This window comes from Ceratotherium simum, chromosome 7, assembly GCF_057802395.1.
Source record: "Ceratotherium simum simum isolate JZ-2026a chromosome 7, ASM5780239v1, whole genome shotgun sequence".
Classification (NCBI taxonomy): domain Eukaryota; kingdom Metazoa; phylum Chordata; class Mammalia; order Perissodactyla; family Rhinocerotidae; genus Ceratotherium; species Ceratotherium simum.
This window is the reverse complement of record NC_141906.1, coordinates 54,881,669-54,953,757: the sequence shown is the minus strand read 5'-3', so window position 1 is coordinate 54,953,757 and position 72,089 is coordinate 54,881,669. Positions and strand designations below refer to the sequence as shown.

The following is a 72,089-nucleotide window of genomic DNA, read 5'->3' as shown; positions in this document are numbered from 1 at the left end:
TATTTTCCTGCAACCCTCTCTCTCTACTCTCCTGTCCTCTTCACCTGGCATTCTCCTTCTCAGGCTTTAGGACACCAGAAAGAGTTCCCCTCTTCTGGGAAGCCTTCTCTAACTACCACACCTAAAGGTTCCCCTCCCATGTTGCTCCCTTAGCACACTGCATGGTCCTTCTATTACCACATTTATCAAAAGCCTTTCTGTGGGCCAGGCAGACCACAACCACGATGATCAGAGTTGGTACAATCCACATACCTTGAACTGACCGAAGAAAACCAGTCGAACAACCAGCATATACCCTATTTTAACCTTAGAATCTTTTGGCCTTGAAAAGTAGAGAAAGAGGAACAGCCTTACTCTACTAAGTCTGAAAATAGAACAAAATGAGTAAGGTGGAAAAACCTAGAAATCTGATGGAAAACAAATGAAGATTTAAAAATAATAATGACAAAACATAGTTTGCGTTGCAGTGGCGATATTTGGCAAATCCCAGGAACTGAGTCATCAGCACTTTCAACCACCCATGAATGCTACAATCTGGAGTGGTCTGGCCTTTTTTAGAACCCTGTAATCAGCTCTGGGTCTAAACCTAGATGATGGGTGTTGACCTGAGCAGACCAAAAAGGGAGGAAACAAGGTTGTATTATATTTCTGGAAAGAAAGAGCTATGTTGAAAGAATGAAGGAATGGAGTCATTTATTTAGAAGAAGAGTACATGAAAATGTAATGAGATGAAGAAAAATCTTAGTCACCAAAATCCCTGTTAGGGGAAGCATTGTATTTGTCCTGGAATAAATGTCTTAATTAACCACCACCAGTCAAATGTGAGAATCACCACCTTCTGTAGGCGCATGCTCAAGAAACAAGAATTGATTGCTAAGTTGTTCTGTATAGTACAGAAGTGAGGAATTTAAAGTTCTCTTTGAAAAGAGAAGGAAAAAGAGATCAAAGAAAACTCGCAGAAGTGTCAAGAAAAGGAAGAATTAAGGATATATGGGATGGTTAAAACATAACAAAAAAAGGCTTAAGTAAAATATTATTTATTCAAAAAAAAAATATTGGATCTCTATGTGTTTTTCCTTTCCCGGATATTTTAAAAGAAAACTATAGGGTAAGCAAACGTTTGCAGAAGTTTAAACTCATGTCTCCTTAGAGACAGAGACTAAAAGACCTTTTGAGCCCTTCTCAGTCCTGTGATTCTATGACATTTCACAGAATCAAGAGCATGATTAAATCCGAAGAACTATAATAAAAACAAACCTTAGGTGTAATTATAATATCCAAAAGTGCCTGTTCGTCTCTTTTGCTGCTGCTTCTTGTATTTTTCACCTAAACAGCTTCAAACTGCAAATTAGCATTTTAAAACAGATCCTGGGTTCTCAAGGAAAGAAAAAGGTAAATACTTCTGCATTCAGAACATGATTCTGGTTCCAAGTCAATATTTTTGCTGCTGTTATAATTTATTTGATATAACAAATATTTGCTAAACTGCTCTCTGCAGTTTGTGCTAGATCTTACCAGGACGGGGAATCAAAGATGAGTAAAATATTTTTTCTGCTTTTAGAGAACTCATAATCTAGTCTGGGAGATAGAAATACAATAAATAACCCAAATAAAAGGAGATAAGTACTGAAATGAAGTTATGTGAAAATGCTACCTAATAAAAAATTCCCCCTTAAGACACAGAACGATACATTTACTCACAAATCTTAAGCCATGTCCTTTGCAGTATCCTGTTAGCCTTCTTATCAAAACATGACAAACCTATCAACTTAGCCTTGTGGAGACAAACAACAAAATGATAACAGTAGATGATAATGCCAAATGAGAGAAAGAATAAGGCTCTGAACCAAAAATGGGAGTATAACTCCATGAGGGCTGCCAGCCTGGCGTCAGATTATTTTGCAGTGTAAGCCAAAGTGTGGCCTCACCGTCCAAGAGGTCAGATAGAGTTGGAAGATACAGAATACCCCAGAAAGAGTCAGTCCTAAGAAGGTATAGCTCACCACCACCGCAGCTGCCATTGCATTCAGATAAAATCAGGTTAAGATAAACATCAAGGAGAGGGAAAGAAATTGTAAAAGGGTAATTTGTCTCTTAGGCTGGTGTGTGGAAGTAGAGAATGGCTTTGATGTGATGATGATGATCTTGGGGGAGCAACAAATGCAAACGTTCAGATCGTTTTAGCCCAGCCAGGTAAGTCACGGTGTCATCTCCAGCACTGGCAGCTTGACCTTGAGCCTTGGAGATCCCACAAGGTGACCACCCTTATTTGCCACTCCCTGTGAATGACCCTAACCTCTGCTCCTCCTACCAAAAGACTCTAAAATCAACTGGCTATTTGCAGATAAAGAAATAGACATCCCTTGATTTAAAAGCAGTGGTTAACTTCTGAAGGACATTCTAGAGAAAAAAATTACTATTACTTAGTAATCTGAAAACGGCTGGATTTGCTTCCCTAATTAAAACTGTACATTATAATTAATGTTGAAACAACACTACACAGAAATCACTCCTGGTGCCCTTTCTTCCTCATTTCCCTTTTTATTTATTCCTCTTTAATAAAAATTAGGGGGGAGGGGGAGGACAGTGAATTTTAAATGACACATGCCAGAATTTTTTAACATTCAACACTCTAAGGAACTAGGAAGACCTATTTTACGAAATAGAAACAAAACCGTGAAATGAGAAATTACAAAGGCTGTAACATATAAATACATGACAACAGAACAACCAGTTCTGAGAGAAACAAAGCCAACTGCAACAGCAGAGTAAAAAATATAAGTACTAAGACGAAATTTCTCTTGAATGCTATGTCCAAAAAAAAAAAAGAAGAAAAGAATGAATCGAAAGAATGTGTACAACTTTAGCAAAGTCCAAGTAGGCATCGTTTTTGAAGTGGCTGTTGAAGAGAAGACCTACCCTACAATAAGTAAATTTATTTATTTTTATTTTATTTATTTATTTTTTTTGTGAAGAAGATCAGCCCTGAGCTAACATCTGCCAATCCTCCTCTTTTTGCTGAGGAAGACTGGCCCTGGGCCAACATCCATGCCCATCTTCCTCCACTTTATATGGGACACCGCCACAGCATGTCTTGCCAAGCAGTGCGTCGGTGCGCACCCGGGATCCTAACCGACGAACCCTGGGCTGCCGCAGCAGAGCGTGCGCGCTTAACCGCTTGCGTCACCGGGCCAGCCCCAGTAAATTTATTTTAAGTGATTGTTTTCCTCAATATAATAATAGAATAATCATATTGAAAGGTCGGAAATTTTCTTTTAAAACAGCAATAAGGTAAATGACACACGAGAATGAAATCTAGAAACTTCTTACTTGAGCAGAGAAAGACGACAGACGGCAAAAAAAAAAAAAAGTGGAAATAAGCCCTGATGACCCAAAAGACACCAGTGCCTGCCTAGGGAGAACCCAGCAGTGCACTAGAAACTCAGACCTCGAGGCGGAACGTGAGGAGAACGCGCCAACAGTCTCCTTCTGTTCCCTGTGGGCTCCAATTTCCCAGGAATGCACATTTTCAGCAAGAGCCAAGATTCTATTGTTAGAGTCCATGTGTAAACAGGAAAAGCCAAGAAGCTAAAGTTGAAATCACAGGCAGGGTCAAACCCCTCAAGGTTCATCCCTCACCTCCACAAGATACAGGCCAGGCACTTAATGGGGCGCAGAAGACTCCCCGTGTTCTGGCGCCCAGCCTCTTCTGCCTTGTGTCTTGCCACTCTGCTTGCCCTTTAGTCTTCGGGAACGCTGGGTTGTCATGTTCTTGCACATTCCAAGCCATCTCATCCTGTCCTGCTTCCTAAAGTGCTACCTCTCTTTCCTTTGCCCAGGTCACTGCTGCCCATCCCATCACCCTCAGGAAGCCTTCCCTGACCCCTGCAATAATCCCATAACAATGACATCCTCTATCCTCCCTTGACCCCTGTTTTATAACTGCTCTCTTGTCTACCTGTCTCTTTGACCAGCTATGGAGCTCCCAAAGGACAGAGCAGGGTCACGTTTACCACGATATCACTGGTGCCAGGCAAGTGGCCATGTTACGTGAATGAGTAACTGGGATATCTGTAATTTTTAATCACCTATTCTTTCAACTTTTGCTGGCAAAAACTTCCTAAGCAATGTTCTAGGGACTGTGGAAACAACCAGGGGAAAACTTTTAAAAAGGAATCCATAGTGAGCCCTATGTCCTCAAAGGGAATGCTTTTTAATTGCAGCGTGGTTGGGTAGGGGAAGGGGAGATAAATTTAGGATATATTTAAAAGATTGGGAAGGAGAAGAGTATGAAAGAGAAGAAAAACAGAGAGCACTCTTATAACCACTCATTAAGCTGTACACATTTGCTTAGCAGTTCTAAGCATATTTGATAGGATTCAAGTCTAAAGGGAGCAATACTGAGACGTTTTGCAGATAAATTATATCTTATGATGATGATTATTATATATGATATTTAATTATAATTGTATGGTATATATGTGTACATAACATATAATGCTATATAATATATGCAACATATAATATGTATAATATGTAATGCTATATAATAATGACAAACATTATCCAGCACTTTCTATGTTTCAGGAATTGTGCTAAGCATTTACACACACCATCTCATTTAATTCATACAACTTGATGTAGTTGGTTTCCATATCTTCATTTCATAATGAAGAAACTAAAGCTTAGAAAGGTTAATTAACTTGTCCAAGATCACACAACTATAGTGCCTACTTATCTTGCATATATCTAAGTAATCAAAGAAATCAATAACTTAATTCACTGAAATTTCCCATCACTATGCATAAACAGACTTGTCCAAACAGCAGGTGTTCTAAAGAGAGCTTGCCAGGACTATTGTCTTGTTACAAAAACATCACCTACATCTCAAATGGACCAATAATTCTTTCCTAAAATAGAATGTTGACATTGTTTAGATTCTGGTTAATCGTAAGTGAATCATATCTAGTGAATTATTTCCTTTGAATTTGTCCCAAATTATTAGGGAGAGGTTTAATGAAACAAAATAAGGTTTTATTTAACCATCATTCAGGTCTTGCGAAAACACTTATTGACATAAGTACTTCGGGATTACAGAATGGAGAGACCTATGATTCTGCCCTCATAGAGATTAAAATAAAATTATTTGAGAAGCTTGATGAATGCAAAATACATGTTTAATTGCTAGGAACACTGAGCAGGAAGTTCTGTGGTGGTTTTATTGTGTGCTCATGAATTACCATGATTATGTGGTTTAGGACAACTAGCCTTTATTTAGATACACTTCCTTTAAATCACCGCTACCCACACAGCACTTTATTCACCATTTTCCTTATCTAAAAATGCAAATCTTTATATTTAGTGACTTCTCAATTCTATTAGAATCCTATCTTTGAAGATTTTCAAATCACTGTATTTGCAAAATTTCAGTACTTAAATTTATTTTTTTATTCTTTGGACAGAAACATTAAACATCATAATGGGCACTGAGGAGCAATGAAACTAAAGGGCTAGCATCAAATTATTTTAAGTCACTACTATTAAATTTATTCTAAGTTCAGTTCACAGTGTAAGTTTCACTTAGTTCTACTCTGTCCTCCCTCATAGAAATCACGGCTAATGGTTCTGCCATCATATGACCCTGCTCCCTTTGCCTTCCTTGCACTGCTCTTTCGCAGATGAAAATTTTTTCGGTTGACTGATAGCTTCCAGTATTCTGCTTTCATAGCTACCTCAGAGAGAAAGGCTCTGCCCATCCAACTTCAAATTGAAGGATTTTGTTGTTGTTGCTATATTGCCCTCAAGTTCAATGGAAAGGCTAGATTTGTGCCTCCTGGCTGGCAAGTCTCCCATATATTCCCTTTTATGTCCACTGGAGCTTAGAGGATTTTTAAGAAATGCACCCCACCCCTCCAACTACCTTCAGTGCTAATGGAATCCAAACCATTTAGATCATAGTATTTGGATATGTAGCAGACACTACGGCACAAGGTCAAGATGCCCCTCCAAACTAAAGGATTTATTCCCCCCAGCTGTCTGGAGCACTGCAGCAGACAGCCCTCAGTTGTTAGCCTGTTTCTGAATTGCTCCAACTGAAGAGATTTACCTCTCCCAAAGCCATGTCTCCTTCCCAGGGTAACTCACATCCAAAGACTAGTCCATACGGGGGCTAATAAGGGCCATCAATCAGACCCCAACTCAGGACAACTCTGAAGGGCCTTGTCAGCTCCAGACCTACCCATGTGGTAGTGAGACTGCTGAGACTATATCACAGCCCAGTTTCTGCCTCTGCTTAATCCTGCTTCCTTCCCATCTCTTCCCTTCCACAAGTGGTGGTCCCAAGAGCACTCCCCAATAGCTTCCTGCATTCTCATATCCATCTGAGAGTCTGCCTCCAGGGGAACCCAATCTGTGACAATAGACAATTCTTACTTTGACAAACGTACCACAAAAATTAACTTGTTAAATATGTCAATTCCAAACCATATTATGTTTAACCTTTTTCTAGAGTCTGAAGAAACTACTATGTGGTATTATTCTTACCTACCTAATTTTCATTCTATTTCCATTTTTTACCAAGTAATTTTGTTAATTCACTCAACAAATTTGTTAATTCACTTAATAAATATATTTTGCTAATTTATTAAACATTTTACATTCAACAAACATATTTACTAGATGTCGAGCTTCTTTTCTTAAGGAGCTCAAAGCATAAGAGAAGGAGAGACAGACAATTTACCCAACAATGTGAGAAGTGTTAAGTTACAGATACACAGATGATCTCTAAGCTGAGTCTAAAGAGACAGGCAGGCAAGGAGGATGTGGAGGAGGGCATCCTGGTAGAGAGCATAAAATAAGAAAGGCAGAGCGGGATTAGAGCTCATGGCACAATTGAGGGGTGAAAAGGAGTTTATTACATATGTAGCAAAGGCTGCGATGAGAGAAAATGGGAAAGAGGCTGGAAGCTGCAGGGCCAGGACAGGAATGTCATGCAAAGGGTTATGGGCATTGTCTTTAAGGCCAAGTGGAACCATTGAAAGTTTTATATAAAGAGTGACATAATTGTATTTTATTTTTTAAAATGTTACTGTGGTAATGGGATAGAGTTTGGACCAGAAAGTTACAAGACTGATGCAAAGAGACTGGTAAGGAGGATATTTTAGTAATCCAGGTGAGAAATAACGAGGGCCTGAACAGAGACAGTGAAGGAAAAATGAAGGGAAAGACTCCAAAGACATTACAAAGATAGACTTAATAGAACTTAGTAAACCATTTAGAAATGAGTTTTTGTTCTTTAAATGTTATATATATGTTTAAATACCATATTAAAAATATTTTTTTAAATAACACTGATTATCTCTAGGTTGTAGGATTATGGGTGATTTTTAATTTACTTTAATTCTTTTTTTTGTAAATTATCGACTGAGACTTTCCAAAATTTTTATAATTAAAAAAAATCATTAAAACTAAGTAAAGACAACCCAGTACCAATTAGCACAGCTAGCCCAGATCTTGATTTCTAAATATTGTCCTCCAATAAAAGGAACCAGGGCTCCTTGGAAAAATGGCTGATTCCAGGGCTGGGCCAAGGAAAGTGCAAGATGAGCCTGGAATTTTTTGTGGTGCCAGAAGACACAGAAGTGCCCCCTAAATAGTGGAAGAATGTCAAATGGAAAGGGGAGCCAACTTGAAGGGCTCCCAATGGCCACATTTGGACAATTTAATTAAAAAAATAAATAATTATACTAATAGATTATAGCCTATAGAATAAAATAAAAATCCATGAATCTAGGACTGATATAAAAGAATGAATAACTATATAGGTGGGAGAGAAGGCAAACTCTTCCTTACAATTGAATTCCAATGCATAAATGCAGAGGGAATGATAGAAATAGAAAATCACCACTGCAATCACTGTTTCAGGCAAGATTCAACAGCAGACACTAAAATTAGTGGGCAGAAGAATCACGAATGATAAACAGGATATTCATATACTATAGTCTCAAAGTTCCTCCTCACAATGTAAAGTATTCATTACAAAGGCAAAAATGGCAAGTGAAGAAATCTCTCAGACATCACCTGGACCAAGTGATCAGTTAAAAGCACCAGTAATAGAACAAATTGATATCATACGCCTCCTGATGTGATATACCGAGAAGGACACAACACAACTTCTGTAGTATTCTTACCAAAATTACATAATCTGAATTTAATCTTGAAGAAGCACCAAAAATTCCAAATCGAGGAACATCCTATAAAACAACTGGCCAGTACTTTTCAAAAGCATCAAGGCCGTGAAAGACAAAGAAAGACTGAAGAAATGTTCCAGACTAAAGGAGATGATAACTAAGTGTAGTGTATAATCCCCACTGGGATCCTAGATAAGAAAAAAGACATTAGAGGGGCCAGCCCCATGGCGTAGCGGTTAAGCTCGCCGCACTCCACTTTGGTTGCCCGGGTTTGCCAGTTCAGATCCCAGGAGTGGACACATGCCACTTGTCAACCACGCTGTGGCGGTGATCCACATACACAATAGAGGAAGATTGGCACAGATATTAGCTCAGAGCTAATTTTCCTCAAGCAAAATAAAAAGAGGAAGATTGGCAACAGATGTTAGCTCAGGGTAAATCTTCTTCACCAAAAAAAAAAAAAAAAGAAAAAGGACATTAAAGAAACAATTGGTGAAATTTGAATAAAGTCTGTGGATTAGATCAGCAGCTCTCAAACATTTTGGTCCTATGACCCCTTTACCTTCCTAAAAAATATGGAAAACTCCAAAAAGCCCTTGTTTATGTGGGTTATATTTAATGCATTAAGTATATTATAAATTAAAACTGAAAAAGATAATATTTAATAATGAATTTAAAATAATAATAATAATACATTACATATTAACATAACATTTTTATGAAAATAACTGTATTTTCCAAAACAAAAAAAATTTGTGAGCAGAGTGGTATTGTTTTACATTTTTGAAATTTTCTTTAATGTTTGGCTTTATAGAAAGAAATTTGTTTTTCATCTCTGCTTGTGCATTTAATCTGTTGCAATATCATGTGTCATATAGCTTCTAGAAAACTCCACGGTTCACTCATGAGAGAATGAGAGTATAAAGGGAAAATAATGCTTACCTTTGTTATGAGCAGAGTTTGACCTCACGGATTCCCTGAGAGGTTCTTGGGGACCCCCTAGGGTGCCTGGACAACAATATGAGAACCAGTGCATTATATAAATAGTATTGTATCAAAGTTAGTTTCCTGATTTTGACAATTTGGCTGAGGTTACATAATATGTTAGCATTTGGAGAATCTGGGTGAAGAGTATAGGTGAATTCTTTTTACTATTTTTGCAACTTTTTTGTAAGCCTGAAATCCTTTCAAATGAAAAGTTTAAAAGATAGTAAAAAATTAAATAAGTAAAGAATTTTCATAAATAAAAAGCCAGGGAAGAACAAAGAGAGATAAAGAGAAGCAGGAATCAAGGATAAATTCCTGATTTGGGTAGATGTTGGCAGGAATGATATTAAAAATATTTATCTACCAGAATGGCATGGGTACTGATGAATCAAAAGGCCATGAGTGGGGGGCTGGCCCGGTGGCATAGTGGTTAAGTTCGTGCTTTGGCAGCCCGGGGTTCGCAGGTTCGGATCCCCGGCGCAGACTTTATGCACAGCTTGTCAAGCCATGCTCTGGCGGCGTCCCACACATAGGGTAGAGGAGGATGGGCACGGATATTAGCCCAGGGCCAATCTTCCTCAGCAAGAAGAGGAGGATTGGCAACAGATGTTAGCTCAGGGCTAAAAGGCCTTGAGCAACTATGACAGTTCTATCAGCGCATACTGGCTACATACCAACCCTGAAGGCTGGTGCCACTGCTAAACTAGGGAATATGAGAGGAGTAATAGGCTGGGCTGCGGGTGGCAGAGGCACACTGGAAGACGTAAGAGGATTCCAACTAGAATTAGTTCGAGTCAAGGAGAAATTTACTGGGAAGCTCACACAACCACAAAAAAAGATGTGTATCTGAGCCTCAAGGAGAATGAAATACTTTCAGCTCCTCTCTCTCTCTCTCTCATCTCTGCTTCATTCTCTCCTACTGCCACTTGGCATTTCCACACAGTCAGGGGCATGGCCACAAATGACTCCAGAACTTCACATCTCCACCTTCAGAAAGAGCTCAGTCTCTAATCCCAAATGCAATAATCCTGGAAGACTAGTCTAATTATTTCAGTTGGGTCACTGATTGGCCCATTCCTGGACCAATTAAAGGTGGCCAGGAAAATGAGAAACTGTGATTGGCCCATCATGGGTCAGGTACCTTCCTCACCTGGAGCAATTCTCTCCCTTCCAGGGAGACATGGCCTATAAGAAGTTTCATTCAAAACACATGTTTGAAAGGATAGCTTCCCAGTGAATCAGTGTGGCTGCTCTAAGCAGACAATACAGTAGATGCCCACTACACAGTGCCCACAGGGAGAGAGTCAAGTAGAGATTCCAGGAGACCATTGGATATATCTTAAAAGAAAAATCCGGGCTGAAGATAAAAATTTAGGTTTCATCAGCATACCTGGATCTTGAACTACAGTAATTAATGAGGTTACTCAAAGAGAATACATAGAAGATGAGAATACCTAGAAGAGAATACTGAACTAAGATGATTAAAGATGGACCCTGGAGGAAACCAACACTTAAAGGTCTGAATAAGGAAAAGGCAGTAGATTAAGGACACTAAGGACATGGGTATAATATGGTGTAATACGGCTAAAATGTTGAGATGAGGCTGCATTAACTGAGCATGGTAACGGCAGCCCTCTCTAAACAAAGGTACTCATCATTTTCTTGTTTTTATTATCTAACTTGATAAAATTTTTGAGACACTTATAAATTCAGAGAATAAGTAAATTCGTTACTTAATTTTCCCAATTTAGGATGACTTGTTCCATGTACATTTAAAATCATATCACATTTCTGACCATTGTAATTTTTTCTGAGAATTTAAGAGGTCATATAACTCTCCTTCTCCAATCAGGGCTAGATGAAGGCTAATATTTAGATCAAGGCTGATATTTAGCCTGATAATTTGGCACCCTTTCAAATCTACAATCTTTGAATATTTCTTCAATACTTGTCTAAAAGAGATCAGAAAAAAATGTGTTTTTAAATCCTATTAATCCTATTTTTAGTCCTATTAATAAAGATCATAGCTTTCATGTATAAAAGGAGATTCATCACAGCACTTAATGAATCACAAAATGTTAACTTATTGGACATATCCTTTATTTCCATTTTTCCCTTACATAATTAAGTACAGCTGGAGTTAATTTGCATAGGTATGGATTTACAGAATGCTTATAATATTTTAAAAAATTTTTTTCTGACTTGAGTGTTGTCAAAATAGTTCCTACTTTTCTAGGGTGTTTATTCTTCTCTTTGGTTAAGGCAACAATTTATTCATTTGTGTGTGTGTGTGTGTGAAGAAGTTCAGCCCTGAGCTAACATCCATGCTAATCCTCGTCTTTTTGCTGAGGAAGACCAGCTCTGAGCTAACATCTATTGCCAATCCTCCTCCTTTTTTTTTTCCCCCAAAGCCCCAGTAGATAGTTGCATGTCATAGTTGCACATCCTACTAGTTGCTGTATGTGGGACGCGGCCTCAGCATGGCCGGAGAAGCGGTACGACGGTGAGCGCCGGGTATCCGAACTCGGGCCGCCAGTAGCTGAGTGTGCGCACTTAACCGCTAAGCCACGGGGCCGGCCTGAGGCAACAATTTAAATTTACGAGTAACTTTCACACTCTTTCATTAGCTCCTCAGAGCTACACTGCGAAGTGGGTCCTTTTGTGTGAGTCTGAGTCCTATTTTTTCGTAGGAAATTGAGCCTGAATTATTTAGCTGACCATTTTTTTAAATGTTTATTTTAAAAAATATATTTAACTTTGAAGCAGCTTCAAACTGACAGAGAAGTTGTAAGAATATTGGAAAGAACTCTCACCCAGAGACCTCGTTCAAGTTTCGCCAATTGTGCCACTAATGTCCTCTACAGAAAAGGATCCTACATGGCACCCAGTTACCATGTCTCTCTAGTTCTCTTCAACCTGGAACAGATCCTTGGTCTTTCCTCTACTTTCATGACCTTGACATTTGTTTAACTGACATTAAAGGCACTTATTTTATAGAATGTCCCTCAATTTGGGTTTGTCTGACGTATTCTCATGAATAGGCTCAGGTTACATATTTTTGGCCAGAGTATAACAGAAACTTTGTCCTTTTCTTTGCAACTTATTGAGTGGCACACGATGTCTATTTATCCCATTTCAGGCAATGGTCACTTTTTTCCTTGGTAATCAATACATATTTTGTGGGATGATACTTTGTAATGACGTAAAAATTCCTTTCTTCACCCCACTTTCACCCACTAGTTTTAGCATCCCTTGATGTTTCTTGCCTCAATCAATTATCATTAAGATGGTTTCCAAATGGTTATTTTCCAAAGCAATCATTCTTTCTACACTCATTTATTTGTTGGCTTTCTACTGAAAAGAAGGGCTTTCTCTTCTTTCTATTATTTGTTTGTTTATATCGTTTCAGGAACCCAGGCACTCATGGGTTCCTATTTTATTCAATAGACTACAACCCATTACTATCATCATGTATTTTGATGCTCAAAGTGTCCCAGAGTAGGCCAGAGGAGGCTCCAACAAGCGGGCTTGTGTCCTTTTGACATGCCTCCATCATTATTTGACCATTTCCTTACTACCTGGCACCAGAAGATATTCCAGGTTCATCTTTTAATTTCCCTGCCCCAGCTCTAGAACCTCCCTTTCCAAGGAGCTCTAGACTTTTTTTACCAGAGATGGTATTTGAAAACCAAAATCTGGGTGCAACATGTGCATGTTATACTGGTGTATCCCTGTTCCCAGGCCCTTGTACCCTTTCAGTGGACACTGATAGGAAATATATGTATATATACGCATGCACACACACTTGCACATTTGGCTTCATATTTATTTCTATGCCATATGAGTTTACACCAATACTCTCATTCCCATTCTCTCAGGCTTCTTTGCAGCTTTCCTCCTGTCCACATCTATACCTCTCCTTTCTGATGGTGAGAAATCTCGCTCCTGTTATCTTAGTCCTCTGTATGTAGCCAATCTCTCGCACCTGCCGTGCTGCTGCCTCCCACTGCCCCACATACATGCACCCTGACCACTGCTTGGGCTTGCCTTGCCCAAGTTACCATCCCCATTTGGCCTTGCTTAATGGCTTTTTGATAGGAAGGAAGGAAGGAAGGGAGGGAGGAAGGAAGGAAGGAAGAAGGAGAGAAGGAAGGAGGGAAGGTAAGAAGGGAGGGTGGGAGAGTGGGAGGAAGGGAAGAAGGAAGCCAATAAATTATTTAAAAAAAAAAAAAAAAAGGAAAGAGAAGAGCAAGAGCCAGTTCAGGAGCTAGAGAAAGAGGCAACAGGGTGACTTGCTTAATGGTCAAGGGCCCCCAAGTCTGCCTTATTTCTCTTCTCTATCTACTCTCTCCACAGGTGATCTCATCTAGTCTTGTAGCTTTAACATTGCCTGTACTTAATGCCTTCCAAATTTATATCCCCAGTCTCAACCTTTTCTCCAACTCCAGATTTACATCCCACTGCCTACCTGAAATCACATGCAACAGATCCAACACAGAACTCTTGAGTTCCCTTGCTCTCAAATTCACACCTTCCCAAGTTTTCCCTATCTCAGTAAAAAATAATAATTGATATTCACTGAGTGCTCAGTATGGGTCCAACACAGTTCTAGGAGCTTTATATGCCCTAACATTTAATCCTTACAACATGCCTACAAAGGATGTGTTTTTACCATCATTCCCGTTTTCCGGATGAGAATATTGAGGCACAGAGAGGTTTGTGTTGCAGACACTGTCAGTGACCCACTCATACCCCTTCAGCCTACATCAAAGGTTACCTACAGACAATTCTCAGCTCTTTCTGAGGGCATTTTCTGATCGTCTGGATGCTCCTGAAAATGAATGTCCCAAGAGCAACCTCAATCAATGAAGACAGGAGTAAATAACCCAGCTTCCTCACCCTTCCTGGGGACAACTCTGAAGTATGCTCCACAGATGGTCCCCAGTAGGACTGAGTCCCAAATGCCCACAGTGGTAACCTTCTCATTAATGTACGCTTTATTGTCTTCCTTCCCTTCCCTGGGAAAAGACACAGGAAGCCCCTCCTACTACTTCCGGTTTCACTGCAACTAAATTGTTGCCTCAGAGTTTGCTTTTGTAGGAGACATTAAGTAAATTGCCCAAAATCACACACATACTTAATGTTGGAGTTAGGATTTAAACTCAAGCAGACTGCTTCAAACTAATGCTCCAAATCACCATTCTTTACTGCATTCCCTTCACCATTTGCTCAGACTGAACAAGATTCATTCTTGATTCCTCTCTGGCACCACATTCATGCCATCAGCAAGCCCTAGAAGTTCTCTCTCTATATATCCCAGATCTGATTATTTCTTCCCATCTTAGTCTAAGTTAGTGGCCCTCATACTAAGCATATATCAGAATCCCCTGGCAGGCCTATTAAAACGCAGGTTACTGGGCCCCCATCCCCAGAGTTTTTGACTCGGTAGGTCTGGATGGGGCCTAGGAATTTACAAATCCCCAAGTGATGCTGCTGCTGGTGGTTCAGGGGCCATACTTTGAGAACCACTGGTCTAACCATCATCATCTCTTGCCTGGACACTGAGCAGCCCCCCACTCTCCCTGCTTCCACTCGCACATTTCTACAGCAGCCGGAGTCACCCTTTCAGACACGTTAGATCCTGTAGTGTATCTGCTCAATACTCGCTCCAGTGCCTCTGGTCACATGGAGAGTAGAGTGCCGGAATCCAAGGGCAGCCATGATTCACCCGCTGCTGCTCTGACCGCCTTGTACCACACTCCCCTCACTCACTCCACTCTAGCCTCCTCCTTGCTCCTGCCTCTTCCCCAGACATACCAGGTTCTATCCCAACTCAGGCCTTTGTAGCCACTGTTCCTTCTGCCTGGAACATTTTTCCCCCTAAATATTGACAAGACTCACCTTCTCAGGACATTCAAATCTCTGCTCTAATGCCACCTCGGTATCCCCAGCACCCAGAACAGTGCTTGGCACATATAGAGGACATTCAACATTTTTGAACTTATATAAAAGAAAATTGAAGATGGAGAAGTGGTGGGAGTGTGGCAGATCCTTCAAAATGGTTAAATTGATTTTATGTAGACAAAACCCTAGAGGAAAAAATGAAGACTTCAAAAGAAACCGCTGGGCAGACTATCAACTTCCAGAAATTGCTGATTCGTACACTGAAACAGGTCTATAATTTAGCAAATTGACTCACGAAAACGATTGGGTGAGTGGAACGTGCTCTAATGAGACTTTTGACATCCCACCCTTTACCTGACAACTGTAAACACATTTACTACCCAACCTCAAAAGCTCACATCGGTGATCACTGCATTACAGGCCTGGGAGTTTACAAGAATAAACAATATGCTAACTACACTGACATGTTTGGCTCCCACGGCTCACGATCTAAGATAAACATAATGGTTAGCCCTCTGACGTAGGTCTCCTACAACTTGCCCCTCAGTGACCCCCTTTCCTTCATCCTCATTCCCCTCCAATCTGTGCTGCACGCTCCTTTCAAAGCAGTCTTTCTGTAAGTACAAACCGAATCATGTCATTCCTGGGAAAGAAACCCTCCAGTGGTTTCCCATCACAAACCGTTAATCTCTGGATGCCTTAGCCTGGCACACAAGGCTCGCATGACGTTGCCCAGTCCACCCCTCTCTGGGCCCTTTAAATAAACTCAGCAAGCCCTCGAAAGCTCTCGCTGCTACTGTGGTTGCTCCAGATTTGTTCCATGCCATTCTGCTCACTTTCTGCCTTCTTTGTTTTGCCAACCATGTTCCAGCTCTGTGCCCTGGAACCTCATTTCATTTCTGCCCCTTGGATCTGCAGCCTGGGTTAGAACTTGCTCTCCTTGCTTTCACCATTGGCCATGGCTCAAACAGCAAATGATTCCTGGCCTCTGCCTTCCTGTTTCGGTCATTGGAACTGTGGGCGAGAGGTGTCCTCCAACAGACAGGTCTCTGCCTACCTTTTCTGCCATATCTCCTGGTGCTGCCTACAAATTGCCTTGTGCATAGAAATACCTTCAATTTCCTAAGAATAGATGCTTTTTGACATCTCCTCACCCCATTACGCCCTCAGCTTGGAATTCCTCTCTCTCCACTTCCCTTCATCATTCCTCCTTCTCACCTCACCCATCTTGCCGGTGAACTCGAACTCCTTCAGCAATCAGCACTCAACTAAAGCTCACTCTTATGGAAAGCCCGCACTGATCACTCCTTTTCTCCATCCCACTCCCATTCTCAACAGCTCAGGCAGAAACAGGCTTTCCCTCTTCTGCTCTCATTTGAACCTTTAAATACCACTATTATTCCACTAATTACACTGTAGGATATTTTGAGTTTACATCTGAAGCTCTCCCTGGAGACTCTAAGACTCTAGCAGAAACAAGTTTTTCTTTACCGTTTGTATCTCCAGCACTAAGCCTAGTACCACCATATAGAATAAACGCAAGTTTTAGACTGAGTAAATAGATGAAGAATGGTCAAAAAAATATGCCACTAAATTCATCATACAGGTCTTCTGTTTTCTCAAATACAAACTTAAAGGGTACATTGACACAGTCTTTCAAAATTTCACTTACTGTTTTAAAAAAGTGTATGGTAACATTAAAGGAAAATTTACAAGAATGGTAGGTATAAGGTCTTACACCTTAACATTATTGTTTTCATTTCTCCAGGTTTCCAACTTTTTTGGTCTATAAGTAAATACTTTTCTTTAGCAGACAGAGAATCAAATTTTGTCTAATTTTGTATTTTGGTTAAAATTGTTCTTTTAATATTTTATGCATTGCTATTTCATTTCTAATGACTAAATTATGTAACATTGAGTTGTCATAACTTACGTAACCACTTCTCTATTTTAGACATTTAGGTTGTTTCCAAGATTTTGCTTTTATAACCAAACATAAAATAAACCTTTTTGCTTTTATTCTTCTAAATGATTTTCTTAGAGGAAATTCTAAGGAACTGAATATGGTCCAAAAAATATGAACTCTTTCACAGTTGTTGGTATGTATTACATAATTGCTTTTTAGAAGGATTCTACCAATTTCCAATGAAAGGCATACTTTTTGTCAGAAAGAGTCAGTCCATTTTTATCTAAGATCTTACTCAAGGTTACTCAAATTGACAGCAGTAAATTTTGAACTCCTGGAGTGTAAAAACTGTATCTCATATCTTTGTATTCTCAGTGCCTAAAAAGTAATTGATGTTCAATAAATATTGAATATGTGAATGAATATAGGTATTTTATGTATATGGAATAGATATTTCATACTTTTATATATATATATACACATACATACATATATATACATACTTTGAAAGAATCATCTAATCTGACTTCTCCACATACATCCTGAACCCAAGCAGACAGGCAGAACCCCACATAACTCAATCCCTTCTGAAAGCATGGTCCTCTATCTTCTAGTCAAAGACTTCTGGAGGCAACTCCACAAACTTCTTTAATAGCTCCTTTTAATGCTAACAATTGCTGGATCAGAAGGTTATTTGCTTCCTTCTCTCTAACCAAAATCACCTGTGGTACAGGGTGAGTATGCTTTCCTCTCTTCTCCTCTCCTCCCCTCTCCTGTCCTTTTCTTTCTTTTCCTGCTCTTGGTGAAGATAAGCAAGTTAGCTTCTGGATAAGAGCCTGCCAGACCCTCTCTGAGCTTCTCATACTCATGAGTGGTGTCAGATAATTTGCTTATTTTCTATATGGGATTCTGTGGGTAGTCTTTAGTTTCAAATACATTTGTCTTGGTGTTTTCACATTCTTTGGATAAATACCCAGCAGTGGAATAGCTGGATCATATGGTAGTTCTATCCTTGATTTTTTGAGGAATCTCCATACTGTTTTCCATAGTGGCTGCACCAGTTTGCACTCCCACCAGCAGTGTATGAGAGTTCCCTTCTCTCCACATTCTCTCCACCACTTGTCATTTCCTGTCTTGTTAATTATAGCCATTCTGACGGGCATGAGGTGATATCACATTGTAGGTTTGATTTGCATTTCCCTAATAGTTAATGACGTTGAACATCTTTTCATGTGCTGTGTTCATTGCAGCGTTATTCACAATAGCCAAGACTTGGAAGCAACCTAAGTGCCCATCAAGGGACAAATGGATAAAGAAGATGTGGTATATATACACAATGGAATACTACTCAGCCATAAGAAATGATGAAATCCAGCCATTTGTGACAACATGGATGGACACTGAGGGTATTATGCAAAGTGAAATAAGTCAGAGGGAGAAGGTCAAATACTGTATGATCTCACTCATTAAGCAGTAAATAACAACAACAACAAACAAACGCATAGAGACAGAGATTGGATTGGTGGTTACCAGAGGGGAAGTGGAGAGGGAGGAGGGCAAAGGAGATAATTTGGCACACGTGTGTGGTGATGGGTTGTAATTAGTATTTGGGTGGTGAACATGAGAACATGATGTAATCCACGCAGAAATAGAAGTATAATGATGTACACCTGAAATTTACACAATGTTATAAACCAATGTTACTGCAATAAACAAAAAAAAAAAAGAAAGGAAAATAAATAAATAAATGAGAAAAAAAAACAAATACACTTGTCTTTCTTCTATTTTTATTCTATCTGATTCCAGAATATTTGTTTACCTAGAAATTCAGACTATCAGATAAAGTTATTCTCTATTCCTAATAAAAGTTTCTAAACTTTAAAAAAATAATAATATCATTACAAAATAAAGTATATGATTTACAAGTTAAATAAATAAACGTTTTTAAAAAGGCAGGCATTCAAAGTGGGATATGTTTACCGAAGAAGCTTGAGAGGAACGTGGTAAGGCTGGGTGTGGGCTAGAAAGCTAGCTAGTGGCTGATTGCTAGAAGCCTGCCTCACTGAGAGGCATTCTTCCAGATTGTGACTAAACTCCTCAGCAGTCCAGAAATTTAATCATTTATGAAAGCTAACTTCACTAGAGATAGAAACATAGAAACCAGAGTAACAATTGGATCATTTGCAATGAGAAATATCATCATCAGTCAGGGAGCTAGGGCAGTCTGGTTGGCCCATCTTCTGTGTAGGCAAGACTCACAGGAGTGCTAGAGAGCTGCTTGGCAATTGGATCAACCAAGTGCTCCACCTGTCAGCCAATTAGAGAAAGGCCCAGTATTCCCTAGGACACTGCTTGGCATAGACACCAACGCATATATGCTTCCTGGAACTGTTAAGAACACAGACTTTGAGCTCTAACAGATCTGGGTTAAAATCTTGGACCCATCATTTAATATCTGTGTGCACTTCAACAAATCATTTACCCTTCCTAAGCTAAAGTTTCTTCACTTGAAAAATGAAGTGTCCTACAGTTGCGTGAAAAATGTACATAAAATGCTTGGCTCAATGTCTGGTATATAATAAGGGCTCAATAAATATTCCAAAACCTTAGGGTAATGCTACACACCTTTGTTTGACTCTTTATATGGGTTGATTTAAATTTATCCCTCTGATGACATTCTTGTTTTTTTTATTCCTAGCTTTAATCATTCCATTGATCATGCATTCATTTATTCAACAACTGTTTATTGAATACTTGTTTTGTGCCAGACATTATTCTATGTACTAGAGATAACGTTGTGAACAGAATATATCAAGTCCCTATCCTTATGGAGCTTACATTCTAGTGGGGAAAGACAGACAATAAGAACATAAACAAGGGGCTGGCCCGATGGCGTAGCAGTTAAGTTCGCGCACTCCACTTCATCGGCCCTGGGTTCCCAGGCTCGGATCCGGGTGTGGACCCATGCATTGCTTATCAAGCCATGCTGTCGCAGCATCCCATATGAAGTAGAGGAAGATGGGCACAGATGTTAGCACAGGGCCAATCTTCCTCAGCAAAAAGAGGAGGATTGGCAAGAGATGTTAGCTCAGGGTTAATCTTCCCCTCACAAAAAAAAAAAAAAAAAAAGAACATAAATAATGTATATTATGTCAATGTACATTTAATGATGTAATCCTTTATGTTTTCCCACAACTGTCATTTTAATTAATGGTCAATTCAATAACCAACGGTATCTTAGAAGTAAGAAAATATCATATATTCATTTTTTATTAATCCTTCGCAATATTTTTGGGAAATATTTGCAAATCATGGTGAAAAGCAATTCTGAACTCTCCTTATGAACTGGACTGAGCAGTAAGCATCCATTAGCTATTTTAATCCTCTCAACACCCTTCTGAGATAGGTATTATCCCCCATTTTAAAAAAGCAGGAGATAGTTTGGAAAGTTTCACAGATGGTAGTATACATTTTTTGGGTTTGGTTTTTGATTTGTTCTTTGGCTGCCCAGCACTAATTTCCTCTCTGGGGGCCAGTCCCATTATATATGTATATAATTGGTGATATCTCTGGAAGGTGTCCTGCCTCCTAGTATGGAGGTCAAGTTGGGGAAGTCCTCTTGCTTCTTGCCTCTGGACATCAGGGTGAGGGCACATAACCCAGGCCCAACCAATAGAATCTCCCACTGAAGACTCTGAATGGTGAGCCAGGGAGACAAAGAGGAAACAAGAGCCTAGCAGTAATGGCCTTGACCATCCAGCTGAAATACTGTCCAGGGATAAGAGGCAAGGGCCCCAGCAACAGATCACTCCTTGGCTTTGGTTTCTACTGCTCTTGGTTCTGTTGGTTCTCCCAGCCCAACGCTCCAGGCTTCCTGGCAATTCTCTAAGCTACCTTATACCCTTTCAAAAAAAACACGTTTTCTCTTAAATTAGCCAGAATTGGTTTTCATAGCTTGAAACTTAAGAAGACTGACTGGTAACACATCTAGAAAATGGCCAAGTCAGTGTTTAATTCTAGGTCTGTCTAAATACAAAGTCTGCACCTTTTATTTAAGTAAGGCAACTAGGTAGTCAGTTATTTATTCAACAATTACTCATCAATCCATCACATGCATAGCAGGTACCATCTCAGAAACCTAAACATTGAAGATTTACTAAAACACCTATGGAATTGAGTTTAGCTAAGATCTAGCAAGTAGTTCTCTGAAGTGAAATTGATTCTACAATTTAAAATCCTATCTCCTTGTATTAGTGGTACATGGAAACTTGGGTTCTTTTTAAAGTTTCTAAGTAGGATCCCCGAAACATCATCCCTGCCCAGAGGTTACCAGCTTGCTGTCTCATGTATATTATTTTTTATCACCCAATTTTTCTACTCTGCTTTCCACTTTTCTCTGTGATATGGTCTCTCATTCATTCCCTTTTAGTCATTAACTTGCTTTGACATGATCTTTTTAGGTTGGAATGATTTGGATTTAATTTAGATTTGATACAAGAATGATAAAAAAGAAAGCAGATTTTTGCTCCCCTGTAAAGAGAGAAAAATCAGGATGAGGAAATGCCTATAGTGTGAAATTACCAGCTTGAGTTTGTCACTCTCTTTGGAAAGGTCAAGGGTGTTGCTTAGCACTGGCCTTGAGGTGAAATTTATTCACACTAACGTGTAAATGACTTACAAGAACATAAATTACCATTCCTCTTCAGTTTTTGCACTTAACAATCAAAGCGTCATACTTAGGAATATTGGGATTGATTGCATTAATGCATTAGAAGAGTGGATACTGGAATCTTCTAGAAATATCTAGATCACAGCTTATAGGCAATTATTTACCTCAATCTGCTTCCAAAAATGGAATTTAGCATACTCTTTAGAGTTCTAGAGGTGAGAATATTTTCTATTGGCCCCAGAGTTTCTTTATTGTCATTCCTTCCACTCCAAAGCTTCCCTTCCTGTCTGCACTGGGGCCATCATGATGAGTTGGAACAGTGGTTTGGAAAGAAAATAGGGGAGCAAGATGACCAAATGGAGGGAAGTTTCAAGGACTCATTCCTTGCTCTTCAATTTGGCAGGGGCTATGAAGGTGTAGTAGCTGCCCTGCAGAGGACAAGAGAGGATACAAACGCAAATTTTGAAAGATTACTGTAATAGTCTTTTCCTTTCCTCAAAGCAAAAGGTGACAATGAATATATACATTTGTACATTCATTCGTTCTTTTATAAAACAAACTTGATTAAGTGACTTTCGAATCATTCAGCCTTCAAGGAGTTTACAATCTAGTTAGTTGAATTAGTTTACTAGATCCGTGGTTTTCTTTTATTTTCTTCTAAGGATCATGTTTTGTGTGTCTCACAGTACATGACAGAGATGAAGTTCACATGTGTAACAAACTCTCGTTGAGTACCTGGCATTATTCACTGGACCCCACACACAGGCTGTAACTCCATCGTTTTCTCTTCCATGCAGGAAAGTATATCAGAATGCAACAGAGCAAGAGAGCGAGACACCACTATAGTAACAAGCTTGAATCTCGTCTAAGTGTGAAGGTAAGTCATTCACACACTTTCATGGCTTAACAAGTACTAGTAATAAATTATTTGCAACACACTTCACAAATGACTTGCAAATACCAGGTATGTCACCACCAAAACACATTACTGTAGATGGCAAGGGCAGTATTGAATACTCTCTGTGACTGGGATATTCTTGGCACTTTTTATACATTTTTTAATTTATCCCAGACCCCATAACCCTATTTGCTCAAATAATCCAGTGGAGGATTTAGCATGCATCAGAATTACCTGGAAGGCTTGTTAAAATGCACCCTGCTGGGCTCCATTCCCACAGTTTCTAATTCAGTTAGTCTCAGTAGGGCCTGAGGATTTGCATTTCCAACAAGTTCCCAGTTAATAGTGATGCTGCTGGTCCACGAACCACACTTTGAGAATCATCAATCGAGTCATCCATTCATCCATTCAAAAATCATTTATTAAAAGCCTACCAGGTGCCTGGCACCAAAGTGAAAAGATTAATTGAACATGGTTTTGTAAGAGCTAATATCTACTGAGCACTTTGATAGGGGCTTCGTTATGACCTGATTTATTCCTTTATGACAATCCTATAATTAGGTATGTTTTTCCCTATTTTACAGATGAAAATACTACAGCTGAAAGAGATTGAGTAACCTGCTCAAAGTCATATGGACAGGGATCAGAAATAGGATTTGAACTCAGGTCTACTGGATGCCAAGTGGTTCCAGCAGACACCATGCTATATGCTATGGTACCCCTATAACACTGATGAGCTCACACACAGTATTATTGTCAGTCATTGGCAGATTAAAAAAAAAACAGATGTTCAGAGATGTTAAATAACTTGTCCAAAGTCATACAGCTAGGAAGTATCTTAAACAAAATTTAATCTGTTTGTTTGATGCCAAAGTGTTTTTCTTACCATTCAACACCTTTTCTCCATGCTACCTCTAGATCCTGATCCATCTAAAGCAGAGCCAAGAAAAAGAACATGGCTCCAGCTAACCAGAGTGTGCAAAGAATGGGGAGTTCCATCTAACATTTTGGTTAACTAAGATATATCTCTGTGTTAACTTATTCAAAAGCTTTTTAACAGTTATCAGTTCACTTTCTACCCTAAGTCAGCATAATATAATGTCATGTTTCCTTGATGATTCAGGATCTTACGTGTCCCAGAACCATCATTATAAACAGCATTCGTTACCGAGAAGTGTCAAAGTGGCTGCAGAAGATACCAACGATTCGATTGAATGTGTGGGGAGCCCAGAATTACTGAGACAAATTCAATTATATTCTAATCATTTACTTTTTCTGTAATCAGAATGGAAAAGACCCCTAAACTGAGGCTAATCAAATGTTTCAGCTGAGTTGGATTCAAATTAATCAAATTTACCCCAATTTGTGTAACTAGCCGACAAACTTCAACAAAAGTGACTTTTTTCTCCTTCTGCGACTTGGTAAATCGCAAAGAGTGAAGCTTTCCCTGACTCCTGTGTATCGCTGTGTTACCCCGTCATCAGGCAGAGAAATGAGCTGTATAATTACCTTTTGAGACATGAATCATCCTTGCTCTCAGGGCCCAGACCTGTTTGACTCTATAAAAGCAGCTCAAGGTAGAAGTGCAAACGTGCACTGTCTGTCGTCCCCCAGGCTGATATAATTACCACGCTACCGTGAGGAGATGAAGGTGTTCCTTGCATCTGGCCTCGCTGTCCTCCTCATCACGGCTTTGAAGTTTTCCACTGCAACCCCCTCCCTATTTGCAGCCACCCCTAGGACCTCAAGGAACAACTACCACCTCGCACAGGTTTGTGAATCTTTGCACAATTCCCTCTTCCTCCTCCTGCCCCGGAAAACCTAAAAGGGTTTAATGAGAAAAATAGAAAAAATCTGTTATTGTTTTAAAATCATCTTATAAGTTCATTGAGGTCTAATAGATACTCTCTCCTGGACGGTGAAGACTGATGGTTGGTGCACATTAGGCATACGTGTTGCGTGACTGAATAAATACACGAATAAATATCTATCTAGGTATCTTGCTTCATACAGAATTTGAGGTGGCTTGCAAAATTACATGCAACGGGAAAAGACAAAAGAAATATTTGAGGAATAATGTAGAAGGAGATTAAGGGCAGAAGTAAAAATTGTGGTGTAAGATTCACATGCCAGAGATGGGTTATAAATTTAGTGCTAAGCTTCCTAGCAGTCACAACAGAAAGAATTCCTATGTTCACATTTCAGAAAATGGCTTTTCTATTCAAGGCAAATTTGACCAAAATCTAAAGCGAACCAAGGTTTTCCCGGGTGCCCACCCAGTTCTCATTTGAGAGTCTTTCCTCTCTAAAGCATGTTCCCCAAGTACCTTATTTACTTACACTTTCTGTATTTTCCTCTTTTAAAAATCTCTCCCAACTAACTGTTGGAAAGGATCTGATACAAATAATTCATATCAGAATTTTTGCAAAGACTATGTGTGACTCAGACTGATTTAATGTACAGTCATGCGCTGCTTAACAATGGAGATACTTTCTAAGAAACACGTCCTTAGGCGATTCCGTCGTTGTGCGAACATCATAGAGTGCACTTACACAAACCTAGATGAGTAGTCTACTACACACCTAGGCTATACGGTACTAACCTTATGGGACCACCATCGTTTATGCGATTGGTTGTTGACCGAAAGGTCGTTATGCAATGCATGACTATTTGCTTCCAAGCGTTCTTTGCATTTAAAAAGAAGGTGGCAATCTTTAATCTAAAGAAACCAGTTTCTAATGACAGAACTTCCAACATTAGTGAAAGGTGTGTGGATGAGACGTTTTTGCACCAGGGCCTCTCTTTCAAGAGTCTGTCAAAATGACAGCACATCTCTGGTTACTAACCCTGCCCCCCGGGTTGCCCTCCTACCTGCCAGGTTGCGCCTGTGCACTGCTTCAGTGGATGCACTGCAGAGCTGATCTACACCCAGACACACTGGTGTGTCCCTACAATTGTTGACACGGCCCATCCTTTCTAATTGGTTGGTCCCTCCTGCCACACCAGTTATTAAACGTTTTGAATATCAGCCCTGCATATAAACAATACAGTGGATGCCAAATACAGGCCTGTTGAATTGAACGTCCTTTGACTTAAGCCCACTTTTAGATAAACTAAATTCAAAATAACATATCTCAGAATACTAGGGTCTATTTCAAACTGTATTTCACTGGTGCCACCTAGCTTTGAATCCCTTCTCCCCAAACGTAATTTTCCTTCACCTAGCCTCACGCCACTCTGATTCAGAAACTACAGTCTCTGTGTCCTCCAGGAGGAGGGTCATGCCGAGGCCAGAGCTGATCTGAGGTGGCCAAAAACTGTGATTATAGTCCAGGTTCACACAAAGTATGGTCATCGGGCCAAAACTGGCCACATCTATTCATTTACATATTGTCTGTTACTGCTTTTGCATCACAGTGGTGGAGTACGGTAAAACCGAAAATATTAACTATCAATCAGCCTTTACAGAAAAAATTAGCTGACCCTTGAGCAGTCTATGCAGGAATAAGGCCAGAAAGTTCTAGGAAAAGCTATCCTTCCTAGGAATATTTGGAAAGAATCAGGTGGCCAAGGAATGTTGAGGATCTTTAGTGATCCCTTACTTCTTCCTCTCCAAAATAAGTCAGCCCTCCTCAGTCTCCCTCATGACCCACTCCCAGAAAGACCTTCAACCAGAAACCAAGGAAACTTGTCCACACCCTGCCACCTGGCAGACAGCAACTCCTCTTGCCTGCCTCCTCAGTCATCAGCTCTGGGCAGGAGCAGGTAACACTCTTCAGCAGGCTGGGACGATCTGGGCAAGCCTCTAAAGTGGACCCCAGTGACCAGAAGGAATAATGTCTCACCTTATAGTTTACAGAAACATATAACAACTTTGGCACAGCCTTACAATACAACAAATGAAATGACATGAAAATAGGCTTATGTCGTGAAAATAGCTTATGTTCATTCATTCAACAATTATTCATGAATGTTTACTATATGCCATGTGCCGGGGTCTGTTCTAAGTACTGGAGAAACATCAGGGAACAAAACAAGTTCCTGTTCTTAGGCGCTTCCGTGGGGGTGATAGAGGAGGTGGGAAGATGCTTGGGGGAGATAAACAAGTCAGTCAATAAGTGCCCGAGACTATTTCAGAAAGTGATAAGTGATACTGGAAAATAAATTAACCAAGATTATAGAGAGTGACTGGAACAGGGGAGGCATTTTCACCTGAGTAGTCCAGGAAGGCTTCTCTGAGGAAGCGACATTCGAGATGAAGCTGAACTATGTGAAGGAGCCAGTCATGTGAAGATCTGGAGACAGAGCCGTCCAGGCAGAGAAAAGAGCAAGTGCAGCAGCCGGGGCGAAGGCGCCTGGATTTGAGCATCGGGCTAGCGTGGCAAGAGCTGAGAGCCCACGGGAAGAGGCTACTGGCTGAGCCCCAGAGTTAGGCCAGGCCAGCGGATCACCCGGGGCCTGGAAGCCCGGGTCAGGTTAAGCACCTTCCACACGGCTCTCTTCTTTCCAGGTTGCTCGCTAAGAGAGAAACAAATGGTTTCTCATGCCTGGAAACTCCAGACAGGCAACGTTTCCAAATACCATCTGCTTCTTCCCAAACCCACGGTCACAATAATCTACGTTTGAAAAGATAAACAGGATTTTAGTTGATTTATTTAATGCCACTTGCGTCCTTTAAATTCTGATTGGCTAATTACCATAAAGACTTCAAAAAGGATTGAATGGTAAAATGGTTACTCAGTCTCATAATCCAGGGTTTTATTCCACTCTTTTGTTTGTTTTTTAAAAAGTAATATCAATACAACATTTAAAACAGGTTGTTAAGTTGTCCTTAAAAATAATATAAATTTTCATTATCATGTTATTATGAACTTATAATTAAAGAAAATAAAAAATAAAAACCTTCCAAATACAAACGGTTGAATTCAGCTGCTTTACTACCATTTTACTTTCTGTGCATAAAGACATTTTTAAATTGTTATTATATTCAAAATTTGGCTCCTACTTTCCTGAATACTATGTCATGAGAAAATTTTGATTTTAATACTATTTTCATAACATCGTTTTAAAGAGTTACAAATATTCCATAATATAAGTGAGTTATAATTCATTTAACCATTTCTTTTGTTGGACACAGATTATTTTAATATGAATAATATTTCTATGAACATCTTTGTACAACAGTCTAATCTAAACGATTATTTTTTCAGGATAGAATTTCAGAAGTAGAATACTGAGTAAAAGGGTATATACATTTTAAAGTCTTTTGATACATTTAAAAGCATTTGCACATTGAGGCCCTCATTGGATCCTCACACTGGTGTGGTCAGTAGGACGGACACCAATCCCATTTTATAGATGAGAAAACTGAAGCTAAAAGAAATTAGGAATTCCCTAGCTTGTTAGAACCCAGGATTTATCACACAGCAAAGAGTTTCCACAACTCCATTTCTGCGCCTTAGCCAAAACAGAAAGAAATGTTGAAGAACCATATCTTGAATTTCACCTTATCCTGAAGCATACTTAAATATGACTTTTAAGCTCTTAACTCTCAGGAAGGACACTAGGAAAGTGCACTGACCGATGAGTTGGGAGGGAGCTTGGGCCACTAGCTTGCTGGGACTGCCTCTCTAGGCCTCTGTTGCTTTTATCTATCAAACGTTGGAAGAGAAGTGGAGAGAGGACCATCTGAGAGCCAACCTCAAATCCTGTGATTTTAACTATGGGGGGGGGGGGGGCAAATGGGACAATGCTGGTGAGTCCTGAAATCTTTGACCCAGTGCCCCAGTCAGGTGTTGAGCCAACAACGTACAAGTGTTCGAATTAACAGACACAATTCTAAGTGCACATCTAAGTATCTCATCGAACATCTTGACTCTAAAAAGTATGCTAAAACCTTGTCAATAACTTTGGCAAGAAAATGCCCAGAATAATTTGGGCTCTCAATACCTCAGAACATCTGATAATTCTTCAAAGAAGCATATTTTCATATTTTGCCTAAAGAAAAAGAGCTCAAATATTAACTGAACATCTACTCTGGGTCCAGAACTGTGGCAGGCACAGGGCCTGCGTTGTGAAGGAGTCATGGTCCCCACCAGGAAGGAGCTTACGACCCAGCAGACGAGAGTGACGAGAAAGCCGTGGACGATACTGCAATGTGGCAGGTGTTTACTAGTTTAAGAACCACATCCTGCGGGAGCAACTCCCTTGTATCCCCACAGTAACCAATTTTTCTCTTTTTAAGTAGGAATCGTTTCTAATTTTATTTTTACTTCACTAAAAGGTACTATTTTAATCCTATCTACTATGACTGGTCTTAAGCCTTTTGAGCCGCAGGTCTAGCATCTTATGCATATTTTAAAGAATAAATATTTTATTGTAAAACTGTATATGTTCACATTAGAAAAATCATAAAACATGTATAACTAAAAAAGAATTATTCCCCATTTCATCACTAAGATACATCCACTGTTAACCCTTCAGTCTTTATCTTTCAAAACAACTTTTCTATGACTCAGCACCAGAACTCGGGTGAGGGGAGTGAAGCAGGTTGGACACTGTCTTTATTTAAAATTTTGATATTTTGTGTATCATATATTTTTTGCATTAATTTTGATTTTTTTAATATATTGCATAAAATATTACTTTTCTTGATTATTGAGTTTTTGGCGATGCCTCACGTCCTCACCCTGGTCCCAGTTTATGACTATATATCTGTGTGTGTATCCATATACACAGATTTTTGTTTATAAACATGGCTTATACTATAATAGTAGTTGTAAACCTGTTTTACACTTAATATATCACGAGCATCCTCCCTTATATGACCATATTTTGTGAAACCAAAATTAGAATATAGAGTGCAACATATAACCTAAGAAGGGAACAAAATATTTGAAATCAAAACTGTCTCAGAAAATAAGGAACATCTGGTTTTCTGCACAGAGCTCACCTCTGAAGAGCATAGTTCAGACTTACCATGAGCATCACATTATCACAGTATCAACTTGAGCAAACAGGAATGGCTCAGAGAACCAACGTCATCTTGCACAAAGATCAGAAACACAAGATGCTTACTTAAGATGGCCTAACCAGAGATGGACAAGGAACCAAATAGTCACGCCTTTGTTTCAGAGCCCCTCAGCCAGGTCCCAGGGCCTGGGCACCCCACGCTGCCTCTCCTTTGCCTCCTCTGGGCTCTCATCTCACCAAGATTTGTACAAGGGACGACCACCAGGGAAGTGAGCTTCTCTCACAAGCAGGGCAGGGAGCAAAAAATCGGTTGATCCCACAGTAAGGAAACACAGCACCTTGTCAAACAAGTGAGCAAGTCTTACTCCTTTTTATCTTTTCCTGAACAATTACAGTCCATATTCATAGCAGAAAACTTTGGAATATAGGAAAGAGTAACGAATAAATTGTCATCAATAATTTTACAACCCAGAGGTAAATAAGAACAATATTCAGACATAGTTCCTTCCATTATTTATGTTACTTATACTCATTATATATTATGTATATTATCAATTTTATATATATTATACATATCAATTATATATTATATATACATTATATAATATATATACACATTATATATACATTATATGTATATACATTAACAATATATCGATTAATATCTTAATTTTAAATATTAACGTACATATTAACATTATTGTATTAATATACATATATAATGAACATAAGTATAACATAAATACATACACATATATATATTTGGTTTGGTTTATTTATGAAATTATGGTTATAATTTGTATAAAGATTTCTCCTCTGCTTTTCTCAGTATATTGTCATTATATTGAGCGCATTATTCCATGCCATTGAATATTTTCCAAAAATATGATTTTAGGAGACAGCTAGTATTACTTCACATGAATATACAATAATATATCTAACAAATCCCCTATTGTTAGACATTGAGTTTGCTTCCCATATTTTATTACTTATGTATATAAATAGATATATATAAATATGTATATATAGCAATTTATAAATAGGTATATATAACATAAAAATAATAGACATAATGTATAAAATATAAATAAGTATATGGTTACATGATATATAAATAAATATAATTGTATACAATAAAAATATAAATAATATATAAATATAAAATTTTATATATAATAAAATATATATATAAATCTTTAGCTGCTCTCTATTTTCCTAAAATAAGTTGGGTGAGTGAAATTCCTGTGCCAACAGCAGGCTCTAATCCTGCCTCACTCACTTCACCCAAGCAGTCATATGAAAGTGTTTTGAATCATATATTACAGGTTTTAAGCCTTTACGTGCAAATGAAAGCCTTATAACTTATGGTTAATTTTACTTGTCTCAAGGGAAAAAGAGCCTGTCCCAGGAAAACTGCCCCATGGAAACAAGCTCAGCCTCCCACATTGAACACACGGGAACCAATTAAAATCCTCAGGAGGGAAACAGATTGGCCCTCTGCCTTCATGTAAGATGACAGGCTGGAACATAAAGCCTCTGAGAGTTAAAAACATACTGACCTTGCACAATGTATAATGAAAATATGATACCAATAACTGCTTACCTGGTGGTCTAGTGGTTAAGATTCGGCGCTCTCAACACTGCAGCCCGGGTTCATTTTCCGGTCAGGGAACCACACCACCCATCCGTTGTTCTTATACTGTGGCGGCTGCACGTTGCCGTGATGCTGAAAGCTATGCCACCAGTATTTCAAATACCAGCAGGGTCACCCATGGTGGACAGTTTTCAGCGGAGCTTCCAGACTAAGACAGAGTAGGAAGAAGGACCTGGCCACCCACTTCCGAAAAAACTGGCCATGAAAACCCTACGAATAGCAGCAGAGCATTGTCTGATATAGTGCCAGAAGTTGAGAGGATGGTGCAAAAAAGACCGGGCAGGGTTCCACTCTCCCTGTACACAGGGTCTCTAAGAGTCAGAATTGACTAGACAGCACTAACAACACCTGCTTACCAGAGAAATAAGATTGTCTGTTTTACAAAGTGGGTAAAGATTTCAATGACAAATAAATGATCCATGGGGAAAAAGTGTTCACGTCATTTTCCTTCCACTATTTCTCTCTCTTACAACACCTATTCATTGTAGAAAAACTATAAAATGTAGGTGAGCAAAAAAAAAAAAAAATCTAAAATCCCCACTACCCAAAGGTAATTAATAATAATTTGGCATATATCTTTCTATGCTTTATGTAAATATATCTATTTTTTTTCAAAAATGGAAATATGGTCTACACACTATTTTTAATAAATCAAGACTGCTATCCCTGTCTTACCTGAGCATGGTATTTCCCAGAGACTGTGCTGTAGATGTGTCAGCCTCCCTCTCCATTTCAGGCATACCTTGACAAGTATTACACAGTTAAAGGAGGGCACCAGGTTGGTGAGATGGTTGCAAGAGGAAGTAAGTCCATGGTAAAGAAGATTAAGGAGCTGCAAGTGTTCTTCGGCCTCCCAGTCACCGGGAAGTTAGACAAGCCCACGATGGACGTGATCAAGAGGCCTCGCTGTGGAGTTCCTGATGTGGCAAACTACCGCCTCTTCCCAGGTGAACCCAAATGGAAAAAAAATACTTTGACCTACAGGTAATGAGATCTGAGTCTTTCCAAATTCAGAGAGAAACACCCTCTCTCTCTTTTCTTCTTTTCTTTTAAAAATATCTTCCTTCTGATCTGTATAAAAATCATGACTCATCAAAACCATAAGAAAGAATAAGAACTCTTAGGTCGAACCTTTAGACAATGACAATGGAGAAGTCACCAGAAAATACAATCTCAGGATTATTGTAATGGCTGGCCATTTTAGGCATTACAAACAATTTTACCAGTTAGAGACAACATATTTCTCTTTAAAGAAAAATAATCTAGTCTATGATTAATAACCTGACAGTACCAACCAGTTTTCTTAAAACAACCTGCTCGATCAGGATATGTTAAAACTCATCTATCAATAAATTAATTGTTTTCATTGATTACAAAAATCGTTTATTGATGATTTATTGTCTACTACAGGCAGTCAATTTTGGAGATATAAGAGTGAATAGATAACCTTTTCTGACCTTAAGGAACTCACAGCCCTTTCAGGGAGACACACATGCAAGCAAATAGTCACAGCTCCGTGTGAAAAGTGTGAAACTACAGGTCTAAGCAGAGAACTGTGGGAGCACGTAGAGGGAGATACCAAGTTGCCCAGGGCCCGGGCAGTGACATCTGAGCCTGATGCGAAGGCAAAGTAGGAGCCCGTCTGCCCTCAGCCCCAGGCTCCCGGATCGCCCACCATATGCCCCCTCCACCTCCACGCTTCAGCGTGCCCCCCACCTGGCCATCCTCTGGCCTCCTCCTGTCCTGAAACAAGATTTCTGTGCAGTCCGAGGGGACACGCCCAACCAGAATCTGCTTCCTCCCTGTGCTCTGGGTATTCAGGCTGGAATTTCTGCCCAGCAGCCTGGATCCACTTCTTGGGCCAGCTCGGCCTCCTTCCTGGGTCGGCTGGGTTGGACCACTCCTGGTGCCCGCTCCTCCGCGTGAAGGTGGGGCCGGAGGCAGGTGAACGGCGCCTGGACGTGTGAGCCTCGCACATGCCAGACAGAGGTGGCACTGGAAAAGAAGTGTCCTTTATTTGTATTTTTGTCCCAGGCCTCGCAAACGTGAGGGGTTTTCCAAGTAGAAAAGCAGACCCCGCAAATAGCGGCAGGGAGTGGAATGGCCTGGTGGGGGGCGGCAGGAGTAGAGGGTGCACAAAGGGGCATGGCGGGAAGTGAGGCTGGAGAGACAGCCTGAAGGGCAGCTAGAACGCGAGGCTAAGCAGCTTGGACTTTATTCCCAGGGCAGTGGAGAGTCAGGCCAGGGTCAGGATCAGACTGCATTTTTAGGACGAGCACATCTGGTTGATATCTTGGGATGGAAAAGGCTGGACTGTAAGACTCCCAGCAGTGGTGTGCTGGGGCCAGCTCCAGCCAGCTCTCAGGTGCCCACCTTTACATTTTCTGGAATTTTGCAGCCAGTTGTTAAGTTTCCAAGAATTTTGTGAGCAGGTTGCTAAACGCAGCCATTATTAAAAATTATATAAACTTACAATTAAATACGTTATATTAAAAACAAAGGTAATCAAAACATTGCTTTCTAATTATCATACTACATTTTACTATGATCTGTGTTCACGAAGTCATTTACATCTATATGTTAGCTGTATAGTGGAAATGATGTGCTGCTGCTTCTCTCTTCCCAACTTTTCATTCAGTGGTGGCAAGTTGGTAGCTTGAAATTAGCCATAGTGAGTGTGTTTACAATACAGAAATTGGCAAACCCTACAGATCAGGAGTTCGGGTTATGGAGCTGGTTGTTACACTATACCAGCACACCAGTGAGTCCCCATGATCAAATGAGGGCCCAAACCCAAGGACAGACCAGAAGATTCCTCCTGGCTGCTTGTTAGCTGCTATGAGCCTATGAGTCCATAAGGTGGTGCTCTGAACACAATTATTATCCTCTGCTTAAGCATAAGAATTCCGCAAAAATCAAAGCATTTGGGGAAGAAACACCCCATACGGAATTAAACACACAAGTAATTACGAGATAATTAGGAATAAGAGGGAAAAAATTTATATAAACCCATAGAGTCTTTTCCATTATCTTCTTAAACAGTATCCTAGAATCTTATTCTGTGACTATGCACAACAAAGATGGGGCATAGATCAAGATAACTTAGGACTTGGAGAAGTATCATATTCTTGTGATGAGTTGGGCAGCCCCAAAACCCCTGCAACACACTCACACTGCCCCTCCCCTCTTGCTCTGGAACAACTCTCCTAACCCCCTAAAAATAAAAATAAAGCGCTAGAGGCTATCTTAGTATTCTGTCTGTATAGCTATTGGATCCCAGAATAACTTCTTATAACATAACCCAGAGGATTAAAATACACAAAATATATCAGTGTGCTTATGTGCATAAGCTTTGGACTCAGAACTTGGCTCAAATCCTGACTAATCATAAAATGTTGATCCTTACTATTACCTTTAAGGGTTACTGTAAGGATTAAATGGCATCATGTTAAAAAGTGCTTGGAATAGTGTCTAGCACTTAGTATGTGCTCAAAGAATATTAGCTGTTATCACTGTTGCTTTATCAATTTCTAGCCCCTGGGTCAGGACTGTTCTCTACATTCTCTTCTTTTCTGGTGCTGTCCCTTTCTCCAACTCTGTCTTCTCCAGCCCAACTCAAACGGTCAGCTCAAAGATATGTCTGACGTCTACAATGTGAGAGATTGTCAAGGTACTAACCATATACAGGGTCATGATAAATCACAGATTGATATTATCAGTAGGCTTGACATATTTTTAAAGCACTAACTGGTCCCTTCTAGTTTCCTCTTCCTCTCCATAGCTCCCTCCTCTTGGCCCCAACCCCTGGAGTTAAAGATCTCCCTGTTCCTTCCCTCTCCAGTGCTAAACTGAGCTATTTGCCATCCTCTGTGTGGAACATGGTCCCTTTCTTTTGGTCCCCCAGGACTACTGCTGATTTCTGGTTGAGATGGCACCACCTGTATCAGGATAAACTAGGATACTTGTTAAAAAGCAGATATCTGGATCACACCTATGTATTTAACAACCTTCCTAGGTAGTTATCACAGGTCCTAAAATTTGAGAATCACTGTGGCTCTAAAAACCACTAGCTTTTGTTCATTAATTCATCCTTTTATGCAGTATTTTCAAAGTACCTACTATGTACAAGGCTCTGGACTAGGAGCTAGAAAAAGAGAGAAAGTAGGCTCAGGCCCTTCTCTCAAGGTTGGCTCTCTCAGACCTATCTTCTCTCTCTCATTCATTATTCCATCCCAGCCCAAGGCCCCAGGTGGGAGTTCCTCTCTCCTGTCTTTCCTTCATATGCTGCCAGAAACCCCCAGCCCTGAGGTCCAGAGCAGCACGTCCCAGAGAACCACCAACCATCTACTTGCTGTTTGTCCAAAAAGCTCTATACTTTTCTGCCTTCGGATGTCACTGTCACACAGCATTTGATGAAAGACTCAAGCCTTTTTTAGTCCCAGGGAGCATCCTTGTTCAAAGCCAGCACTTCCTCTTTAAGAAATGCATTATTTTAAGAAAAAATAATTTTTCCCCCATGGCCCTGGGGAAATCCTGATGGCCTTTGACTAAGAATTTGCAAAACCTCAAAACTCTACGTTTTTATTTTTTACAATTGAAAATTTTCAGTCTCTTTTAGGGAAAAAGAGTTCCCTTCTCAATTAAAACCACTTTAGGGAAAATGGACTTCTCGATACTTGTAAAGTTACATGTGGTATTACTCTTTAAAATTAGTGACTATATAGTAACAATGAAAACCAAACTGCTTCAGCACCAGATTATCTCAACTCTTTCATTTCTCCCCTTCATTTTTCTTATTGTTAACATGTTTCATTAATTTAACAAATATGAAAGCAAAATCAGAATTATTGTTTTGGAGAAAAAATCTAAATTGTAGATCTATGCTCAATATTTTGATTTTTAATAGAACCTTAGCCTAATTCTTGCCTTCTTCACTTAGGAGCATTTACTAAAAGGAAAACATGTTCCTTCTATTTTCACAGAATATCCAAATACACAACTTCCATGACTTCCGCTGACGTGGACAAAGCAGTACAGATGGCCCTGCAGGCCTGGAGCAGTGCTGTCCCCCTGAGCTTTGTTAGGGTAGACTCGGGAGAAGCCGATATTATGATATCTTTTGAAACTGGAGGTATTGTGGGGCTTCTTGGATATTGTTTACTAATCCAGAGGAGAAATGTTCCAATACTTTTCCCTCTACAATATTTAAGCCAAGTGATCAGTGCAATCCCCCTTCACACAATGGTGTGAAGAGCAGAGGCCAAGGTCATGGCAAAGTCATGACCTTCATCCGGCCAGAAACTAGAACCAGAGGAGTTCTCAGCATTTCTGGTCATCATAGACTCAGCTGTAGAAGGGACTCAGTGTAACCAGCTTTCATCGTGGTTTTGCCCCATTAAGGACAGATTCTGTCAGATTTAGCTTTCCCATTGTCTAGGAGGCCATCTCACCTCATCTCATTCCCATGATGTTGTTCATTGCTGTATACCCGCTTCCATATTAGCCAAGAATCCTCTCCTTGAATCCTCACTGAAGGAAATCTATTCCACAGTGGCCCTGACAGCTTTCCCGCTGCAGGAGTGGTTAGGAGACTGACGTTGCTGTCTTGCCCCCACTTGCAGACTACCTTTTGGGAATTGCCAGGTTGCCTCCAACTTGCCCATTTCTTCTTCATCCTCCCAACCCACCCTGGTAAGGAGTGGAGGCATAACTTGCACAGGGATTGGTGGCACACTCTGAGCCCTTTTCAGAGAAATACGTCTAGTTAGTAGATAAAGGAAGAGCCACATGGTTCATGAAATTCTTTTCCCTTCTCAGCTTTCTAATGGTGAAGCTAAGTGAGTGCCACTGCCTCTTCCCCTCCACAGATAACATTTCTAGGTGTCCCTGCTATTTCAAATCTTGATCTTAATTTTAATCTGATGTCACTGGGGGAAAACATGCTTAGGAGCTAAGAGAGAGAAGATCGAGCAAGTACTGAGTATGAACCCTTTAGAGATGGCCCTGGGTGTGACCTGGCCCATGGCGCTTTCTATTTCTCCAAGACCAAGCTTCTCCCTCAAGCTTGGACCAAGGCCACCCCCAGTAAAGTGGCAGGGCAGTGTGGCTCTCTCTTGATCTTTCAAGCTTGTTCTCTGTCCCCTAAAACACAAGCTGACTAGGGACTGTGCTGCCATTTCACTAGGTCCTCAGGGCGTGCAATCTGATTAAACTGCACTGCACCAAAACCTGAGAAATGGTACACTAGCACTTTGTCTTATTGGTTTTTAATAAAACACTGTATCCTCACTAAAATCCTGAAAAACTGTGAAATGTAACTTCTACAACATCCCTCATTTTATTCTTCCTCCTTTTCTATTAAATGTGTAATGAACTGTTAATTAAATATAGACAATAAAATAAAAACATATAAAGCTTAAAAAGTTAGGATTTTATAAACACCTTTATTACTTTCATGAGTTTTACATATGAAAGTATATCAAAATTACAGAGAAATTTTTTTTGACACTTCCTTAAATTGTATTATATTGTGCTGTAGAAACAGAAAGCACACACTTGTTCAATTTACTATTAATATCTTGGCTGAATAATATGTTGACAGCTACACTCTGCCAACACGTTCATATTCCAATCAATGGACAAGATTGCTATCAAATGACCATCTGTTCTTTCTCCTTTTGTAATCTACAGTGTGCACATAGTACATAGTATGCCGTGTGTCAATTAATAGACATTGCAATAAAAATGATAACAAAAGGTCATTTTTTATTTTTAATGTTTACTATCTTTGAAATACAAATATCCCTTTTAATTTTTCAATGAACAGGTTATTCACTGACATGAACTTCTTACAACAAAAAGTGAATATTGAAAAGTAGTAGTATTTGTATGAGAAGTGTCAATGCTATTCAAGAAGTTGTCCATTCCCTGTAATGTTATGTACCCCTCAAAAATTGCTAGAAAGACTAAATCCTGTTGACATTTCTCCTCACTTGCTTAGATCACGGGGATTCCTATCCATTTGATGGGCCTCGAGGGACTCTAGCCCATGCATTTGCACCTGGAGAAGGCCTGGGAGGAGATACACATTTCGACAATGCTGAGAAGTGGACTATGGGAATGAATGGTATATATGCACAATTCACCATAACCTGGAAAATATTGTACCTCTTCTGGGCCTCCATCATGAAACCCTGAGGTTCAACGTCCCAAGCCACCCTTTAACTAGGGGGGCTGGCTAGGAAAAACAAGTAAGCCAAAAATCCAAAACGGAACACCATAAGGGAAAAGATCTACCCTCAGTTGTGCTGTAGACTTGTCTGATCTCTGGTTCATAGTGTATAATCTCAAGAAGCAGCAATGCCCTCCTCAGCACACAGTTCTCTTTTTCTTTAGCTATGTAGTATCTATTGTTTCTTACTTGTACTTGGAAATAGGCTAAATTCAGAAATCACCTGAGGGAATCAGTACTCTCTCAAAATGTGTGATGGGGATGGGTATAAAAGTTCCAGAATATTATGCATGTCATCTGGAAATCTTTAGTGTGAAACTTTTGTAAGTAAAAAGGAGTAGGCTGTATTAGCAGGGAACTAGTAAAGCATTTGTGGCCTAAATCTACAGATTATTGCCACTATTATCGTTTTGTCACCTTTAGCTCTAAGCTCCTTCTTTACCCATCTACTGAACATCACTGACAATGAATAACATGAATTGACTTACGTTTCCATCCTCCCCCACCCCCAAGCCTCTTCTAGCCAAAAGGGGAAGAGAACTAGACTAAAGTCAGCAAAGCTAAGTGCCAGAATAACCTACCAACATTTGAATAATTCCGTTAGGAAAAGAAAATGAGTTAACTGTGATTTGGGCAAAATAAATTCTCCTATAAAGACAGAAGATATTGAAAACAAAACCCTGTGTTGATACTGTCTTTTTCTCTCTTGTCTAGGTTTCAATTTATTCACTGTTGCTGCTCATGAATTTGGCCACGCCCTGGGCCTGGCCCATTCCACAGACCCATCAGCACTGATGTACCCAACTTATAAGTACCAGAATCCTTACAGATTCCACCTCCCCAAGGATGATGTGAAAGGGATCCAGGCACTGTACGGTACGTTCACTACACTTCTTTGACCAGTAGCCCTGAAAGTGACAGGCGTTCAGTCTCCAACTTAGAGAAAGTATATTTGCCAAGAGTTACCTGCATAGGTAACAATTAAGCTAGAGACCACAGCCCCCACTATACCCTCTTGTGAAGAGGTTATTTACCAGATATGAATATTGCTTTTTTTCTAAAATGTGCAATTACATTTTATATCTTTTCTCCAAAGCATATTGGTCCCTTGATGGCCATAGAAAATACAAGCATTTTTTCGTTTTTTGAGCATAGGTCAGCAGTTAGCCACTGAGAGAGGATGGATTATTTTGTAGTTTGTATATATGATGCTTACCCATTTGCATATAAGTGACCTTATCTTCCTAAAAACAGCAATGATGATGATAATAACTATACCACTCAGTCATATAGACAATCTGCAGTTTACAAAACATGTTCTTATGAGTCATCTCTCACCATCCTCATGACCAGCCTGTGAGGTATGAAGTGTCTTCCTCATTTGATAGCTAAGAAAAGCTGAGGCTCAAAGACAGTAAGTATCCCAAGATATTCAAAATTATCTCAAACAGTAACATTCTTTCAAAGGTAATAAAAGCTTATTAGAAATTCTATATCCAATTTTCCTTAACAGAAAGACAAATCCATTAATCCAGGAGAAGGAATCTTGAAACATCATTAGACATTGCCACATTTTCTTTAATCGATAAAAGGCAGGAAAATCTAGAAAAATGATTTTCTCTTAAGCCTCGGAGCCTAGTTATTCAGGCTTTACTTGTCAGAGCCTCTCCCCATCCTCTCAGCCTAGAAAAAGACCTGGAAAGCCCAGATCCCCCGTGCCTTCCTGCGTGGTGGCCAACCCATCTGACTGTTTAGAAATGGGCACACACATCTGTAGTCAGATTTCACCCGAGGCATGAAGGACAAATTTATCCAAAGAAGTGTTCAGCCAGCTCTATCTACTTCAGAGACGCGGTATGTGCCAGTTCTGTTCCTCCCTTGAGTGACAGAAAAATGTACTGTGAATGTCTCCATTTTACAAACTTGGCTCAGGAGCATATATTTTGATAAGGCTATTTTTATGTGGGTGAACAAAATGTAAAAACATGGTTTTATATTGCCAGGAAGCATACACAGCACCCACCCCTGACCACCTTGCCAACCTTAACCCTTAGTAGAGTGCTTGGCACATAGTAAATATTCAAAAAATATTTACTAGTACATTTCTGATCTGACCAATTTCCAGTTTCTGATCTTTTCTCTAAGCCTCACCCCACCCTCTGATCTTCACCCCATTGCTGACCTTACTCCACCCTTGATCTCACCCGTCTCTCACCCCTAGTGGGTCCTTCCCAGGGCCTCACTCCTTCCCTGATGCTCACCTCTCATTACAAGACTTGATCAAGAGCAGGGACCTGCCAGGGCCAATGGCTCAGGCAGCCCCCACTCATTCTTCTATAGCTGGAAGATCGTCCCCAGGAACACAGAGTGGGAAATAAAAACTCACCAGCATCTTTCCCAAGGAGCAGGTCCCTGTTTTACAAGAGGATCCCCGGGAAGATGCCTTTAAATAGCAAACACCTTCAGTGTATTTTGATGCCACAAGAATTCACTCAGTCTTTCCTGGGTACCTCAAAAAAGGCTATGCACAGTGCAGGACACCAAGAAGTGGATGAAAATAATACAAAAACACATTAGAAGGTTATAATCTTATTGAGAACAAGGCACTTAATTAGAAAGAAATAATCAGTGGAAACTTTGAAAATACATTCCTAATTTAGAACACCTTTAGCTATCAAGGACGTTATGTATAATAATGAAATAATAGCTACCATTCTTTGAAGATTTACTATGTGCCAAGCATTCTACTTAAGTGCTTTCGGGCATTATTGCATTCTCACAAAAACCTTCTGAGGTAGGCACTATTGTTGCCACCTTCCATTTTACTAATGAGGAAACTGAGGCTTGGAGAGGTTAAATTATTTGCCTGTATCACACAACTCAGCAACTAGTGAAGCAGGAATTCAAACCCAGGTCTGCCTGCCATGAGCAGCCATGCTCTTTATCACCTTGTCATATACAGTGAAAGTGGCTCTCTAGAGCAGAAGTGTACAGAATCTAGATTCCTGGTACCATTTTGACTGAGTCACTTTGAATCCTAGGACCTCGGAAAACATTCCCAGGAAAGCCCACTATGCCTCACGCCCCTCATCATAATCCGTCCATCCCCGACCTCTGTGACTCCAGCTCCTCCTTTGATGCTGTGACAATGCTGGGAAAGGAGCTCCTGTTCTTCAGGGACCGGTAAGTCAGAGATGTGCCACCAACTCTTATCAGGCCTCGGCTCCACGCATCAGTCTAGAGGTCCTTTTGCCACCCTGTGTGAAGATTGTGCAGAAATGCTGTCCTGTGTGGCAGTGGGGTGGGAGGCACAGGTCTTTGGGGAGATACGAAACTGCCAAAACTACTGTTTGTGGAGCACCCGCTATGCTCTTGATGCTGTGCTAAGTGTATTCCATATATGCACTGTATTTCTTTTAACCCTTTCCACTGTGAAATAGAGATTAGAATCCCCAACTTACAGAGGAAGAAAGAAGTTCAAAGAGAGCAAGTAACTTTCACAAGTTGACTCAGTTTCATTAAGTGGCTGAGTTATAACACCAGCCCAGATTTATCTGATGTCTATTTTGTTCACCACTGTATCCCTGGTGAGAGCGCATAGTGGATGCTCAAAAAATATTTGGAAATGAGGGTTGGATAGTTGGACAGATAGGTGGATGGATGGATAGATGGATGGCTGGGTCATCAGATGGATAGATAGACGGTGGATGGTTCCAAAGTCAGCACTCTTCCTAAACCCCTCTTTCTCAAGGCCTCCTGACTTTTCAACTGTCAGTTAGCTATCAGATAGCACAGAGAAGGGGGAATATTGGTAGGTTTTGGTTATCGACAACTGTAGCTACTGAAGAATACTTTGATGTTTGAGTTTCTAATATTGTTGTTTTAGGAATGCTTCTTTTGGGATTACTAGTAGAAGTTTTAGTAGTTCTGTGAGTTGTAAAGAATGTTGGGGTGGAGTTGGTATTTAAATTTAATGGTATAGGAGATGATTGAGTAATTTATGATACTGGAGATGCTGGATTTTTTCCTGAGGATGGTACAGGAATAGCTGCATTATATAGCAACAAGAGTTGATTAGTGGTGGTAGCTGATCATTCTTTATTATTATTTTTATTGCTATGGAGATTACTTGTGGAAATTAAATAAAAGTAAGTTTAAAATTAGTGTAATAAGGAAAGAGAGGAAATATAATTTCATTAAGCCTTTTTGGTTTGAAATTAATGTGGAAGTTTTTATTTGAAAATAAGAAATAGGTTTGGGTAAAACATTTTCTAGTCAAATTAAGTCTAATAATAATGATGCTAGTTTTTGCCTTCCTCAGAGATTGCTGAATGGTGAGAGGCAGTAAGTAATAATCAGAAAAAAATCCAAGGGGGTTGGAAAATTTATATAGGTGGGAAAGAAATTAAATTTTAAGTTTTGCATTATAAGATTCAGTTCAAATCCTAGAATGAAACCTGAGAGAGTTACCGTGAGAGCTATTAATTTGAGGTGTAGGGTACAGTTATTTGTGGAATAGTGGTTGGAGTCATGTTGTTGGAAATAAAAATCCAGTGAAAATGCTTCCGATTAAAAGGCACTTAATAGAATTGGTTAGGAGAGGATTACTTTCATTCATTAGAATTAGAGTGGGAAAACGAGGTTGTCCTAGAAGTGCTATAGAAAATAATTGGAGTGATATAGGGCACTGTTAGGGAAGTGGCAATAAGTGTCATTAATAGGGCTCAGGCATTGGTATACAGCGTTACAATTCTGCCCACCAATTCTGACGTGTGGGATTTTTCCCCACTACCAAATAATTCTCCAACTCCAGCTGGGTGTCCTACAATTCAACTCAGTTCTGAGTTGAAGCATCAGATTTGGCAAGTTACGGGCTCAGTCCTACATGACTGCCCTCAGCTTCAGATGCCAATGGCAAGTCCAGGTTGTTACCCGTGCTTCTGACCAACTGGCTGTACATCAGAGGTTCCTATGAACCCCTTCTTGGGTTTGATTAATTTGCAAGAGCTCTCATACAACTCAGGAAACCAGTTTACTCACTAGATTACTGGTTTATAATAAAATGATATAGTTCAGGAACACCAGGTAGAAGAGATGCATAGGGCAAGGTATGGGGAAAGATCTCGGAGCTTCCATGCCCTCTTGGGGCATGCTTCTCCCCCCAGTCTCCACATGTTCACCAACCTGTAAGCTTTCAGAACCTCCTCCTTTCGGGTTTTTATGGAAGCTTTGGTACATAAGCATGATTGATTAAATCATTGGCCATTGGTGATTGATTCAGCTTCCAGCTCCTCTCTCCTCCTTGAAGGTCAAGGAGGTAGGACTGAAAGTTCCAACCCTCTAATCTCATGGTTGGTTCCTCTGGTGACCAGCTCCTATCCTGAGGTGCTTTCCAAGAGTCACCTCAATAACATAACAAAAGATACCTTTATTACTCTCATCACAGGAAATTCCAAGGGTTTTAAGCGCTCTATGCCAGAAACCAGGACAAAGACCAAATATATATGTTATTATAAATCACAATATCATAGACATGTCAGTGGTTGTGATAACTCAGCCTTTGGAGTAAAAGCCTGTAAGGAAAGGCATAGCTGTGAGAGCTAGGCTTCCAATAATAAGTGAGGTTGTAGTAAAAGGTAAAGTTTAAAATAAGCCACCTATTTTTCAGATATCTTCTTCATCATCTAAGTTATGAATAGACCCAGAACATGTAAATAATGTGGCTTTAAAAAATGCACAAGTGCAGATGTGAAGGAATGCTAAGTGTGGTTGGTTAATGCCAATAGTAAATATTACTAGGCCTAATAGGCTTGAAGTAGAGAAGGCAACAATATTTTTAATGTCAGAATGTCTGTGAAAGTGCAGATTGCTGTAAATACTGTGGTAAGACAGTATTTACAGTCTACAGTGCCTAGACAAAGAGTTAATGTTTGAATAATTTTATTATTTTCTATCAATGGGTAGAAGCAAATTAATAAAAAGACACCTGGTAACAACTACTGTACTTGAGTGAAGTAAATCTGACACTGACGTTGGGCCTTCTCTGGCTGAGGGAAGTCAGGGGTGAACACCAAACTGGCTGAATTTACCAGTTGCAGCTAGAAGTCCAATTAGTGGAAGGCGATCGTGATTAAGTACAAAAATTATTGGAAATCTCATGAGTTTAATAGTTCCTTTTCTCCTCCTGTAATTGCTTCTTTCCTTGAAGGAAAAGAGAAACATGCCAACACTCACTCCCATTTCTCCCTTTACTGGGGACAGAATTCAATCACACCAGAATGGGCAGAGGTAGCTCAAGAATATGCTTGTGTGACGTTATTTTTTATGCTTTTTTCTTCATTAGAAAAGTATTCATTGAGCCCGTACAAGATGCCAAGCACGTGAGGGAGAAGGACATTTAAAAAGCACTGCCATCTCGCTGTGTGCTCACATGACCTCCTCTCTGTGCGTCTGGAGAGAGAGAGACAGAGCAAGCTCTCTGGTGTCTCTTTTTATAAGAGCACTAATCCCAACAGACCAGCTCCCCACCCTCCAGGCCTCATCTAACCCTAATTACCTCCCACTGGTCCCATCCAAATACCATCATACCACCACTTTGTGGGTTAGGGCTTCAATGTATGAATTTTGGGGGGAACAAACATTTAGCCCTGTTAAAAAAGGCAAAATTCAACTGAGTAAATTTGAAGATCTAATTGGCTTTATTAAGTGATTCATGAATCAGGCAAGATGGAATCCCATCTAGCAAGCAGAAGTGTGCTCTGAGGGGTTGTACAAAATGGAAGGTTTTTATAGGAAGAAGGGCGGACCAAGGGAGCCATTAGCAAAAGAAAAGAAAAGACTATTTTTAGGCCAGGCCATCCCCTGTTGGAGGAAGGAAACAGTAGGGAGTTTTATCATGCAGATCACCTCTTCTGGGGTTGGAGATGGCCTACGTAACAGATTACTTTACTACGCTTGACTAGAAAATTCCGGACTGGATTACATTTCTGGGAGAGGTTGAAATTGCAATTAGATCAGGTGTTAAATCTAAGTTTGGTATCATGGACTTTAGCAGAAGTGATGCCATTTTGGGCTTGTGGTTTTCTTTTTAACAGCCCATAACACAGAGTAATCACATTGCTAAACATGTTGTATACTCTTCTAGATTTTTCTCTGGATAGAAAGATACATTGTAAGTATTGGAGGGGCTACACAGATGTCCACAAAAATGGAATTTTACATGATGTGCTGATTTATAAACTTTTTTCACCCGACAATATCTCATTTTTCCATGTCGATGAATTTTCATCTTCATCTTCATTTTATATATGTATATATTATTCCAATGAATAGATATATCATTGCTTATTTAACCAATCCCTTACTTATGAACATCTAGATTGTTTCTAATTTTTAAAAATTAGGAAGAGCTTGAGCTAAATCTTCAATAATGGAGAGACATCACTTTTCAAAGGCAAATTAGAGTGGAGCCCAGGAACCTAGGCTTAGCGTCAGGCTAAGTTGGTTTAAATTCTAGTTATGCTTCTTACTGATCAGGCAATCCTGGACAAGTAATGTTGCAAACACATAGTGAGCACTCAATAAATGGCAGTTACTATATTTAGCAGTGGGAATCAAAAATATGTACAATGGATTAAGGCTTAGAAACAACTTGAGATATTTTTTATTATTTATTTTTATTGATTCTTTTTTATTAAGATATCAATTATTGACTTAGTTTTATTGATTATTACCAAAAAGTAAACCAAAGCATAATTGGTAGGCATTGACCAGGGAGCAATAGGAAAGGCACAAAGCAGGAGGAGCCTGGAACGCTGAGCTAAGAAACGTCGGCTTCGCCTGAGGGATAACATTGTCAGATTCTACACTACCCAGACGAGTACATGTAGCACTCATTCAGTGATAAAGAAATGAGACGCTAGCCATGGTGTAGCAGGTAGCTTATTCTTTTGGTAAATATCAGTGGTTGTGATGGGGGCAAAGGAGACGGGGAAGTCAAAGGTATTACACCCTTTCATGCAATTGTAATTGTTTTCTTGAAAAAGAAAAAAAAATCTAAAAGCCCTCTACATTTATCAAACTATGAGCATTTGGCAATTACTGATGACTATTTGAAGATGATACATCTTTTGACATAGTCTTGACTATAAAAACTGAGGGTGGTGACAGAATAGAAAGGGAGGCCGAGACGAAAGCGACATTTAGAAATCAGTGGTCAGGAGAGGGATTAAAGAAAGACAGATAGCTGATCAATATGTATGTCTTTGCTTAGTCATCACCTTCTCATCTTCTCCCATTTCTGATCTGATGAGCTATTGTAGTAGGGCAGGTAATTCCAAAGAACTAGGAAGGGCTAGAAGGAGGACAGGGAGTCAGGAGTGGTCCCCTTCTAGCACGGGATTTGTTACTAACTAGCCATGGGTCCTTGAACCTCTCTTCCTTCTCTTTAAAGTGAGGTGTTGTCTGATATTAATAGTGACTTTAACGTGTTCAGTACTTACTACCTAAGCACTCTGTTGTCAAATCTTTTCAATGGCCCTGTGAGTTATTATTATTATTGTCTTTTTACAAGACACAGAAAGGATAAGCAACTTGTTCAAGATCACATAGCAAGTGAGGGGTGGAGCTTTGACCTGCGCCCACACTATCATCTGCCAGAGCCCATGCTCCTAACCACCCTGCCCTCCCGCCTCATAAAATGCTCTCCAGAGCTAGAATCCCATGACTCTATCACTCTGATCCCCTCCCGGCTGTCACGAAAAGTCCCAAAGCACTTGCTAAGCCTGGAAAAAGAACAAAGAATTCTTTCAAGCCACATCTATAATGGCAACCTGGGGGCCATTATGAAAGAGCTCTCAGTCTGTTCTCTCCCACCCACCAGTCTGGAATTCCCCATCACCAACAATAATCTGTTAAGACATTTCAAACTGTGGATGTAATAACCACATGGTTTGTTTTCAAAGCAAGATGGAATGCAGTACTTTTAAAGTCACCATGAGATTGTTACATCTTCTTCATAGTGTATGAAAGTACCTTGGTACATTCAAATGTTCTGCTTCAAGAGAAATAAACTTCTGCTATAATAAGTTGAAAGTCATATATACATGTATTTAGTTCACATACATTTGTTCTTTATAATAGATGACAAAATATTAACACTATCTCAGATTTCCTCAGGCACTTAGGGAAGAGAAGAGGGAAATGACTGGAACTGCAGGCATTCCAAAATTATATTTGCATCTCTCAGATTATTCTGGGTTTTGCACAATATAATTTTAAGAATAAAATCAAGAATATCATAATCAGCTATAGACCTTAGAAGAATAATAGCATTTCACAAATGGAATAAGCATAAAGGTTGGTCGTGTCCAAATCCTTTGTCAGAGACAAGAAAGCTAGACCCAGGTCTCTGAGCCTAGCAGAAGCTTCACTGCAATCTGGGTCTTCTGACTCCCAGTCCAGAGTCGATCCTATCACTCGTATAGAAAACCTTCTGGCTATGTAATGGAACTGCCAAGAGAAGCACTGAAATATGACTTGAATGAACTTTTGCCTTTTGACAAGTATGCATTTGAGTTAGTACAAAAACACGTGAGGGCTCCTCCTGTGATCCCAGGCCCTAGGCCTGCAGGTTGGATAAACAGCCATAAGGAGGATGTTCTTAGACTATCTAGGTTTCCCAAAAGTGTTCTCCACATTCTGTTTTATTCTCAAAATAAGATTCTTTATTGGGCTGGCCCCGTGGCTTAGCGGTTAAGTGCTCGCGCTCCGCTGCTGGCGGCCCGGGTTCGGATCCTGGGCGCGCACCGACGCACCACTTCTCTGGCTATGCTGAGGCCGCGTCCCACATACAGCAACTAGAAGGATGTGCAGCTGTGACATACAACTATCTACTGGGGCTTTGGGGGGAAAAAGATAAATAAATAAAATCTTTAAAAAAAAAAAAAAAAAAAAAAAGATTCTTTATTTAAAAACATCTGTCAATTGCTAATTGTCACATTTTGAAAGATGTTATGTATCTTAGATTAGAATGCAAAGAAAGACATTTTTAAGAGTCATGCAAGCAGGAATTGAAGAGAAGGATGAATGTAAGAGGCATTCTGAAAGAGTCACCTGCAGGACTTCGACACTAATTTAGTGAGGAGCACAATGGAAAAGGAAGAGTCAAAGATAGCAGCATGACTCACATAGATAGGAAAATCAAGATTTGTTGGACACATGAAGAAAAACTCAGTGTTAGATATGTTGAATTTAAGGGGATGACAATTCTAGTGGAGTTTTATAGAAGTAAGCTAGTGCTCAGGGGAGAGGTTTCATAGGTTATGGAATCTCCCACATGGACAAGGCAGTTAAAGATTTGAAAATAAACTATTATAATAATAATTATTATTATATAATTAATATATATTAATTAATATTAATGTATTGATTAATATATTAATAAATATATAATTAATATATATTATTATATATAATTAATAATAATAATTATAGCTGACATTTCATGATCATTTACAATGCCCTGTGTATTATGCTAAGCATTTTACAGACATTTAGTCATTTAATCCACACTGTCATTTTCCTCAGTTGAAATTGTCACCTAGGTCTACTTGACATCAGAGACAGAATCCCTGTAATAGAGCCAGAAATAAATCAGGGAAAAGAAGATTATCTTTTTTTTTAAATGATCAATAGTGGAAAATGCTGCCAAGGTCACCAGATTGAGGATTGAAGAAGAGGGACTGACTGGCCAAGATAATTAAGGAAGGAAGTTTCAGTGGAGTAGTGAGAAAGGAATCCAGATCATGAGGAGTGAAGGAGCAAATGGTGGGAAGCAAATGGATATGGTAGCTATAGATCATTCATTTGAGAATCTTGTTAACAAAGGGAGGTAAGTTAAGATAACAGCTGGAAGAGGCAGCAGGATCAACTGAGGATTTTTCAAGATGGGAAATACATGGGCATATTTGAAGACATGAAAGGAGCCAATAGAGAAAGAAACGCAAAGCACTGTGAGAAGGAGGGACAATAAAATCAGTAACCACTACTATTAGGTAGCAAGTTTGCAATCTAGCATTTCCCAGGGTTCCATGGGCTTGAGGAAAGCCCGCACAACTGAAGAGGAAGTCTTCCTCCTTCATAGGCTCCCTGGGGTTGTATCTTTTCTGGCTATAAAGTTGTGTCATTAAAAGCCAACAAATGGCCTTTATTTACTTAGACTGATTCTCTGTTATGTTTTAAGAATTCAGCCAAAGAGGCAGAAGGTACTAAGATCCCTGATTCATTGTCATTTCTTCTGAGCTCCCTCCTTCTGGCTAAGGATGGAGCCTTTTACATCTTCGCAGGTTATGGCTTATAAATATGGATGCCCATAGGCTCCTCAGATGGGTATAAACATGTACTTCAAGGATACTGGGCACAGCTTTGACTATTTTTAACTACTGTTTACACATGGCTTTTTATTTTATAACCTGTATGTTTCTTGGGCCCAGTGAGGTGAATGCTGCTTGTTTGATTTCTTGGCCTCTAAAGCTGATAGAGGCAGCCCTTCGGATAGAAGCAGCCTTGGTTAGTGAACACCCAAAATGAATGGCTTCTCAGCCAATAAGTTGATAGTTTGTACTTCAAAGTTTCCAGTGACAAAAATTTTGTGTCAGTGAGATAAATTTAGAAGGAAACTTAGCTCCGTTGATAAACTCTAAGTTTGTTTTACATACACTGATCAACTAATAAATTTGCAGAGTGAAAATATATCATTTTTAAGTATCTACAAATAATTTTAAGAGTAGTCCAGAGTTTATAAAATGCTTTTCTATGCATTATCTCAATCGAATCCTTAAAGTATTAGCACAGATATTATTATTATTCTCACTCTTATTTGACAGAAGGAAATTGAGTCTCAGAAAAATTGACTCACACGAGGTCACACATCCAATGATAAAGCAAAGTTTCAAGCATCCCTTGCTTCTCTCACTGCACCACATTACCCAATATCAGAAAAAATGAGCAGCAATTCAAATTGTGAGCAGCAAAAAGGTAGAAAGAAGAAAGACACCTCTTCCCCTTGAAACTGAGGAACAGGATGACAGAGAAGACAAGAGTCAAGGAGAGTAAGGGGTTGAAGAGGATGGAAAATGAAGGTACCCATTCAGCTTGGGCTGAATTACCTTGACAGTCCAGCAAATAGGAGGTGAAGGCATTTCCTGAAAAACAAAGACTGATGGGATCTGCCTCAGTAGGTGGGGAGCGAAGACAGTTTCGTATAACAAAAAAAGAACAAAGGTTCAACAAACATAGATCAAGTCCCTAGATATGGCAGACACCAAGCTAAACCTGAGGATAAAAAGATGAATAATACATGACCCTGCCCCAAGAGGTTCACTGGACTGGCAAAGAGCTACAGAGGCCGGGTGAAGGTTACCAGTGACCTAATCTCCAACTTGATTAATTACTTGCTGTTCTTTAGTAAAAGGGAATGAAAATTTCAGAGAATGTGAAAATTGGTGATCAAATAAGTTTCACTCAACCCTCTGGCACCCATTTATTTAGCCAACAAATATTTATTGAGCCCTGACCATTTGCCAGGCACAGCATTGACTCCTGGGTACACAAAGGTAAACAGTGCAGTAAATATCTAATCAGCAGGTCTGTAATATCAATAAGCTCCATTGTTTTGCTCTCCTTATCAAAGATCAGATTACAGACTACTGACAAGGTCTGTTTATCTATATCCATTACTGGTTTCAATACATCCTGCAGGTGTTCTTTTCCAACGAGCTTTTAGATTTTTTTTTTTTTGCTTATATTTTAAATCCATTTACAGATGTACTAGGAGATTACTTGCTATACTCTTTTTTTTGTCAATTTTAGTTCATTTATTATTGTAATCTATAGGTCTAAGGTTGTAAATTCTCTGAGTATGTGTTCTGTTGCTTTATTATGCACCAGATATAATTTTTCCCCATTAGCATACTGAAAATTTTCATAATAACAAATTCTGTTGGAATTTGTGATACTTTACATAAGTGATGGGTAGTGTTTATTTCTATGTTATGCGTACAGTGTATACACTATAATACGTCATAACAGTGTCTAAACAAGGGTTTCTTAACTTTAGCACTAGTGATATTTTGGCACTACAGTGTTGGGCTGTCCTGTGCATTGTAGGATGTTTAGCAGCATCCCTGGCCTCTACCCATTAGACTCCAATAGCACTGCCCACTCCCAGTTGTGACAACCAAAATTGTCACCAGACATTGCCAAATGTACCCCAGGGCACAAAATCACTCTTGGTTTAGAATGACAACTCTACTTCAATTTAGTCCTCACAACACCTACAATATCCTAAATCAAGTTTTATTTAGTAAGGAATTTAAGATTCTACCACCTGTGAAAACTTCCAGAGGTACATTTTCGGTTTGCCTGCACTCTTAATCACTACACTTTACTGCCTCTCATACTGAATCATTTGGGACATCAGTGTCCTGTAACTTCAAATGAAAGATAGAGTTCAATTTTGACTAGAGTCACTTGTTGATTTTTAAGTGAGAAATGAAAGAAAATATATCCTAGCTTTATGGTGCCCAAAGAGAACGCAGCTGGAAGTCAGCTGTACCTTATCAGACACGTAATTCAGACAGAGCCCAGTTATCATCGGAGGGTGTGTCTGTGCCTGCCCTGGCCTGCTTTCCTCACTTCCTCATCCCCACCACCATAATCCCCTGAAATGCACACTTTGTGCCTTAGTAAGCATATAGCATAGTGACTTGAACAGAGTTAACATTTGAAAACTATGTATGGAACCGAATTAATTGGAAAACACTTGCTTTTTGGATTTCTCATCAGGTTCCCAATTAATCCATTGTTTTGCCTTCCTTATCAAAGATAAGATTAAGGGCTATTGACTTGATCTGTGTATCTATTTTCATTGCTCGATTCTTCTGGATATTTAAACCTGTGCTCGTTTTGTGGTGGTGGAGAGAAAGAAGAGAATAGCAGTCTCTCTTGGCTTCAGAAAAGGCTAGGTCTGATTGGACAAGGGGTCAAGTTATGAACAAAGAAAGACCAGAGATCTTAACCACCAAATGAGGGCCCACCAGCTTTTCTGAGTCTCAGTTTTTCATCTGTTTATACATATGTTCTAGATAAGTCTGTGATGGCTAGGCCCTGGGGGGAGGCTGTGTACCATAAATGGACTCCTTCTACCCTGTGTATTGTCTATGGTGGGTGCCCAATTGGTGAGAAGTTAAGGCCTAGGCAAAAAATTTTTTAAATGAACAATATCTAACCATATGGCACTTTACAGTTTATAATGCACTTCCATATGCATTATCTCATTTGATCCTCATGAGAGAGGCCAGGTATTATTACATGCATTTGAGAGATGATGAAACTGAGATTTGGAGATGGTGGTCAGCAGTGGAGTTGACACTCTAGACCACATCTTCTAAAACACAATGTGCTTTTCCTTCTGCATCATGATGCTGCTTAGGAAACATGAAGAAGTATTTCTCTCTTCTCAATATGGTTCTTTTTTAGATTCCATCACCAGCTTAAATTGACTCACTGGGACGCCTTCACCAAACCCCTAAATGCAATGGGGTATCCCTTCTGTGGGGTGTGCTCTGTATTCACAGAGCATCCTGAACTTAACTCTCTGTAGCACTAGTCACTCTGACTTATAATTGCTTAATCACCTATCTGTCTCTACTACTAGATTATAAGCTTCTGAGGGCAGGGCCTGGGTCTTGTTTAGTGTTTCATCCTTGATATCTACACAGTACCTGCTGATAGGTGCTCCATAAATATTTGTTAAATTAACTGAATAGAAAAACTCAACATAAGATTTGAGGAGTTTCTACAATAACTACACAGAAAATTAAATGTCAATATTGTTTTACGGTTTCCCTGTCCACAATTTTATGTATTGATTCTAGCTTCTGTGGAATAAAGCACATTATCCATATTTTACAAAAATGATTTTCATCTCCAGAATTCAAAATGGACTACATTTACATTGAAAGTTTCAGCCCAGTACCCTTGTGTATAATGCCACAATTTTATGGAAATAATATTGAATAAGTAGATGGATGAGTTGCTAAACCTTAAGTTAAGTTATGGTTACCAGATTTTCTGTTAATTAGCCATCTGGTTCAACGATATAAACACTTTCAATAGATAACTATATAGGCAACATGATCATTTATAATTGTTAACGTTTTTGCTGTTTTTACTAGAAATAATTAGCATCTCTCAACCACAAAGGTTTGGTTCATTTAGATAATATTCATAATGTTCACCTGGATCATATTTATCTTTGTGAGATTTTAGTTTTTACAAGATCAGAATAGGAAAGGGAAATTTGTATCAAATGATATTTGGAATAGGAATGTGTACAGCTTGAATGTGTACAGCTTAAATGTGTACATCATTGATGTTATTTCCTTGCCATATCCTTCCATGTTTTGAACGTCCTTAAATAAATGAAGGAAAGGGGATTGCAGAGATGCTAAGAGAATGAAAAGGGAGAAGAAATTGTTTACCAAGGTCCAAAACGTTATATTCTCCTTAAAAACAAGACAAGGGAAAGCGGCATTCAGCAATGACCTCTGAAGTGTGCCTTGCAGTACATTTCAGTCCAAGTTCAATTTAAGATCTAAATCAATCCTTGATCTTGATTTCTTTTGGATTGTCCAATAGGATTTTCTGGCGTCGGCAGATTCACTTGGCGGCAGGGATCCGACCCAGCATGATCACCAGCTCCTTCCCCCAGCTTATGTCTAATGTGGATGCAGCTTACGAAGTGGCTGACAGGGGCACTGCTTACTTCTTTAAAGGTACCCCGCAGACTCCCCAAAGAAAGAAACGGCAGGGTGCAGTACCCAGTTTGTTTGTAACATCCACTACTATCAGCGTTTGTTCGGTGATCATGAGGCGTGTTCTGGTCACTCCTTCTCCTCAGGTTGGGTATGAAATGCCACTCTATGGTATTTGTAACAATGACAGGGATGACGATGACTATCAGACTGTTCTCAGAGCCAAGACTTTACCCTAGTGAGGCACCGTGCTAAGTGACAGTGCCCAGGGAGCTAGAAACCTGGTCCCTGCTTCCTAGGACCTCTGCTCAGAGTGACACGGCGTACTCTACTGAAAGCCTCTAATTAACAAAGCCAGCATGGAACCCCATGAGGAGAACAATACCTTGCTGCTATGTCATGCTCAGAAGCAACGGGGAGTGGAGGGATGCCTGTGACTCCAGGAGGTGGACACACACAATATCAATCTCTGGCTCCATCCCTTTACTATCTGAATGACTTTGGGAAGTTACCTGTTCTGAGCCTTCGTTTCTTCCTGTGCAAAATGATTATAGTAATATCAGCCTTGAAGATGTGACAATGGCTAGCCAATGGAAGTTATCCAATAAGTGCTAACTATCAGTTTTAGCTTATATTTTCTTGATGCTAAGGGATAAAAATAGAAGGCTAGTGCCAATTTAAGTTAAGAATCACAGCATTTGCGTGTCACTTGCCCCTTCTCTCTCATAGATATATCAGACTGAAATGAAAATATAAATGAAAGGTATCTTGAAAATATTAATGTGTTAAATTTAAGACACAGTTGTATCAACATTATTGCTTTCGGAAGGCATCGCTAGGGATTTTTGTCTTTAGGGCAAATTTTAAATCTTTTACTGACTTGAATAGTTAGAGGTTTATATCTCCTATTGGGTTATAGCCATGGCAAATATCCCAGAAACTAGCCCCATTTATGATCCTGCATAGAAATCCTCATGAGTGAAGTGTATCACCAAGTGGTACAGAGTTTTTGTAAACTTTAATTTCTATTCTCAGGCCCCCACTACTGGATAACAAGAGGATTCCAAATGCAAGGTCCTCCTCGGACTATTTATGACTTTGGATTCCCAAGGTACGTGCAGCGAATAGATGCTGCTGTCTATCTCAAGGATGCGCAGAAGACCCTTTTCTTTGTGGGAGACGAATACTACAGGTATGGTTTTTCTCCTTTTGATTGTCCAAATGTATTCAATGGGAAGGAAAAAATCTTTTGCAGAAATGAATGAAAGGCAAGTTTGCAATAGGCCCATTGACTCTTCTTGGCCACTGGGGTGCCATTTACTCGTGCTTGACACTGTCTTCGAGATATGGAACCATCCAAATGATAAGTGAAATGTTCAGTCATTAATCCCATTCTCTGGTCTCTAGGACACCAAACATCCTGATCTTTCAATGCACTCAGTAACTGGATCCCCAGTGGCCTAAAAGAGTGGATGCAGCATCCCCAAATACATAACTACCCACGGGGAATGCCTGAGGGGAGAACTGACTCCCTGTTATGTGAGTACCAATGCATTCCTGAATACTCGGTGATTTTGTGCAAAACGGATGTGGTCATGACTGTGGGGCTCTTTGAAGGAAAGTTCTGCTGAAAGGAAAAGGCCCTATTGCTAGTTCCTTTTATCCAACCTAGGACATGAAGATTCTTCTTATCCAAAGTGGACCATATATAATTTCCCTGCCTGTCTTGCAGGAGGTTATTGTAAGCAGATCTGAGTAAGGTGTCATCTGTCATCCAACCACTACACACGGGGTCACACATCATCTCACCTACTGGGTTTCTATCCTTAATTGACTCATGTTGAAGAATGAGTGCATCTCTTTGCCAAGCTCTGCCTCTGCACACCTCCCCTCTATTCCCAGTTCTCACTTTGGCGTTGCTTGTTTTGCTGAACTTCAAAAGAGAGAAGCAAAAACAGAATCTAAGCAGGTGACTATGCTAAACAATTTAGGCCCATGATAGGGTCTGGTTGGAAGCAGGAGAGCACCCAACTTTGGTCCAAGAGTTTTTGTTTTATTTTATATCGTCTATTTTTAATAACCATTTCTGTGACATAGAAATTTGTAAATAAATATTTGTCATCTTCTTCCACCTGACTGATATTATCTTCCCCAATTTGGAGCTGAGAAAGTAATGTAACTGGAGCGTAGAAAAGGAAAATTTATTTTATAAAAATGAATGCCAAACAAATGTGGACCCTGCTAACTCTTCTGGGCCACTGAGAGCGCTGGTAGCATTGCTCAAAGTATCATGTGGTGTCACAAGTTGTCACTCTCAGTCCAATGTTTAAACCACTAAACCAGCTATTTTTCTTTTAGACGTTCCCTTCTGAAATAATGACAGTAATTCCTTTACTAAGCCCCTAATATCTGCTGGGCAGATTCTCCAAAGTCTTTCTTTAAGATAAGGTGTCTGTAATCATAATACTGACATACGGGAAGATAGATATTGAGAAACTCGATTCCCATTGTGGATTTTTCAGAGAATGAGTTGGAGAGAGCATATGTGTGGGAGTATAAGGGCATTTATGTTAGGATTATGCAGTTAATTTTCCAAAGCTTGTTAACAGCCTCATTCTCATTGGGGGGATTATCCACTCTCCCATTATTTCTCTTCTCCATTTATCACCTGGTCTTTGGACTAATCTACCACCCACAGTAAAGCATGCACCTCCAGCCAGGCAGGATTAAGGCCTAACAGCTAACACAGGAGGCTTGATGAAAGGTTTAAAATTTTCTGTAAATTTAAGATTGGGGAGGAAGACAGTCTCTGATTTTAATGATATCTAATGCCCCCTGAGCAAATAATATTGAAACTTTCTAACTTGGCCTCTGTAAGTGTCTATTAAGGAAAAGACTTCAGTAATCTAGATAAAACAAATACATTGAAAAGTTGGTCTAAGGCATTAACTCAAATGTTAAAGAGCTCATTTTGCTGGTAAGAGAAGGAAATCGTGGTAGGCACTTTTAACGTTAACCCTCCCAGGTTATCGAGAGTATTAAGTGATAATAATGCATGTAGACACCTAGCACAGTACCTGGCCCATAGTAGGTACTGTCAAAAAAAGCAACTGTTCAGTAACAGTAGGAACTTATATGGTAATTAACAAATAACTACTTTAAAAGCTGTAATAGAGTCTGGCCCAGTGGTGCAGCGGTTAAGTGCGCGTGCTTCTCTTCAGCGGACCAGCATTCACAGGTTCAGATCCTGGGCACACACTGACACACCGCTCGTCCAGCCATGCTGTAGTGGCCCATATAAAGTAGAGGAAGAGGGGCACGGATGTTAGCCCAGGGCCGATCTTCCTCAGAAAAAGAGGAGGATTGGCAACAGATTTTAGCTAAGAGCTAATCTTCCTCACACACACACAAAAAAAGCTGTGATAATTAACAAATGATTGCTTAAACCTCAATGTTCCTCTGAGCAGCAATCCAGTCAAAGAGCTGATCAAAGGGAATTTCCTTTTTAAATACTGAAGGACTCTGACATTGCACTGAAATTACTGCTTTTGGCAAAGCATAGGCACTCCTTTCAACAATGACGGTCTTCTACTTTACACACTTCAATGCACACATTGACTTATGCACTAAGGAATAGAACAAACAACCTTGAGCTACAGCTCAAAAGTTCAGAAAAAGCTATTGTATCAGCTCTATTAAAAAACTCTCCCCTGAATTCTGCATATTTTATTTAACAGGACCTCATGTGTATGACATCTTATTGTCACGTGAAGCCCTGTATTGGTTAGAAATTGTGTTCAGCTGCTAGTGACAGAGACCCCAAAATAACTGTGGCTTAAACACATGAGGGTCGTGTTTTTCTCATATATGTAAATGTCTGAATTTTAACAGATTTAGGGCTGGTATGGTAGGCCCATGGTCATTAGAGACTCAAGCTTCTTCTAACCTTTTGCTCCACTGTTAACACACAACTTCCACTCTCATGGTTGCCACCAGATTCAAGGTGGCCAATGGAGCTTCAGTTGTTATATCTAAACAGGAGGAAGGAGGAAGCTAGGAGGAAAGGGCAGAGGAGACAAATGAGTTCTACAGGTAAAGCACATTGCCACACTCAAAAATATAGAAGACCAAGAATTTACTATATTGACATCCATTGACAGTGTGTTAGGACTTATTCCCTAGTCATTCCTCAGGTTCTTCTTTGGTCCTCATGTTCATTCAGTCTGGGACACAAATAATGTGCCAAGGGAAGAAAAGTCTCTGGATATGCTTGTTGTCAGGGGAATTCTCCAGGAACTTCCAGGGTTTGGGACCAGTTTTAGTAAATGATACCATGAGAAGACTATTGAGTGAAACTTCCTCCACTGAGGACTGAGGGTTGCTTGGGGCCAGATTGGTTTAAGCTCAAGAGTGACACTATGTCAGCATAGTAGTAACTTACAGGGGAGTAACCCGCAGAGAACCACAAAGTAAGACCTAACAAGGGGCTCTACCATGCTGATGCGATTACATGCTACCTCACGGATTGACATACTGGTTAAACTTTACCAACTAAGGCTACTTCTCCACACGTCCATTTGTTTTTATTCCTTTTTTCCTCTTTCTAGCAGGCCCCTATGATCCAGTAAATTTTTGTTTCTTTACATTACTTCCATCACCTATAGCTAATTTCTCTCTTTAGATGTTCTCCCTCACCTACCAATAGAACAGAAGCTACACCAAGGAGTTTCTAGGGAGCGCCATCAATTCTGTCATTCTTTGAGATGGTCAGTATTTCCTGAATTTTATGTAAAGTGTCTTGCAAATCTATAGATCCAGGCCCTTTTCCATCCCTAAATCACTCTTTCTATAAAGATAGACTGGAAGTATAATTGATGCAAAGTAGGACACAGTCTTCCACATTCTTTCCTCCCTGGATGCCTCAGGAATACTGGAAATGGATTTGTTTATTTAAGAATCTTATACTTAGCCACCATAGAAAAATAAATAAAAAGTAATACAAATAAGAAAGATGAGTAGAGTTAAATATCTTGTTTTTTAATCTTAAATTTTAAAAAATTCATTACCAAATTACCACATTCAACCTACATATATTGGGCATGATTATATGTCAGGCTCTGTACTAGGACCTTGACACTCAAGAGAAGGCATAGAGTTTGCTGTTTAAGAGTGTGGGCAGGAGTAAGAGAGTGTTAATCTCAACTCTAACAGCAATCGTCAGCAACTTGGATCACCTTTCTGTTTTAGTTTCATCATCTTCAAAAAGGGGACAGAAATAGTATCTACTTCATAGAATTGTGGGAATGAATGAGAAAAATGTGAAATGCGTGTTGTACAATAAGTACTCAATTCATGTTGGGTGCTATTAATGCCCTCGATAAGTCTTACAGTTGAGAGTACATATACAGATAAATAATTAAGAGCAATCCAAGTAATACAAATGGCCTGATAGAAGACTGCACAGGGATCAGTGGGGCAAAACAAACAACAGTCAGCTCTAGCAAAGGTATCAGGAAAGAATTCTTAGAGGAAGCAATGACTGAGCTTCATCTCGAGAGTTGAGTAGGAGTTTCCCAGGCAGGAGGTGGGAGGGGTGGCGGTGGCTTCCAGGCAGAGATAGCAGATGAAGCAAAGGCACTGATGCATGAAATAGCCTATGTATATGGGAAAAACCTCAAGCAGTTCTGTATGACTAGAACATGGGCTAGAATGAGAGATACGGCCCAAGGATGAGCAGGTTGTAGATGACAGAGAACCTGTGCCCTTCTAGGGAAATCAGTATTTATTCTATAGAAAAGAAGAATATCTTTAAATGTCCTAAATAAGGGAGTAACCTAAAAGATTTAAGTTATAAAAATATCACTCTGGCAGCAGTGTGACTGGATTAGAGGGGGCCAAGACTGGAAGTCAGCTAAACCGGTTAGGCCAGAAGGTAGTGGGAAATGTATTCAAAGTGCTCCAAGAAAAAAACACTTTTCAAACATGAAGGCAAAATAAAGGCATTCCCAGATAAAAAAAAACTGAGAGAATTTGTTTCTAGCGCATCTGCCTTATAAGAAATACTAAAGGGAGTTCTTCAGACTGAACACAAGTGACCTCAGACAATAATTTTAATCTACATAAAAAAATGAAGAGCATTAGTATATGTAATTATATAATTATAAAAGATAGTATAAATGTATATTTCTTCTCCTTTCTTCTCTTAACTAATTTAAAAATTAACTGTATAAAACAATATATATATAATTGTATTTGGGTTCTGTAACATATAAAAATATATTTGTCAAAAACAGCACAAAGTAGGTTCATGGGAGAAAAACTGTATGAGGCTAAGCAAATGCACCAGATGGTAACTCAAATTTATATAAACAAAAGAAGAGAGCCAGAAATGGTAAATAAGAAGGTTAATATTACAAAAGCTATAAATATATACTTGCTCCCCTTTTTTTTTCAACTTCTTTAAAAGACATTAAATTATATAAAATTGTAATTATAATAATGTGTTTTTGGGGTTTGTAACATATACAGTTGTGCTATGTATAACAATAATACCACAAAAGGGTATTCTGTGGAATAAAAAAGGTAGAGAATAGAGCAATATAGGAGTAATGTTTCTATATCTCACTGGACTTAAGTTAGTATAAATCTGAAGCAGATTATGGCAAATTAAGATATATGTGGTATGCCCTATAGCAACCACTAAGGAATAACTTTAAAAAATGTAGTGAAAAAAAATCATGAAATAAATTTAAATGGTACATTAGAAAATTTTCACTAATGCAAAAGAAAGCAGTAAGGAGGAATAGAGGAACAAAGAAATAGGAGACATGTAGAAAACAAAAAGTAAAATGGCAGATATAAATCCAATTACGTCAATAATGTTAAATATGAATGAATTAAACAATACAATCAAATGGCAGAGATTGTCAGACTGTATGAAAAAAAACGAGATTTAACTATATGCTATCTACAAGAGAGAAACTTTAGAGTCAAAGACACAAATAGAATGATAGTAAAAGGGTAGAATATATATATATATATCATGCAAACAGCAACCATAAGAAAGCTAGAGTGGCTATACTAAAATCAGGCAAAAGACTTTAAAATAAAAAATGTTATTAGAGATAGAGAGGGACATTTTATAGTGATAAAAGGGTCAATCTACCAGGAAGACATAACAGTTATAAACAAACATGAACTTAACAACAGAGCCCCAAAATGCATGAAGCAAAAACGGACAAAAATGTAGAGAGAAAACAACAATTAAATAATAATAATTGGAGACTTCAGTAATGGATAGAACAACTACACAACAAGATCAATAAGGAAAGAAGACTCAAACAGCACTATAAACTAACTAGACCTAACAGATAACTGTGGAACACTTCACTCACAAAAACAGAATACACATTCTTCTCAAGTGCATGCGGAATATTTTTCAGGACAGATGATATATTAGGCTGCAACACAAGTCTCAATAAATTTAAAACAATTGAAATCACAAAAAATATCTCCTCTGATCGGAAAGGAATAAAGCCAGAAATCAATACCAGAAGGAAAACTAGAAAATTTACAAATATGTGGAAATTAAACAACATACTCTTAAACAACCAATGAATCAAAGAAGAAATCACAAGGGAAATTTAAAAATACTTAGAGATGAATGAAAATAAAAATACAACATACCAAAACTTATGGATGCCGTGAAGGAAGTGCTCAAAGGGAAATTTATAGCTGTAAATGCCCATATTAAAAAAAGAAGAAAAATCTAATACAAATATCAAGTTATGTTATATACTACCTGAAACTAATATAATGTTATATCAATTATACTTCAATAAATAAAAAAGAAGAAGATCTCAAATCAATAACCTAACCTTCCACCTTATGGCACTGGGAAAAAAAGAGCAAATTAGACCTAAAGCAAGCAGAAAGAAGGAAATAATAAAGAATACAGTGAAAATAAAAGAAGTAGATGATATATAAGCAATTTGAGACAAATCAACAAAATTAAATTTGGTTCTTTGAAAAGAACAAAAATGACAAACTTCTCACTAAATTGACCTAGTAAAAAAGAGAAGACTCAAATTACTAAAATCAGAAATGAAAGAGGGAACATCATTATCAATCTTAGAGAAGTAAAATAGATTTTAAAGGAATACTATGAATAATTGTATGCCAATAAATTAGAAACTCAGATGAAATGGATAAATTCCTAGAAAGATACAAGTTGATGAAACTGAGTCAAGAAGAAATAGACTGTCTGAGTAGATCTATAACAAGTGAAAAGATTGAATTCATAATCAAAAAATTATCACACAGAAAAACCCAAGCCTAGATGCTTCACTGGTGAATTCTACCAAAACATTTAAAGAAGAATTAATCCCAGTTTTTCACAAATTCCTCCAAAAAATAGAAGAGGAGGGAACACTTCCCAACTCATTGTATGAGGCCAGCATTACTCTGATGCCAAAACTAGGCAAAGGCATCACAAGAAAACAAAACATCAGACCAATACCTATTGTGAACATGGATGCAAAAATCCTCCAAAAATACTGGCACACCAAATCCAGCAACATATAAAAAGAATTACATACCATCACCAAGTGGGATTTTTCCCAGGGATGCAAGTCTGGTTTAACATCTGAAAATCAATTAATGTAATACATCATATCAAGAGAATAAAAAACAAAAACCACATGATCATCTCAATAGATGCAGAAAAAGAATTTGACAAAATCCAACACTGTTGCATGATAAAAACACTCAACAAAGTAGGAATGGAAGGAAATGTTCTCAACCTGATAAAAGGCATCTATGAAAACCCACAGCTGATATCATACTCCATGGTAAGACTGGATGCTTTCTCCCTAAAATCAGGAACAAGACAGAAGTTTCCATTTTCTCTACTTCTATTCAACCTGTACTGGAAGTTCTAGCCAGAGTAATTAAGCAAGAATGAATGAAATAAAAGTCATCCAGATTGGAAAGAAAGTAAAAATATCTTTATTTGCAAGGCACATAATCTTTTATATAGAAAAGCCTATGAAACCCTTTAAAGAAACTGTAAGAACTAATGAATGAGTTCAGCAACTTTGCAGAGTATAAGTTCAGTATGCAAAAATCAATTGTATTTCTATACACTTCAACGAACAATCTGAAAATGAAATTAAGAAAACAATTCCACTTACAATACCATCAAAAAGAAAAATATTTAGAAATAAATTCAACAAAAGGAGTGGAAACTTATAGTCTGAAAACTGTAGAACATTGCTGAAAGAAATTAAACAAGATCTAAATGGAAAGATATCTCATGTTCATGGATTAGAAGTCTTAATATTTTTAAGATGACAATATTCCCCCAATTGATCTACAGAGTCAAAACAATCCTTCTCAAAGTACCACTGGGTTCTTTGTAGAAATTGTCGAGCTGATCTTAAAATACTTAAAAATATGGAAACTCATGGGATCCAGAATAGCCAAAATATCTGGAAAAAGGAGAACAAAGTTGAAGGACTTAGACTTCTTGATTTCAAAACTTACTACAAAGCAACAGTAGTCAAGACAATGTGACACTACCATGAGGATAGACATATAGGTCAATGGAATAAAATTGACAGTCCATAAATAAATCCATGTATCTATGGTCAGTTGATTTTTGACAAGGTTACTAAGGCCATTCAGTGGGGAAAGAACAAAATTAAGAAGTAAAATAGAATTAAAGGAATAAATAGGAGTTCCATTTTGTACATGTGGAGTTTGGTGTGCTGGTGGGACCTGAGAATGGGAATGTCCAGAAGAGAGCTGGACGAACAGGTCTTGAACTCAGAGAACTCAGGCTGCAGAGATAAATTTAGATTTTATCATATAATCAGGTGGTAATTCAGACCATCAATATTTTTCCATGTTGTTACATATTCTTTGTTCCAGAATCTTCTCACAATTATTTTCCTCATGGGGTCCAGTTCCTGACTCCTGTCTGGGATGGTACATGGCAGGCTTCTCACTCTTCTCCCTTCTCTTCATTCCTGACCACTCTCCCCTCTGTCCTTTTCTAGCGTAGATTGCAAAAGCCCCTGCCTCCATGAAAGCCCTGTGATTCCTGGCTAGAAGTGGATTATCAGCTTCCAAGGGCATTCCAGATATCCATTTCACTGAGATATCCATTCCAGATATCCTCTTTCACAATAAGAAAGGCCTCATTGAAGAAACTTCCTGAAAACATGTATCTTAGATACGTTATCAATAAATTCCCCTTTTTGCCGTCCTTTCTCACATTCTCTTTAAGCATCCTTTAGCAGACTCAACTCCCCATTCAGTACTTCAAAGGAGGCAGAATGGAATCAGTTTTGCCATTGACATATGATAGAAATCATCACAATCAAAATACCAGAAATTCCTAACAATCTAAGTTCTGAGTGTAAAATTAAACAAAATGCAGTCACATTACCAAAATAGTCCCCAAGTCCTTAGATTACAAAGGTGGAGAGTAAGATAATATATCTGGAAAATCACATCAGATATAATCTTTGGCACTGTGATACCACTAGTAAAGTTTAACTCTCAGCAATGATTTATTTAATATCTATACCCATTAATCAATGATAAACTATGAAACAAATGCCCATGAAGAAAATAAAGTTACAGGCCAATCATTTTTAGTTGGTATTTAGGTTTCCCGAACAAGACCTCTGTAATGAGAAAATGTGTGCAATGATTTTAACAAGTACCTAGTGTATAGTATATTCACAGTAAAATTTATTTCTTTCCTTAAGTATTCAAATTTAGCTAACATTTATTAATGGTTTATTGTGTGTAAGGAATCGTGCTGAATATTTTTCTCATATTCTTTCATTTTCCCATCTGCCTTCTCAACAATGTTGAGAAGTAGGTACTGCTATCTCCATTTAACGGTTAAAAACATTGCGTCTCAAAGAGATTAAGTGATTGGGTCAAGGTCACACAGCTAAAAAGTGGTCCATCTGAGGCTGTATTTCACGCCTTCTGAATCCAAATCCAGAAGTTCTTCCCGTCCACCACATACCGTCATTCTTCATTCTCTTCACCATTTACATATTTATTTACTGTCAATTAGGATACCCATCCCCATGAGTCTCATCTTGTCATGTAATTTCCTTTTCTCTTACCCTTGATATAATCCTCAACATACCAGTAGACCTTCTTAATCATAATCCTTTCTTTGATTTGGTTCTCTGGACTACCTCTTTTTAATCTCCAACAGTCTGTAGCCCCCTTTTCTCCACCTCTTCTCAACCTTGCCTACTGCTGCAAAATGTTATCCTGAGGTGTATGTAAAGGTTAGGTAAAGATTAAACTCCTTGATGACTTGGAATCTCAAATCAAATCACAAAGTCCACTCCACCTCATATTAGCCAGTCAGAGTTAATGGGTCTTGGACCCAAAATAAACTACAAAGTCTTATGGATTGGGCTTGCCTTGGGTAACTACATGTGCCAGGCACCAGTGTGTGTGTGTAAATTTCTCTCATCCTCATGGCCACTATTTTTCAGATGAGGAAACCAGGGCTTAGAGATCAGAGCACTTTCCCCTGATGATGGAGCCAGCAGATAACCATCAAAATTCAAACTCAGAGCCATCTTACTGTACGTTATGCTCTTTGTTCTATAAAAGAAATCCTCGAATATCTGTCCACAAACCAGGGGCTAGATCATCACAAAGTTTTCACTAGTCCACAGCAGAATAAAAACAACAGCACAATATTGTAAATGTAGGGAGCGTGGTCGGGGTCAGTATAAAGACATGTTATTGGCGAGAACCACCTTTAATTCTGAGATTATGTCCTTTCTGCCTTTTTGGTGTTAAAGTTTCTTTTCTTTGTGAAATGATAATGAAAATAGGTGGTAATTTCTTTTGATCATTTAATGGTAATGTTCTTACTTGCTATACCTATGTTAGTTATGTAGGTCCTGTCTACACAGTGTCTACATAAAAGGTCCAAATGAAATATTAACATGTTATCAGCTAACTCCAAAATGGTGATTTGTGTGTCGGACTGATATTTTGAAATATTTTGAAATAGAGTTTGTTGAGAGTAATGCTTTTTGGGAAGCAGTTCTAGGATAAAAGGTGGGAGGCCAGAGAGGGAGAGGGACTGTTAAATGCAGTCATGCAATGCTAAATGATGGGGATACATTCTGAGAAATGCATCATCTGGAGATTTTGTCGTTGTGCAAACATCATAGAGTGTACTTACACAAACCTAAATGGTATGGCCTACTACACACCTAGGCTATATGGTAGTAATTTTATGGGACCACCATGGTATATGTAGTCCGTTATTGACCGAAACGGCTTTAAGCAGTACGTGAACGTGTATAAGTGGTAGAAGGGATGGAGGAAAGAAACAGTGATTTTACAGTTCTGCCAAGGATTTTGCATAAGTTTTTATAAATACGATTGAGAACTAAAATTCTGAGATGGACATTGCTTCTCTAAGATTTCTTCTAAAATTTTATTTACATACAATATTATCACCTGTTATCCTCTGAATAGGTATATATAAGATTTTGGATGTCACCACCACCCACCTTAGTGAACTAAGTGAAGAGATAAAAAGAGAAAAATCTCTTTTTCAGATCTTTCTGTTGGATTAATAGTCATTATTTTCTCTTTAAAAGTTATTACTGTATTACTTAAACTGTGTCTCTATTCTCAAGAAAGAAGATCTTTGCTCTGTCCTTTCATACTTTCCAGACTTCTCCACCCAATTTATGTATAATAGAAGCAGATCCCAACTTGCCAGAGGTTTGCTACAAAGATTCTTTAGTCAGTCATTTGTTGGGAACTGAAAACACATTTTGCCATAAAACAGTATAAATGGTGATTAAGCTCTCAAACTCACTCATAAATGTCTGTTTAACATACATAGAGATAAGCCATAGCTCTAATTATAATAGCTCAGCTTCCTATCCTCTATTCAGAGCAGACAAAAGAGGATAAAGACATGAAAGGCATTCTACCATTTTCCCTGAGCATAGGGTCAACATTAGGCAAAGAATTCAAAATAGGTCACATTCTCTGACAGCCTCTACGTCTACAGACGCACCAAAGGCCTCTTAGTCACTTTGTCCTTTCTTTTGCACCCCACTCCCCAAATATTTTAAGCTTTGGAATTATCTTCCTCGCTCCTTGCAATCAAGGCTTTCGTTTCCTCAATACAACTCTCTTAGGGAAGTAAGAGAAGAAAAACAACCTAATGAACAAAGATTAATATGTTAATTAATAAGAGAAATCTGCACTTCCATTTTTAATAAAGGAATCCAGATTTCAGCCTCTGGAACAAAGTGAATAAAAGAAATCTAGGCCGTGGGGGAGCCAATGTCCCTGGGCTATTCCTGTTTTTCTCCAGTTTTTCCTAGCTCCACTCCTGACACCTTGCAATCACTGCTGCTAATTCTGTACGGGTGCCCCACACTCTGTATTGGCACTTCAGATGAAGATGAAATACAGAAAGCGGTTTCCATTCTCATTTGTGCTGCAGTAACTCACCTAGCTCGGTTTTCCCCTTGGTCTACTGGAAGGTTCTAATGGCTCTCCCGGAAAGGGAGTTTGGGAGAGTTAGCCTCACTCCTATCCTCCACACTCCATAAAGCAGCTCGACTCTCTAGTCAGTTTCAGCCTGACTAGTTTCAGCCTGACTTCTTTCCCAACATTTGACTCCTGCTCAATGTCATGAGAGATCTGTCCCCTGGGCTGTATAGTCATAGCCACATGAGAGGCAGGAGATGGTGGGGGTGATCTGCTGCCACAGGAAACTGCCTAGTGGCCCAGGCACCGGGACGAATTGTCTGACCTTTTGGTGGTAAAGGAGTGGGGTGTCCACCTTGGGAATGTTCCCACTGGGAGCTCTGTGCTGATGAAGAAGGGACTTTCTCACACTTTAAATGAATTCTTGAAGAGGGGAGAGTCTGCTTTGCCTACACGCTGAACTCATACAAGTCATGCTGATTCATACAAGTCACAGTCTTTTTTACAAGGGGTAGTTTAGATCACAAAGAGATATATTAACTAATCTTCAGCGTTACCACTGCATGGTGGTTGCTGATCCAGAAAAAAATACCTAATCTACTATTCGGTCAGTCGTATAATCTTTCCAGGAAACAAAAGCAATTTAATTTAATTTAATTGATTTAAAAGGCAGAGGCTCAGGTATTCCAGATTTTCTTGCTTCTTATATCTATCCATTGAACATTCACGTATTTGTTCATTTATTTATTGTGCATTATTTGTTCAATCCCTTCTCTATGGGTACATGGCAAGAAACCCATGAATAAAAGCCCCAGTGAAGGGCTTTCAACTGTTTGGTGAGCCAAGAAATTCATACATGGAGAAAGAGAGAGAATAATTACAACAGTAAATAAAGCACTAAAAATATATGTAGTCTTTCAAAAGGAAAGACTATATATATTTTTTTATTTAATTATAGGAACATGTTGCTATAACATATAGAATAACTAATTCTAAGCAGTATATCTAACAATTTTTTAGAGAGATTGTTTAGAGCAAATAACTCCCAAACTAGTAGTGCCAGAATCTCAGGACCCTGGGGGAGTAGTGATAGAATGTGTGTGTGTTTGTGTGTGTTTGTGTGTGTGTGTGTGTGTGTGTGTGTGTGGCAGAAAGAGAGAGAGAGATAAACGAGAGAGAGAGAGATCCAAAGTAAGTCATAAGTCAGCCTTGGCTGAATATGTCTAACCAGCACAGTGTCATCTACAATCAATAAAAACCCCTTATTAATATTATTTATGAAATAATACTCTTCCAGCTATGATGAACGAAAAAGGAAAATGGAAAAAGACTATCCAAAGTATACTGAAGAGGAATTTTCAGGAGTTAATGGCCAAATAGATGCTGCTGTGGAATTGAATGGTGAGTGTTTCCACCAAAAACTTTCTTTGAGGAAATTATAACAAGAAGTCTGAGCTCTGCTTTAACATAACAGAAAATGGGTTTCCAAATAGGAGTCATTGGTTCTTATTTTTGGTCATGAGTCCCTTATCAATTTAGCTAACCAGATTAACCACTAGAAGGAATAAGTATAAAACATTTGCCATTATGTCTCTCTTTGCAAATGAAAGGTTTAAAAATATAGCTTCAATTCATTAGTGAACCACATCATCAAGTCCACCGAAGTTAAAGTTACCTTTTTCATCTTTAAAATACACATATTTTCGGGCCAGCCCCATGGCTTAGCGGTTAAGTGCACGCGCTCCGATACTGGCGGCCTGGGTTCGGGTCCCGGGCGCGCGCCCCGCCTCTCCGGCCATGCTGAGGCTGCATCCCACATACAGCAACTAGAAGGATGTGCAGCTATGACATACAACTATCTATTGAGGCTTTGGGGAGAAGTAAAAAAAAAAAAAGGAGGAGGACTGGCAATAGATGTTAGCTCAGAGCCAGTCTTCCTCAGCAAAAAGAGGAGGATTAGCATGGATGTTAGCTCAGGGCTGATCTTCCTCACAAAAAAAAATAATAGTAAAATAAAATAAAATGCACATATTTTCAACCTTCCCAGTGCTTTTCCCCATTTCATCACTCAACTCTGAAAATTAACACGTAGCTGGGAATGTTGAATGGAAATGAACTGGGTTGAATAAATTTAATCGAATCTTTTGAATCAGTCAACACAGTTTTCTTGAGTATATAGCACAGAGCTGGACACTGTTCAGAAATGCGAAGACAGTTCCAGATATGGTCTCTGCTCTTGGAATGGTTAAGTCTTTGGGAAATACCTCTCCATCCAACACAGATGAAATTACTAGAAAGCAAGACAATCTGTAATTTATGTTGAATTGTGTGATAGTCTTCACAATAATTGCAAGAGGTGATCTGAGAAAAAAAAAAGATCAGAACCAGCATCAGTAGTTGGAAATTTCATGGTGGAGTTTCAAGGTTTTGAAGAATGGCTAGAGGTTTGACCAGAGAAAGAAATGGGGAGGGGATTTCCAGGAAGGGACAGCCCGGGCAGAAGCACTAAGCATAATTTAGCTTGACCTATTGGATGACCCCAGGGAGGAGGCTGTACCCTGGCTAGAACAGAGAGAAAGATGGGAGATGATTGAGAAGTTGAAGGTGTTAGGCTTTAGGGCTTGGTGAGAGTTGTGCAGAGGACTAGCTAACTTCCACTTGACAAATTCCCAATTCCCCTTTGGTACCACCTCAAGAAAGTGAAAATTACAATCCTCCCATTTATATATTTGCAAGTCATTTTCAGTAACCACAATTTCAACTTGTCTCTTTTAGGCTACATTTACTTCTTTTCAGGACCAAAAGCATACAAGTATGATACAGAGAAGGAAGATGTGGTTAGTGTGCTGAAATCTAGTTCCTGGATCGGCTGCTAAATAGAGAAGTCTAGTCTTTCTTAAGGTATGAAGATGACTGCAAGCAGCTGGTAACTGGATCTTTAAGGACTAAAGCAGAATGTAGGATAGGGATTCTTCCCATGGCCTTCAATTCTAAGGACAATTTAGAGTTCATTGAAAATAACTATGCTTCTAAATTTTTTCATAGTTGTGGAGTCAGAATTTTAATCCAAATGGGAAATTCCTATATGGTCAACTTTACACAAAATCACAGTCAACACAATGCACTCTTCAGTTAGACGTCCATTTTTTTCTTTCTTACCTAATATACTAAAGCAAATTGATGTTTGGTTTTTATTTCTGGAAAAAAGCCTACTTGTGGCCTCCCTAACATGTATTATAATTCTTTTAATAAGAAATGTCGTTATCTTACAAATTATAATTATTCTTTACAAGTAGTGGCTTTTGTGGCCTTAACAGTTGTTATGATGAATATAAATTTATCCATCTTTACTTAAAACATATCACAAACAAAATACTGTGTAAGTTTTGTTTCTCATTGTTTATTTGTTTGTTTAACTCTATATGTGCTCACTGGTCTTTGAAGTAGGTTATGGTGGGCAAACCTTTTCAAATAAATTTTCATACTAGGCAAGAGATGGGCCCTTGGCAACAGGAAAACTTTTAACAAAAGCCAACAGAAATGTTGCGTAAGAGCAATTCCTCATTTCTCTTTTCAGTTAATATTTACTAGCTTCTGTCACATTTTATTTGGCAACAAATTCTACGTGCCAATAGAAAACTCAGACCTTGAGATGGTATCGTGAGTATGCAGACCCAGAAGAAATAATAGTAATTCACTCTATTTCCTGCTTTATTGAGGACAATAAAATGCTCTCAATGAAACTATCTTTAATCCATCTAAGTCAGTCTCTTCTGAATCGTTTTCCATTTAGGGAAGTTCATCTTTTGTTTTAGTTTTTCCTACTTCAAGCTAAACTTTTTTTTCCTACCTAGTCATCAGTACAGATAAAATACAACTGTCTGTCATTCTTATGATAGTTTTTTAATCTTATCCTCTAGAATGTAAGGATTCTAAAACATTTTAGTGGGTCTAAAATTAGATGACAAAATACATTTAACATATTTCATAGACTGCCTGGAACATCTACAGTGTTCAACAGATGTTAGCTATTATTGTTACTATCATTTATTAAATTTGTTTCGTACACTCACTAAATAGACTTAGCATTAAGAAGGGGTGGGGCAGTTAGTCAAGGTTACTCTAAGCTTTCCATTTGGTTTCTGTTACTGAAAGTGGCTATTTACAGCCAATCAGATGTTGAATCTTTGCTAAAGACAAAGTCTAGTATGCTTGCTTTCCAATGTCAAATGCCTCTATAGAGTAAGGAAAGTCACTTTTGCAAAAATAGCTGAGGAGAACTTCTTAATATCAGTAAGCAAGGAGGGAAAACAATCTGGCAGTTCCTCAAAAGGCTAAATGTAGAGTTACCACGT

At 39.0% G+C, this 72,089-nt stretch overlaps 1 protein-coding gene across 1 annotated transcript; it reads left to right on the top strand.

The window, feature by feature from the left end:
* The first annotated feature begins 24,198 nt into the window (after positions 1 to 24,198).
* Positions 24,199 to 70,610, top strand: MMP20 (matrix metallopeptidase 20). Its single transcript, XM_004427400.3, has 10 exons — positions 24,199 to 24,324; positions 31,916 to 32,163; positions 36,162 to 36,310; positions 38,180 to 38,305; positions 39,125 to 39,286; positions 41,452 to 41,593; positions 54,110 to 54,246; positions 55,261 to 55,417; positions 69,032 to 69,135; positions 70,510 to 70,610. The coding sequence occupies exons 1-10, from the start codon at positions 24,199 to 24,201 to the stop codon at positions 70,608 to 70,610; spliced, it is 1,452 nt and encodes a 483-aa protein (XP_004427457.2).
* Positions 70,611 to 72,089: the final 1,479 nt, after the last annotated feature.

Coding starts and splice junctions, on each gene's coding strand:
- MMP20 (XM_004427400.3), top strand. CDS start 24,199: ATGAAGGTGTTCCTTGCATCTGGCCTCGCTGTCCTCCTCATCACGGCT. Junction 39,287..41,451: donor AGGGATCCAGGCACTGTACG/GTACGTTCACTA, acceptor TTTGAATCCTAG/GACCTCGGAAAACATTCCCA. Junction 54,247..55,260: donor CACTGCTTACTTCTTTAAAG/GTACCCCGCAGA, acceptor TTCTATTCTCAG/GCCCCCACTACTGGATAACA.